Source organism: Artemia franciscana, unplaced genomic scaffold (genome assembly GCF_032884065.1).
Source record: "Artemia franciscana unplaced genomic scaffold, ASM3288406v1 PGA_scaffold_828, whole genome shotgun sequence".
Lineage (NCBI taxonomy): Eukaryota > Metazoa > Arthropoda > Branchiopoda > Anostraca > Artemiidae > Artemia > Artemia franciscana.
In genome coordinates this window covers 95701-167789 of record NW_027062714.1, presented here as the reverse complement: position 1 = coordinate 167789, position 72089 = coordinate 95701, and the positions used below count along the sequence as shown (strand labels likewise).

Below are 72089 nucleotides of genomic sequence, written 5' to 3'. Positions count from 1 at the left end.
ACATTTCATTTGGTTATAGTTTACATAAAATACATCAGTAGGAGGATTGCAGACAATTTCTTTGTAGTCGAATTGTAGCAGTTGACACATAAGTTTGACGTACGGAAGCTCTGGTAACAAAAGTAAGTAAATTCTATTTTTGCAGTAATTAGGGTTTGAAATCTGCTGGGAAAGCTTTAGAATCAATCATAAATGCAGAACAAAATTATAAATTACTAATTCTGAAGTATCATAAGCAGTGCAAACTATCTACTTAAGCGCTGCCTAAATAGAGACTGATGTGGGCATTATGGAAATTGAAAGGGCTAGTGCCTTACACTAACCCCCAAAGGGCAACTAACCCCCCTCCCACGCTCACCATTTCCCCAAACACATCCAATCAAAATTTTGAGATAGCCGTTTTGTTCAACGTAGTTGTAAGGTCCGGAAATTATGTATTTGATGAAGAAACCCCCCCCCCCTCCCCGCGACTGCCCTCGGTAAAGGCTGTAAGCTGTCCTGGGGCCATATAAGGTATATATAGAAAGGGTGATCGTATAAATTTTGGAGGGGACTTTGAGTTGGTAATTAGAAGCTGTCATTTTTAAGATTCAGTGACTGGAGGGTGGATAGCCCCCCCCACCAAGTATTTTTCCGCAATACATTTGATAGAAATTTTGAAATGGCCATTTGTTTTCTTAGAAACTTCCAAAAGAGCTAATTCGATTGGAAACTGAAAGGGCTAGTGCCGTTTTTATAATCAAAAGTGATTGGAGGGTAGCTAACCCCCCTCCCACGCGTACCATTTCTCCAAACACGTCAAATACAAATTTCAAGACAGTAATTTTGTTCAACATAATTGAAAGGTTAGGAAATTATGTCTTTGAGGATGACCACCCCCAAAGCTCTCAGGCCATGGGCTGTAAGTTATGGGGGCATATAAGGTAGGCCTACATAGCCTATAGAAAAGGTGACGTATAATTTCGGAGGTGGCTCATCGGATTGATAAACAGAAGTTCTAGTGCATTTGTTTTGCCCTGAGTGTTCGGATGGGAGATATACCCCCCCCCACGCCTCTTATACCGAAATGCATATTTCCCGAACAAATCCCATCAAAATTTGGAGATAGTAATTTTGTTCAACGTAATTGAAAGCTCCGGCTATTATGTCTTTGAGGACGACAATCACGCCACAGCCCTCAGGGCAAGGGTTATAAGCTCTGCACTCGGGGTATATATGGTATATACTGGAAGGCAATTGTATAAACTTCAGAGGGGGTTCATTAGATTGATCATCTGAGCTTTTAGTGCCCTTTTTAGGATTCAGTTTGACCGGAACGTGGATCCCCCCCAACACATACCTCGTATTTTTCCGAAATGGATCTGATAGAAATTCTGAGCTGGCCATTTGTTGTCGTAGAAACTTCGAAAACAGCTCACTCGATTGGAAATCGAAAGGACTAGTGCCCTTTTAATAGTCGAAAGTGATTGGGGGGCAAAAAACAGCCTCCCACGCCCACCATTTCCCCAAAAACATCTAATCAAAATTTTGACATAGCCATTTTGTTTGGTGTAATTGAAAGTATTTGTTTGGTGTAAATATATATATATATATATATATATATATATATATATATATATATATATATATATATATATATATATATATATATATATATATATATATATATTTATATACAAATTACATTGTTCGTGTTTCTCCAACATACAAATATCAACTCATGCTAGGGATTCTTACAGAAAACAAGAGCCAAGAGCTCATATGGCGCTTAAGACGCCACAGATTTCACATAAATTGCCTACGCATTGTTTTTGGTTCCACGAGATAACAATAACGGTGTAGAATAGAAATATTCTCGGAAATTTTGAGGGAATGAATATTATTGTTATTCCCCCTCCCCCTTCAAAACTATTTCCATATTTATCTCAAGGTTAAATGACAGTTAGAATGCTCCCACCTTTCATCTACAAAAAATTGAAAATTTCTATTTTTCTCCAAAGAAAGATCGCGGATGTGTGTTTTTTCTTTATGACTTAAAGATTCATTCTGTGTTTTTTTACATTTTCACGAGTCAGAAAAATTACGGGTAAAGAAGGTTCGAACACCCTAACCCCGCTTTAGATAAAGCGTTGTATATTCATTCTACATCCATATATCCTGAATGTACTCATTAATTTGTTATCCCCAGAAGCATCTGATTGATATTTCGAAGAGGCCTATTTTATACTTTTTCTGTAGATGCTCAGTTTTCTAAGGGAAAAATTTTCTGGGGAGGACACCTTGCACCGATTACTTTGCCCTAAGCAATTTTGAGAAAACCTACCTTAAAAAAAAATCCAAGTAAAATTTTGTTTTCGGTGCAATCTTAAGACATGTTAAGTCCCTACTAAGAAAAGTGATATTTCTAAGTTTGAACAAAATGGGTAGAAATTGGACACTGGCATTGAGAAATCATGAACGCAAGGTGGCATTTTCGTTTAATTATGTATATTTTTTACAAATTAAAATGTTCGTAAAAAATTAAAAGTTGTAGTTGCCTTTTTAAGTAATCAAAAATTGGAGGGCAGCTAGGCTTCCTCCCTCGCTACTTTTTACTCAAAATCTTCTGATTATAACTATGAGAAAGCCATTTAGCCAATAAAAAATAATATACAAATTTGGTTAATTATTTATGTGCGGACAGCCAAGATCAAAACATGCATTAATTAGAAAACGTCCAGAAATTAAATATAAAAAAAAAATTTTAATTGAAAGTAAGGAGCGACATTAAAACTTAAAACGAACAGAAATTACTCCATATATGAAAAGGGCTTTTCCTCCTCAACTTTAGCTCTTTACGCTAAAGTTTTTTACTGTTTTAAGAAGTAGAGTTAAGAGGAAGAGTCAAACGTTAGCATAAAGAGCGAGGCGTTGAGGAGAAAAAGCCCCTTTGATATACGGAGTAATTTCTGTTCGTTTTAAGTTTTAATGTCGCTCCTTATTTTCATTTTAAAAAACTTGTTTTTTTATTTAATTTATCTCTTAAAAACACCAATTCCTTAGAAAGATATTAAGCATTGCTTAAGAATGAAAAATATCATTAGATCAAAACCAAGGAGATTCACCTTAAGCTCAAACCACTCAACCACATATTTTTTTCGAATATTTAAAAATGTAGCTTAGCTAAAAATATATTTTGAAAACGATTTTTTGGATGAAAATTTTGTATTTCTTAAGGTAGGCCTACTTTTGTTGGATATAATAATGAAGCTGATTTTAAAAGTTTTGATTTGACGCAATTGTGGGTTTCTTTTATAATTAGGAACTTGATTTTGTAACATTTTCCGAAATTCTCCTTTTTTTTATGAACTTTACCGTTTTATAATTCAAAAGTTACATAAGAATATCTGAACATTTGCAAATAAACTAACATTAAAGTTTAAAATAAGTGTATAAAATGTCCTGTAATCAAACGATTCGTAGTAGTAAGGAGCGACCCCGGCTCAATAGTAACCGAAACTCTAAAAAACAGAATTTTGATACCAATAGTTACATCAAAATTCACATTTTAATGCTGATTTTAAATATATGTTTCTTCAAGTTTAGTCTTACCCATTAAAAGTTACGAGCCTGAGAAAATTTGTGTTATTTTAGAAAATTAGGGGGAAACATCCCCTAAAAGTCATAGAATCTTAACGAAAATTATACCATCGGATTCAGCGTATCAGAAAATGTTAATATAAAGTTTCAAGCTCATATCTACAAAAATGTTGAGTTTTATAGTTTTTGCCAGAAGAAAGATCACGGAAGAGTGTTTATTTGTTGTGGTTTTCTTTTCCAGTGGTGATCGTATCGACCCAGTGGTCCTAGAATGTCGCAAGAGGGCTCAGTCTAACGGAAATTAAAAGTTCTAGTGCCTTTTTCAAGTGAACAAAATATTGGAGGGGACCTAGGTCCCCTCCCGTGGACATTTTCCCCCAAACTCACCGGATCCAAATTTTGAGATAGCAATTCTGTTCAACTTAGTTGAAAACCTAACACCTATGTCTTTGGAGACGACTTAATCCCCCCACAGCCCCCGGGGAAGGGGCTGCAAGTTATGAACTTTGACCATTATTGACATATCGTAATGGTTGTTATGAAGTATACTGACGTTTTTAGGGGGACTTTTTCACTTTGGGTGGGTCGGGGGTTACGTGGGAGGATCTCATGGAGGAATTTATCATCAGGGAAGAGAATCTCCATTAAGGGGGTACAGGATTTTCTAGCATTATTTAAAAAAAAAACAATGAGGAAATAAAAAAAAATTCACCTGGAAGTAATGAGTAGCATTAAAACTTAAAACGAACATAAAATATTACGTAGATAAGGGGGTTCGTCTCTTCAACAATACCTTGCTCTTTACGATAAAGTATTTTTAGTAATTTCAACTATTTATTCTACGGCCTTTGTGATTCAGGGTCATTCTTAAAAGATTTGGGATAAAATTCAAGCTTTAGTTTAAAGAGCGAGGTATTGACGAGGGGGCAGAGCCCCTCATATACGTAATAAAACTACGCAAATATAGAAGTTCGTTGCGTAAGTTAATTCGTAAGTTAAGTATGTTTATTACTAATAACGTCCGTACAAACAATAAAATAATCTAGTTGAATTTTTAAGTAACAAAATCGGAGGGCAACTAGACCTCCCCCACGCCCTTTTTTTCAAAATCATCCGATCAAAACTATGAGAAAGCCATCTAGCAAAAACTAAATAAATTAATATGAATATTACGTTTTAATTATTCGTATGCGGTTAGCCAAAATCTAAACATGCATTAACTCAATAACTTTCAGAAATTAAATTAAAAAAAAACAAACAAGTTTTTAACTGCAAATAATGAGCGACATTTAAACTGAAAACGAACAGAAATTATTCCTTATATGAAAAAGGTTGTCCCCTCCGCAACGCCTCGCTCTTTACGCTAAAGTTTTTTCATTGTTTTCAAGAGTAGACTTGTGACATAGTCAAACTTTAGCGTAAAGAGCGGGATTTTGAGGAGGGTACAACCCCTTCCATATGCGGAATAGTTTCTGTTCGTTTTAAGTTTTAATGTCATCCCTTACTTGCAGTTAAAAAAACTTGTTTAAAAAAAAATTTAATTCCGAAAAAGTTTGGCTATGAGCTGTGTTGGATTGATATTGATTGACCCGTTTGTGGTTATAGCTACTCCACATGTTGTTTTATTTGTTTTTATGTGCAACAAGCGAAACCTTTCTTCGTTTCGGCCATAGTAACTAAATAATTAACTCCACTATTTTGTCAGATGCTACAAATGCTACTGCTAACGTGCAAACAACTTAATGCTGCAACAAGTCCCTTAAGGTCATCAGTTCTAGATGATAATCTGTTTGATATATTTAACCATTGGCATCAATTAGGAGAGGGGATCAAAACATATTATAAGTCGAGAGGGGGTAAAAATTGGCCTCTTATACGAAAATGCCAAAATAATGTATTTTGACGAATTTACTCCAAAAAAGTCATTTTCAAAATATATCTCATGTCATTTCCTTTTTTATTATAGGGTTCAGGTTTGTCAAGTTTATACCACGCAACTGAGGAAACAATGCACGAATCTCCTTCACCTTTTATTGCACTCTTAAACAGACTGACGAATACAGACAGTTCCATAGTTACTATACGATGCAATGATGGAGATGTTAAAGTTAAGAAAAGCCTTTTAACAACAGTAAGCGATGTTTTCAAGTGTATGTTTGAAAATGACTTTATTGAGAAGAGAACAAACATAGTTGTAGTTAACGATATTCATTTTGAAACAATGAAATTTATCATGCAATATTATGAACATGGAACTGTTCACGGTTACGAGAAAGTTGCCAAGGAAGGGTTTGACTATATTATTGAGAAATATGATTTGTTTGGTATTAAGGATGATATTGCAGAAAAACTAATTGGTGCATACAGACAAGGTAAAAATTTAAAACTCCTTGAAGCTTATTTTTCGATTTCCAACAGTCCAAAGTCGAAGATTGGAGCGCTACGAAAACGCGCGCGTTGCTGTAGAAGGAAAAGTAGTTCCAAATTTTGTCAATGCATTTAGTGTTGATGATTTTATAAAATTCTCGGAAATGTGTTGTGATATGCTACGTCAATCAAAGATGGATAATTGGGAAAGCTTTTTGCATATATTCTACAGTTGGACGTCAGAAAAGCCTGAGGAAAGATCCATAGCATCGTTAAAAATCCTATCACTGATTAACTTAGAAAACTTTCCAGTGTCCGAAGTTCTCATAATGTTTGAGAATTTGGAGCTTGGAGAGGAATTTAAAACAATGAAGTTCGTCCTAGAGAAATCTTTGGGCGTTTTATTGAAGGTTCATAAATGTGATCAGTATTTAAAATTGTCTTCGAGGATAACTTATTGTGATAAGTGCAAGCATAGTGATGAGCTACCTTATCATTTTTCATCGAAGTGCACGGGAAGACATCTGTGTCCTTCTTGTTTGAGTTGTGGTAGAAAAAGTATGTATTGTTCTGACAGGCGTTGTTTGGTTTCTATGCGTTGCCTAAAAAGTGAAACAAATATGTATGGGTTCTCAATTTCAGAATAATACATTTCTATGTGGCTTATATTTCTTTTTCTACTAATCATGCTTTTACTTTTATTTGGGTAATTTTATGTATTTCAATGACTATTTTTCAGATTCGACCACCTTATACATTTTTCACCGAAATGCAAGGGATATCTAGAACAGTGGCGCCATTTCAGAAAACCCTAGGGGGGGGGGGCAAAAATCGATTTTGGGCCCCCATCCAGCCTTAAAAATTTTTAAATTTTCGAACATGCCTTTAGGTACCGTACTACCTTTGGGGTTCGCATTTTGCAGCTTATTTAGGGACCAAAAACAGTACCAAAATAGAACATTTACTGTATAAATCAGAAACTTACGTGCAGTTACTTCAGCAATGGATATCTCCTTTGCTTCATTTTTGCAAAGTCGTCGACAAGCTTCTCAAAATTGAGCTCCTTCACTGCAGCTTTCTCAGAGAATATAAGCAGCAAATGCGAAAGTCGCTCGTTTTCCATCGTTGTCCGGAGGTAGTCCTTCACAAACGTCAACACAGAGAAAAAACGTTCATTTGAGCACGTTGTGAGCGGGAGTGTGAGGACTACCCTGACGACCTTAAGAAGCTCAGAATAAGCTTCTTTCAATCCTCCGAGGCGTTCGAAGACATCTAAAGCGTTTGCCGGTTTCTGTGGAAGCTGCGACACAAATGCACGAGCTATTAAAGCTTGACACTTCAGCTGCATAGTATCGATTCCCGCCTGATCGAAGTATGTCGCGATCACAAGAAGTAAATCTGAGTCCATAAAATCTTTGGATTTGGGGTTAAGGCAACGTGTGGCTTCTAGCACTGGCAGCTGGACAGAAAAACGCTCTTCAAACTCATTTAACACTCTGTCCAAAACCTCGTAGAACTCTCTCCGCATTTTGCCATTTTGTTTAAATATATTTACATTTTGTTTAACAGCCATTTTATTTAATATATTTGAAAAATCTAATAAATATGTCTTTAAAGATGTCTTAATTGTCCAAAGTCTCTGGGGGAAGGTGTTCAATTTGTGGACTTTGCCCTTTTTTAGAAATAGTATAGGTAATTGCGAAGTATACAGACGTTTTCAGTTTTTTCTGGTGGGGGGGCAGCTCGAGCAGAGGAGGTTATGTAGGAGGATCTTTCCATGGAGAAACTTTTCATAGGGGAGCTGAATTTTCGATCAAGGGGGCACTGGATTTCCAAGCATTATTAAAAAAAGAATAAGAAATTAAATGAAAAAAAAGTTTCTTCAACTCAAAGTAAGGAGCAGGATTGAAACTTAAAACGAAAAGAAATTATTACATATGAGAAGGTTCACCCTTTCGTCAATACCTCGCTCTTTACGCTAAAGTTTTTTTTTTAGTACTTTCAAAAGAGATATTTATTCTAATCAAACGGCCTTTGAGATTCAGGAGTCATTCTTAAAGAATTGGAACCAAATTTGAACAGCGTAAAGAGCGAGTATTGACAAGGGGGTGAACCCCTTCATATACTTAAAAATTGCTATCCGTTTTGAGCTTTAATGTTTCTTCTTACATTCAGTTGAAAAAACATGTCTTTTTTATTTCATTCAATTAAGTCCAATGTGCTATTCAATTTTATGTTTTGTAGGTTTTTATAGGTTTTATAGGTTTCTGTGATACACTTCTTTATTTATTTTTTGTTTATGTAGGATTACCTTGCAAAGCTATCGTTCCCTTGATTCTATATTTTAACCTAGAATCAATAAACACAAAATATGATGCACGAGTACTGCTGTCGGGTGATTAAACACTTTTTGAAGCAAGGTAAACTGAAGCTAGCCAGAGTAATTCATGCGGACGAAAACTTATTAGGTTTGAAATTTCTTATCTTTGTCGCTTTTTGTTCTATCTTTCCTCTTCAAAAGAAGAAACTCAACAAGATTTGTCTGAGCATTATCTTATAAACAGTTCTTGGTAACGAGCTGTAAGTAAGGAGCGACCCGGCTCAATAGTAACCGAAACTCTAAAAAACGGAATTTGATACCAATAGATATGTCAAAAGAACTAAACTTTTATGCTGATTTTAAATACATTTTGTTAAGTTTAGTCTTACCCTTCAAAGGTTACAAGCCTGAGAAATGTGCCTGATTTTCAAAAAATGGCTGAAACACCCTTAGAACTCATATAATCATAATAAAATCATACCATCAGATTCAGCGTATTAAGAGAACCCTATTGTAGAGGCTCCAAGCTCCTATCTGCAAAAATGTGGAATTTTGTACTTCATATTAGAAGAAAGATCACGGATGCGTGTTTATTTATTTTTTTTTTTGCCCAGGGGTGATCATATCGAACCAGTGGGCCAAGACATCGGAAGAGGGCTTATTCTAACGGAAATTCAAAGTTCTAGTGCCCTTTTTAAGTTACCAAAAAAATTGGAGGGCTACTAAGCCCCCTCCCACGCCATTTTTCCCCAAATTCCCCTGACCAAAAATCTGAGATAGCTACTTTGTTCAACATCGTTGAAAGGCCTAATAATAATGTCTTTGGAGATAACATGAAACCCAGAGCTCTTGGGAAAAGGTCTTCAAGTTAAAAAATGTGACCATTGTTTACATATAGTATTTCTTATTCGGAAACATGCATACATTTCTAGGGTGGGAAGGGGAGGACGATTTTTTTGGCTGGGGGACTTAGCTCGGGGAGAATTTTCCATGGAAAATGAATTTTCTAGGGGATGAACTTTTCAGGGGAAATTGTGTACTGGAAAAATTTTCCAGAATTCCTATACAAAATTTCTTTATATATCTTGCTTTCTATTTACTGGCTCAATTTCACGCTTGGAAGTGTTAAGGGTAATTGTCCCAGTAAATTTTAACCAGGATTGTATTGTTCAGAGGATGTTTCCAAGGGGGATTTCTCCGTGGAGGTGAAGCCAGATTTCCTGGCTTTATTTAAAAAATGATCAGAAATTAAATAGAAAAACACTCGTAACAAGTGCCATATGAGCTCGTAGCTCTTGTTCTGGTTCGTTCAGTGAGATTGGTCGACGAAACAAAATTTAAAATGTGGTAGATTTACTTACAGTCGGTTTGAAAAACGAAGCCAATCGTCGTTGCATCTTTATTTCTTCTTCTTTCCTTTGGGCTTTTATTTTCCTTTTTTTTGCACCACTCGCACCGGATGAACTCATGTTTCAATAATCCGATTTGAACTTGAACACAACTCAACACTGTTTCACGGTTCTTTATTTGATGAAGGGTAACGAGAAACTAAATACAAAACTGGAATGACACCCTGGTCTGGATACCCTCTTTTCCAGATGTTAGCCTACACATAAATGTGCCGACTGACGGGATTCATTAATCACTGGAGAGACTTCAATGTCACAGAAGTACTCCGAGCCCAGAAAGGACTTTACAAACCCCTGCCAAAAGGGTGACCATAAATTAATTAGGGAGAACGGCAAAAACAGGATACTTTCTTGAAATGCAATAATCGTCGAGTATCTTGAATTTGCTATTTAGTAATAATTCACAGTAGAAATACGGTAAAAAAAGAGAAAAAAGTAGAACAAGGACGAATAAACAAAGAATTACGTGGTTGAAATTGGGCCCCTCCAGAAATCAGGGGGGGCCATGGCCCCCCCTGCCCCCCCCAAATGGCGCCACTGATCTAGAATATGCTGGATATCCTAAGACAATTTCTCCAAAGAATTAAAAAACAACCTTTCTTAAATTAATATAAAAGTAACATATACTTTTATAATAATGACAAAGCATCAGCTAGTAATAACCCCCTTTATCGGAAAATTTATAGATAAATCTTATTCACAAAATAGTAGGAATGCGCAAGAAAAGAATTAATTTGAACCAAAATTGTAGATGTCGATTTTTGGTGGATAAAACTCAAGCATCAGGAATACATCTTTACTAGTTCAGCTCCAAAATGGGATTTAAATAAAGACCCAACATTGTACGCTTTATTAGGTCTCATTAAGTATTCTTATATTGACCCTAGATGACATAAGCACTGCTAGTGAATTAATCAGGATTTGTCTACCCTGATTTCATTCTCATCATTCAAAAAATATTTATAATGAAAGCCTGTGTTTTATTGAAAAACTAATGAAAAATTTTGGGATCTCTTCAAAAAAGAGATAAATTTCAAACTTTTCTACGATTGTATAAATTACTAGCCAGTCAAATAGTTATGTATAGTAATGGTATTATGGATTTTGATGGCTAAACAGAAATCAAAGAACATGGCTATATGGAGCTTAAGTATGATAAGTTAAAATGTTAAATATGTTCATAGTTGCTGAAAAATGCAAATTTAAAATGTTAAATATGTTCATAATTTGCTAAAAAAATGCAAATATTGAGAATGTACATTCCGATTCAAATGAAAAGTGTCTAATATCTCCCTAAAATAAAATCTGTTCAATAGTTTTTCTTGTAAAATTTGTCCCTAAAGGGTTTCTAAACAATGATTTGAAGGTGGGGTTGGATTATTATTTGATATTATAATTCAATGTATAGTATTTGAAACTTGATATAGCTCAAGTAAAGTCTCTTGAAAAGTGATTTGACTTTCCTCATTTTATTTTGTCTATGTTTTAATTATATATTTGAGATATCTGAATAAAATAACTATTTAAATAGTTGCATGTGTTGTAAAAACTTTATCTGAGATAAAGATAGGCTTACTTGTTGGTAAAAATGCCCAGAAAGAGGATTTTCAAAATTGTATGTTTCAATACACCAACTTAAAATAGTGCAACTACTAATAAAAATTCATTGCAGCACCAACCTTGTCTTATGTCAGCACATGGTTGGTTGTTCATCGTATAAACTTTGGAGGGGGCTGACTGGACTGGTAATCAGAATTCCTAATACTATCTTTAAGATTCAGAGTGATCGGTGGGTGGATCCCCCCACACCTTGCATTTTCCCAAAATGTATATGATAGAAATTTTAAGATTATCATTTGTTGTCTGAGAAACTTCGAAAAGAGCTCCTTCGAATAAAAATTGAAAAGGCTAGTGCAATTTTTGTAGTCAAAAGTAATTGGAGGGCAACAAACCCCCGTCCCATGCCCACCATTTCTTCCAACACATCCAATCCTAACTTCGAGATAGCCATTTCGTTTTGCGTAACTGCAAGGCCCAGAAATTATATCTTTGAGGACGACAACCCCCAGAGCCCTGTAAGGTACATATATAAAGGAAGATCATATAAATTTTGGAGGGGGTTGATTGTATTAGTAATCAGAAGTTCCAGTGCATTTTTAAAGATTCAGAGTGATCGATGGGTGGGTAACCCCCCACCCCACACTTTGTATTTTTTGAAAATGTATCTGACAGAAATTTTGAGCTTGGTATTTGTTGTCGTAGAAACCTCAAAACAGCTTATTCGACTGGATATTGAAAGAGCCAGTGCCCTGTTTAATTGTCAAAAGTTATTGAAGGTCAGCTAACCCCCTCCTACATCCACCATTTCTCCAAACACGTCCAATCAAAGTTTTGAGATGTCCATTTTGTTTAATGTAATTGAAAGGTCCGGTTATTGTGTCTTTAAGGATGCCAACCCCCCCCCCACATTCCTCAGGGCTAAGGTTGTAAGCTATCCCCTGGGGTATTTAAGGTATAGATATAGAAAGAATGATCGTACAAACTTCGTAGGGGGCTCATTTGATTGGTAATAAGAACTTCTAGTGCCCTTTTTAAAATTCAGAGTGATTGGAGGGTGGATAACCCCCCCCCCACACCTAGTGTTTTCCCAAAATACATCTAATAGAAAATTTGACAAGGTCGTGTGTTGTCATAAAAACTTCGAAAACAGTCATTTGATTGGATATTGAAAGGGCCATTGCTCTTTTTAACAGTCAAAAGTGATTGGAGGGCAACAAGCCCTCCTCCCAAACCCAACATTACCCCAAACACATCTTATAAAATTTTGAAATAGCCATTTGGTTCAACGTAATTGAAAGGTCTGGAAATTATGTCTTTGAGGATAACAGAGCCCCCTCCACCAGGACCAAACTCCTCGGGGCAAGTTATACACTGGGGGCGTATAAGATTATGTAAAAAGGGTTATCGTATAAACTTCAAAGGGTGCTCATTGGAATGATAATCAGAAGTTCTAGTGCCCTTTTCAAGATTCAGAGTGATCCGAGGGTTGATACCTCCCTCCCCTCACAACCTCAGGTTTTTCTGAAATTTACTGGATAGAAATTTTGAGATGACCATTTGTTGTTGTAGAAAATTGAAAAACAGCTCATTTGATTGGAAATTGAAAGGAACTTTTTATTAGTCGAAAGTGATTGGAAGTTAACAAGCCCCCGCCCCCCTACGCCCATCAATTCTTAAAACACCCCTAATCTAATTTCTGAGAGAGCCATTTCGTTCTGCGTAGTTGAATGTTCTGAAAATTTTGTCTTTGACAACCCCCATACCTTCTCACGTTTTTTTTAGTCAGGTGTAGATTGTGTTCTGGTCTTGAGAAGGCTTGGGGTCATCAGCCCTACTCATGTTAATTTTTGCCCATTTTGAGTTTGACTCGACTATTTATTGTAATTTCTGTTCTTTTTGAGTTTTATTTATTTATTGATAATAATTTGCGGTAGTTTTACGCTTGGAAGATTATTTGACTTAGTTTTGCTCATTTTTGGCTTAATTGAGCTCTTTATTTTTCTTTGAAAAACTTTTCTTGTGGAAAAAGATTTTGAAATTAATCTTTAAAGGGACATATGTAAACCAATTATTTATGGTTACATTTCTGTTTGTACCAGCAGATTTCCATAATTCTTTGTCATAGTTTCCATAATTTTGTTTCTAAAGTATTATATTTTCATTAGGATTTGCCGTACACACTTCTTAAGTGTGTTCCGAACAATTAACTAGTGACCAGTTACCAATTACCGGTAGACCAATTACGTATGCAAAGTCCCAACTAAGAAATGTGAGATATTTTTAAGTTTGTACAAAATAAGCTAGAATTGGACACTGGCATTCAGAAATCATATGCACAAGGTGGCACTTTCAAAGCCTGACAAAAGTGTGCTAGTGTTGTGAAATTGTGATAGAACTGTACGAAGCATTTTAGAGAATACTAGCTGTTGGGGTGGCGCTTCGCGCCACCCCAACACCTAGTTGGTGGGGGCGCTTCGCGCCCCCCCCCCCAAGCCCCCCCGCGCGCGTAAGTCGTTACGCGCCATAATAGTTACGCGCCATTGTAGTTGTGTCACTATGTCCCACCTGTGAATATAGATAGATATATATATATATATATATATATATATATATATATATATATATATATATATATATATATATATATATATATATATATATATATATATATATATATATATATATATATATATATATATATATATATATATATATATATATATATATATATATATATATATATACATCCCCCTGTTTCCCCCGGTGTCCCCGTTGTAGTTGTGTCCCTGTGTCCCGGTCGTCATTTATATTCCCTGTGTCCCGGTCGTCATTTGTATCCCGGTGTCCCGGTCTGTAGGCTATATACATTCGTTTTTTAGTTTTTTTTTTCTCCTTTATTTTTTTCCTTTTTTTTTTTCTTTTTTAGCTTATTTAGATTTTTAGATTTTTTAGTTTTTTTATTAGTTTTTAGTTTTTTTTTTCTTTTTAGTTTTTTTGTCCCGGTCGTCATTTATATCCCCCTGTTTCCCCCGGTGTCCCCGTTGTAGTTGTGTCCCTGTGTCCCGGTCGTCATTTATATTCCCTGTGTCCCGGTCGTCATTTGTATCCCGGTGTACCGGTCTGTATATACATTCGTTTTTTAGTTTTGTTTTTCTCCTTTATTTTTTTCCTTTTTTTTTCTTTTTTAGTTTATTTAGATTTTTAGATTTTTTAGTTTTTTTATTAGTTTTTAGTTTTTTTTTCTTTTTAGTTTTTTTGTAGTTTTTACCTTCTGTTTAGTTTTGTTAATTTTTTTTTTTACTTATGTCCTGGTCGTCATTTATACTCCCTGTGTCCCGGTGCTTTGTTGATTGCTAATCGAACATTCCTTTTGTCCTGGTCGCTTTCTCTTTGAGTGTCGTCATTTATTTTTTTTCTTTTTTAGTTCTTTTAGTTTTTACCTTTTTTAGTTTTTTTTAGTTTTTTTCTTTTTAGTTTTTTATTGGTTTTTACCTTTATTTTAGTTAGTTTTTTATTGGTTTTTACCTTTATTTTAGCTTATTTTTCAGTTTTTTCCTTTTTTTTAGTTTTTTTTAGTTTTTAGTTTTTTTAGTTTTTTACCTTTTTTTAGTTTTTTTAGTTTTTTTAGTTTTTTAGCTTTTTTATTTTTTTTATTAGTTTTTAGTTTTTTTTGTAGTTTTTGCCTTTTTTTAGTTTTTTTAGTTTTTTAGCTTTTTTATTAGTTTTTAGTTTTTTTTAGTTTTTGGCTTTTTTTAGTTTTTTTAGTTTTTTAGCTTTTTTATTTTTTTTATTAGTTTTTAGTTTTTTTTGTAGTTTTTGCCTTTTTTTAGTTTTTTCAGTTTTGACGTCACCTGATCCAGTTTTTTCAGGTGACGTCACCTGATCCATCCACAGACAGACAACTTATTTTTATATATATATAGATACTATGTACGGCCCGTGTGGCGCTCTTAGATTTACCCCAGGTTGGGGAAGGTGGGTGATCCTCTAGTAAAATTAGGGAAAAAGATCAGTGATAGGCATATCCCAATTATGGAAAATATATATTTCCGCAATAAAAATTAAAATAAAATATATATTGAGTAGCTTGTCGTGAAAAACATAACATGGTATTTTGGTATATTTCATTAAGATTAACCCTTCACTACTTGAGTGTGTTCTGAATAATTAACCATCAGTAGTTTTAATATATATGTTGGATAGGTATGATCATGCACGTTAACATAAATACCCGAGGGCCAAAACCAAGGTAGGATAAGTAAGTTCTGGAGTTATTTAGTTGTTTTACATTGGTTTTTTAATAGGCATATGTTTCGGGGGTGATACCTAGCATGGGGATACCGTAGGGAATCTACGGTAGGCACACCACTTGCCTGGGTAGGGAATTTAAAGTGCCGAAACCCTAGAGGCAAGTGTGTATTCTCCTAATGAGCCCTTGTCTTGGGTTGTCGCCTCTGAAATACATGTCTTTTTTATTGTTTTTAATATTTGGCAAATGACAACTTGTACTTACTTACGACACGCTTGCCTGTCCATGGATTATTCTTTACGGTTAATCATGTATAGCTATGCTGTTTGAAATGTGTAATTGGATGGATGAGTAGGGTTAAGGCCTCATTCAAGTACTTATCTACATTAATTACTAAAGTAGGAAAACAGTCTTCCTTTCTCCTTTTGTCTTTCTTTTTTGTTTATATGGATATTTTTTTTTATTTTTTTGATGGTGTATATTTATTATGTTTATTTCTGTGCTAGTACTGCTGTATTGGTAATTTGTTTTTTCATTATAGTCATTTAGGAAGTGGACTTGACAGAACTTGAGAATTCAATTATGCATCTAACCCAGAAATGCCCACTTTCACCTAAGTTTAGAGATTTTCCGCCGTGTCTTCAAAATCTTTTTTTTCACAAAAAAAAGTTTTCTATCCTCAAGCAAAGGTACACTTAATAAGAACATCAAATAAAATACTGAAACAAAAACCAAACAACAAGACACAAGAAACTATTTTCCCAATTAGGACTTTCAATTTTCACTTCACGTTATATTGTCACGCTAAGTTCGCATACAAATTCAAAAAATTCGTACATCGTCAGAATATCTTTTATAAGAACCTCTGTTTGAACAGAACACTTAAATAAAAATGATAATCTTCAATTTAAAGAAACACAATGAGAATTTGCTTTACTTTACTTTCCTTTTTTTTACCAAAGCTTTAATTATTTTATTTCTACAAATTAAACGATTCTTTTACTATTCGTAAAATATCAAAAGGAAGTAAATAAACCACTTGAGAAAATTTCTACAAAGCTTTTGTTTCCCATATTTATCTTTATATTATTCTTTATTTGAACTCGACTTTCACCAAAATTTACAAGCCCTTTCTATTTCCATTTAAAATGTTGTTACCCATTAAACTATCAAAAGCCAATGGAAGAAAAATCAAACACCTCGAACGTGAAAAAGAGAAAGAGAAAAAAAAAAAAAACACAGATAGAAACTTGCATGATAAGAGCATTGATGACAATGCTTTTCATATAAAAAATGTAAACAATCATCAAAGCAAAAATGTCAAGCCCAGAATCTTTTATAGGTATACTTGTAACTGGCTTGGAGAGCTACAGTGCAAGAAACGAAGATGTTTTTTGGCAAAAAAGCGGTGAAAGCAGGGACTATTGTTTTATTTCGTTTATTTATATAGATATATGTGTTTGAGGTTGGAATTGGTCTAACGAATCGACAGGTTCCCTCGTTCTTATGTTTTGCCAATTTTTTCGTAAATGACGTGATATTCCTAAGAAAACAGTGTCTTCATTTGCTTTCTAAATCTATATCTATATATATAAAAATAAGTTGTCTGTGTGTGTGTGGGTCTGTCTGTCGGGTGACGTCATGTTTGTGTGTCGACTGACGTCATGTTTCCAACACAAATGACGACCGGGACACCGGCACATAGGGAATAAAAATGACGACCGGGACGCTCAAAGAGAAAGCGACCGGGACAAAAGGAATGTTCGATTAGCAATCACCATCAACAAAGCACCGGGACACAAATGACGACCGGGACACAGGGAGTATAAATGACGACCAGGACATAAGTAAAAAAAAACTAAAAAAACTAAAAAAAGGTAAAAACTACAAAAAAACTAAAAAGAAAAAAAAAACTAAAAACTAATAAAAAACTAAAAAAGCTACAAAACTAAAAAAACTAAAAAATAAAAAAAAATAAAAAGGAAAAAAATGAAAAATAAAGGAAAAAAACAAAACTAAAAAAACGAATGTATATACAGACCGGGACACCGGGATACAAATGACGACCGGGACATCTATATATATAAAAATAAGTTGTCTGTGTGTGTGTGGGTCTGTCTGTCGGGTGACGTCATGTTTGTGTGTCGACTGACGTCATGTTTTCAACTGACGAAATTACAGACCAGGACATCGGGACACAAATGACGACCGGGACACCGGCACATAGGGAATATAAATGACGACACTTAAAGAGAAAGCGACCGGGACAAAAGGAATGTTCGATAAGCAATCACCATCAACAAAGGACCGGGACACAAATGACGACCGGGACACAGGGAGTATAAATGACGACCAGGACATAAGTAAAAAAAAAAACTAAAAAAACTGAAAAAAAAGTAAAAACTACAAAAAAACTAAAAAGAAAAAAAAACTAAAAACTAATGAAAAAACTAAAAAACTAAAAAAACTAAAAAAGAAAAAAAAATTAAAAAGAAAAAAAAATGAAAAATAAAGGAAAAAAACAAAACTAAAAAAACGAATGTATATACAGACCGGAACACCGGGATACAAATGACGACCGGGACACAGGGAATATAAATATATTTTTCTCAGATCGATCACAAACAGTTGACCGCTTGCGAGTTTTGCAGGCACAACAACTTGCAGAGAACCACATTAAAGATATATGTGTAGAAAAAACGATTTTTTTTTTATTTATTTAATTAGACTTCCTATTCCTAATAGTTACAGAGATATAGGCTTCGATAAACGAATCCCGTTAAATTGACCGAACCTAGCATTAACGTAACTCCATAAGTAGCCTAGTATTCAGGGGAAACTTCGCCGGTACTTGTGTATTATTCAGAACACACTCAAAATATGATGAAAATATAAAACTTTATTATTAAAATTGTAACCTAGCCTTTCAAAGATGACCTATTGTTACACTATTAAAAATGTTCCTTCTCGTAAGAGTATAAAGTCATGTTGTGTCCATTGACGCGCTTTTTCGTTGTGGGCAACAACCCCTTATCCTGGAAAAAACATAATTCCCTCTTTTCCAGTCTTTGGCAAATCGCAAATCTTCATTTCAAAATCCATGTTCAGACACTATCTTCTATCACTATGCGTAGCAAACTAAATTGAGTTTTGTCTTTGCGGCTATGAAACCGGATTTTTTTTATAAAATGTACCTGCATCGTAGTTTGTTTCACGAAAGAACCTGACTTCACTTATTGAGTGTGTTCTGAATAATAAACAAGTACCACTTCGCCATGTGCCAGATAAATGCCTTATAATATTCCAGATAAAACCAATTTGAAAAAAATATGAAAATAGAAAACTTTTGTATAGAATCTAGGACTTCCTTTGTCCCAGTAGGGGAGAGAGGATGAGATGCATTTGTTAGGGCAAGATGCGTAATATTTTTAAATGTTGGTATTTTATTAAGAATCGAATGGTAAATTCCTGCTTTTCCCATCTGATTTCTGCCTTACAATCAATTTTACCCATTGATCCCCAAGTCTCCAATTAATTGCCTTTCTTTCCCTCCAAATCTGCCATAAAGCAAACCGGGCCAGTATCCTTTGAAAGTGCTTAGTGCTCCTTGTGAGTTGTGAACCCCTGTTTTGACTACGTTGAAAAGTTGATCATTCTATCCACCCTATTTCTCTGGATTTCGAACCTTAAACAAAGATAAGATACATTTAGATAAGATTTAAGTCAGATACATTTCATTTGGTTGTAGTCTAGATAAAACCGCAGACATAAGCAGAATCGCACATAAAAATGGAATTTGATACCAATAGCTACATCAAAAGAATCGCATTTTAATGCTGATTTTAAATACATAAGTTTCATCAAGATTAGTCTTATCCATCAAAAGATACGAGCCTGAAAAAGTTTGCCTCATTTTAGAAAATAGGGAGAAACACCCCCTAAAAGTCGTACAATCTTAACGAACATCACACAATCATATTCAGCGTATGAGAGAACCCTACTGTAGAGGTTTCAAGCTCATATCTACCAAAATGTGGAATTTCGCATTTTTTGCCAGAAGACAAATCACGGATGCGTGTTCATTTGTTGTTTTTTTTTTTTTTTTTTTTTTTTTTTTTTCAGGGGTGATCGTATCGACTCAGTGGTCCTAGAATATCACAAGAGGGCTCATTTTAGCGGAAATTAAAAGTTCTAGTTCCCTTTATAAGTGACCAAAAAATTGAAGGGCACCTACGCCCCCTCCCACGCTCACTTTTTCCCCGAAGTCACCGGATCAAAATTCTGAGATAGCCATTTTATTCATCATAGCCGAAAAACCTAATAACTATGTCTTTGGGGACGACTTACTCCCCCACAGTCCCCAATGGAGGGGCTGCAAGTTACAAACTTTGACCTGTGTTTACATATAGTAATGGTTATTGGAACGTGTACAGACGTTTTCAGGGGGATTTTTTTGGTTTGTGGGGGTTACGTGGGAGGATTTTTCCATGGAGAAAGAGAATTTCAAGGAAGGGGGCGCAGGATTTTCTAGCACTATTTAAAAAAACAATGAAAAAATAAATATGAAAAGTTTTTTCAACTGTAAGTAAGGAGCATCATTAAAACTTAAAACGAACAGAAATTATTACGCATATGAGGGGTTAACCTCCTCGTAATACCTCGCTCTTTACGCTAAAGTATTTTTAGTAATTTCAACTATTTATTATACGGCTTTTGTGACTCAGGGGTTATTCTTAAGGAATTGGGACAAAATTTAAGCTTTAGTGTAAAGAGCAAGGTATTGACGAGGGGTTGAACCCCCTCATATACGCAATAAAACATACGAATATAGAAGTTCGATACGTAAGTTAATTCGTTAGTTACGTATATTTTTTACTAATGAAAACGTTCGTAACAAATTAAAAGTTATAGTCGCCTTTTTAAGTAATCAAAAAATTGGAGGGCAACTATGCCTCCTCCTTTGCTTTTTTTTCTCAAAATCTTCCGATTAAAACTATGAGAAAGCCATTTAGCCAAAAAAAAAAAAAAAAATAATAATCAAATTTTGTTTTAATTATTTATGTGCGGAGAGCCAAGATCAAAACATGCATTAATTCAAAAACATCCAGAAATTATTAAAAAAAAAAAAATCATTTTTTTTTAACTGAAAGTAAGGAGCGACGTTAAAACTTAAAACGAACAGAAATCACTTCTTATATGAAAGGAGCTTTTCCTCCTCAACGCCCCACTCTTTACGCTAAAGTTTTTACTGTTTTAAAAACTAGAGTTAAGAGAAAGAGTCAAACTTTAGCGTAAAGAGCGGGGCGTTGAGGAGGAAAAGCCCCTTTCATATACGAAGTAATTTCTGTTCGTTTTAATCTCGCTCCTTACTTTCAGTTAATTTTTTTTTTTTTATTTAATCACATTTTGAGTTGGGTAAACTTGTTATTCAACTGCTACAATTCGACCGTAACAAATGTTATGTCTGGAATTCTGCCACTGATGTATTATCTAAACTAAAACCCAATGAAACGTATCTTATTCTTATCTGTTTTAAAGCTTCGATATTCTAGAAAAATAGGGTGGATAGAATGATCAACTTTTCTATTGTGTGTCAGTACAGGGGTTCACAACTCACAAGGAGCATACGCTAGGCCCTTTCAAAGGATACTAGCCCGGTTTGCTTTATGGCAGGTTTGGAGGGAAAAAAAGGTAAAAAAGAAGGGAAAGAAAAGCAGGAATTTACCATTTGATTCTTAATTAAATACCGGCATTTCAAAATATTACACATTACCGTCACAAATGCATCTCATCCTCTCTCCTTTACTGGGCCTAAATAAAGCCCTAGATTCTATACAGAAGTTTTCTATTTTGTTTATTTTCAAATTGGCTTTATCTGGCATATGACGATGTTTCCCCGAATACTTTGCTGCTTATGGTGTTACGTTAATACTAGGGTCGATCAATTCGACGGGAATCGTCTATCAGAGCCTATCTGTAACTATTAGGATAGGAAGTCAAGTTTTCGACCAAAATATTCGTCTATTTCGGTATTAAAAAAAAAGAAACAAACAAATGAAATCTTGCTTTCTACCTTGACATATTTATTATGGTTCTCTGCAAGTTGTTGTGCCTGCAACCCTCGCAAGCGGTCAACGGTTTGTGATCAATCTAAGAAAAGTAAATTCTCTGGTTCACTCGTCTTGGAAGTCAAGTGGGCCATTCGGTCGAAACGGGAGTCACATGAAGTATTTCACAGATTACTTCACTGATTTGGAGCGACAAACGTGGCCATTCTAAAAGAGCTTTAAATGGAGGGTAACTAGGTCATGGTAAACTCATTAAGAACTCTTTGATTTGCTGGCATTTCACCTAAGCGGCTTATGTTTTTCCAGTCGATGATAAAAGAGTTTATTGATGTTGCGTTCAGCATGCACTACATGATGTAAAGGGGCCGTCTTTGGGTTTTTATGAACAGCTGAGTTTACCACACATTGGGTCAAATGTGTCCTCCTACACCCACCATTTCTCCAAACACATCCAATCAAAGTTTTGAAATGTTCATTTTGTTTAACGTAATTGAAAGGTCCGGTTATTGTGTCTTTAAGGATGACAGCCCCCCTCCCCCACATTACTCAGGGCTAAGGTTGTAAACTATCCCCTGGGGGTATATAAGGTATATATATATAGAAAGGATGATTGCACAAACTTCGTAGGGGGCTCATTTGATTGGTAATAAGAACTTCGAGTGCTCTTTTTAAGATTCAGAGTGATTGGAGGGTGGTTACCTCCCCCCACACCTCGTGTTTTCCCAAACTACATCTAATAAAAAATTTGACAAGGTCGTTTGTTGTCATAGAAACATCAAAAACAGTCATTTGATTGGAAATTGAAAGGGCCATTGCTCTTTTTAACGTTCGAAAGTGATTGGAGGGCCCTCCTCCCAAACCCAACATTTCCCCAAACACATAAAATCAAATTATGAAATAGCCATTTGGTTCAACGTAATTGAAAGGTCCGGAAATTATGTCTTTGAGGATGACAGAACCCCCCCCCCCCAGGACCAAACCCCTCAGGGCAAGCGTTTTAAGTTATTCACTGGGGGCGTATGAGGAACATGTAGACAGAGTGATCGTATAAACTTCGAAGGGTGCTCATTGGAATGGTAATCAGAAGTTCTAGTGCTCTTTTCAAGATTCAGAGCGATCCGAGGGAAAATACCCCCCCCCCTACGACCTCAGGTTTTCCCGAAATGTATTGTATAAAAATTTTGAGATGACCATTTGTTGTTGTAGAAACTTGAAAAACAGCTCATTCGATTGGAAATTGAAAAGATCCTTTTTATTAGTCGAAAGTGATTGGAAGTCAACAAGCCCCCCCCCCTACGACCATCAATTCTTAAAACACCCCTAATCAAATTTCTGAGAGAGCCATTTCGTTCTACGCAGTTGAAAGTTCTGAAAATTTTGTCTTTGACAACCCCCATACCTTCTCACGTTTTTTTTTTCAGTAAGGTGCAGATTATGTTCTGGTCTTGAGAAGGCTTGGGGTCATCAGCCCTGCTCATTTTAATTTTTGCTCATTTTGAGTTTGACTCGACTATTTATTGTAATTTCTGTTTGTTTTGAGTTTTATTTATTTATTGATAGTGATTTATGGTAGTTTTACGCTTGAAAGATTATTTGACTTAGTTTTGCTCATTCTTGGCGTAATGGAGCTCTTGTCTTTTCTTTGAAAAACGTGTCTTGTGAAAAAAGATTTTTAAATTAATCTTTAAAGGGACATCGGTGGACCATTTACACATGCAAAGACCCAACTAAGAAATGTGATATATTTTTAAGTTTGTAGAAAATAAGTTACAATTGGACACTGGCATTCAGAAATCATATACACAAGGTAGCATTTTCAAAGCCGGATAAAAATGTGCCAATGTTGTGAAATTGTGATAGAACTGTACGAAGCATTTTAGAGAATATACTATGTACGGCCCGTGTGGCGCTTCCAAGATGTACACCAGGTTGGGGAAAGTGGGTGACCCTCTAGTACAATTAGGGAGAAAGATCAGTGATGGATGTGCCCTAATTAAGGAAAATATATATTTCAGCAATAGAAATTAAAATGAAATATATATAGCATTGAGAAGCTTATCGTGAAAAACATAACATCATATTTTGGTATATTTCATTAAGATTAGCGCCTTCAGTTCTTGAGTGTGTTCTGAATAATTAACTAGTAAAAAAAAAAAAAAAAAAATCCGGACCGAGAATTAAACCCTTGACATTCTGATTCAAAGTGTAACACTTTATTGACTAATTTAAGGTGGCTGATAATGGAACTTTATCTACTGACTTTATCAATACCATAATTGTGTAACTTAGAGTCCTTTTCTCAGGGACCTTTCCTTTTATCAAAGCATAGTTATTTTGCCTTTTTCAGCAGATACATTTGAAATTTGCAATTATAAAACATTGAGTTAATTAAAGTTCCGGTATATGCCTAGAAAACTAACGAATTTTCGATTCTAAACTTCTTTTTTGACTTTTTCAACAATTTTTAATCCTGACACAAACAGTATAATTTTTAGTTTAATTTTATAGCTTCTGAAGTTGACCTGAAAAATAAAACCTAATATTATTCCCAGAAGATTCTATATATGCTCTTATACAACATAGATACACTTAAACTCTTTTTATTTATCTAATTGTAAGAGCAGAAGTAGCAATAGTAATATCCTCAAGAGTTTCAACTTAATACCCCTGGTCGTTCTTGATATATTGCTGAAGTGTCTTATTGGCAACCATAAACACAACGCCTTTTGAATTATTTTAAAACATAATTTAAGTTTAAAGCATATTGGGCCAACTGATAATTGTGGGGGGTTGTCATAATTCATATCCCTAAACACATAGGTCCTGGACCGTTCAACTATGCTGAACAAAAAGGTTGTCTCAAAATTTTGACTCTTCGCGTTTGGAGAATGAATAGGCTTGAGAGAAATGTTGCTTGCCCTCCAATCTCTTGTTACTCTTAAAAAGGGCAACAGACACTTGCACTGTAATGAGAATGCAAGGGGGAGGACTTCCCCTTTCATATATCTAGTAAAAACATTTTAAACAAGTAAAAACTAAAAAGTGAAACTAAAAGTGAAAAAAACTAAAAGTGAAGGGTGTGGGTCGGGTTTGTTACCCTCCAATCACTTTCGACGAGTAAAAAGGGTCCTTTCCATTTCCAATCGAACGAGCCTTTTCCGAAGTGAAAGGCACTGGCCCTTTCAATCTCCGATCGAATGGGTTGTTTTTGAAGTTTCTACAACAACAAATGGCCATCTCAAAACTTGTATCAGATGCATTTCGGGAGACCTTGAGGTGTGTAGGGAATGGTATCCATCCTCCGATCATTCTGAATCTTAAAAAGGGCACCAGAAGTTCTGATTACCAATACAGCTCCCTCCGAAGTTAGTATGATCATCTTTTCTTTATATACCTTATATGCCCCCAGAGCATATCTTACAACCCTTGACCTGAGGGCTCTGGGGTGGGATGTCATTCTCAAAAACATAACATTCGGTCCTTTCAATTACGTTAAACAAAGTAGCTAAAACAAAAATTCAAAGTTTTGTTTTAAAAATCAATTTGAAAAAAAATATATGAAAATAGAAAACTTTTGTATAGAATCTAGGTCTTTATCTAGTCTCAGTTGGAGAGAGGGAATGAGATGCATTTGTGACGGCAACGTGTGTAATATTTTTAAATGTCGGTATTTAATTAAGAATCGAATGGTAAATTCCTGCTTTTCCCATCTGATTTCTGCCTTACAATCAATTTTACCCATTGATCCCCAAGTCTCCAATTAATTGCCTTTCTTTTCCTCCAAATCTGCCATAAAGCAAACCGGCCAGTATCCTTTGAAAGTGCTTAGTGCTCCTTGTGAGTTGTGAACCCCTGTTTTGACTACGTTGAAAAGTTGATCATTCTACCTACCCTATTTCTCTGGATTTCGTACCTTTAACAAAGATAAGATACATTTAGATAAGATTTAACACATTTCATTTGGTTGTAGTTCAGATAAAACCGCAGACACAAGCAGAATCGCAGACAGAATTGCAGACATACAATTTTTTTTCAGTCGAATCGTAGCAGTTGAAAGACCAAGTTACCCTGCTCGAGTTGTTGGAACAAAAGTAAGTAAATTCTGTTTTTGCAGGAAATAAGATTTGAAATATGCTGAGAAAGCTTCAGAAATCAAACATAATTGCATAACAAGCTAATAGATTACTAATTCTGGATTGTATAATTTTTTCAGTATTATTGAAGAGCTCAGTAATTATGTAATTGGAGATTTCAACCCTCCCCCCACCGCGAAGCCTAAGGGCAAGGGCTAAATGTTATGGAATTTTTAATTGTTTAAATATAGTATATGTTATTAAGAAGAGGTATGCATGTTTGACTTCTACTTTCCCAAAATACGCGAGGGCATCAAGATGAGTCTTTCAGGGAATGCTTAGGGGAGTTTTGAACTGCATCATAACATGATAGGTCATCAAAGGTCAGGGCCCACCAGAGGGAGAAAATCTTCGTGTTATAAAAGTGAAACCTTGCAAAATACATCTTCTGCTTGGATGAAATACAATAAAATCTGTTTTAAACATCACAACTCGTGCTCAATCCTAATTCTTGAGGCTTCAACGATCCACAAATAGGCTAAATCTCTTAAATTTTGTATTAAAAAAAAAAAAAAAAAAAAAAAAAAAAATATATGGCTTAAAATTCGACTTGAACAACAGGAGTTGGATTTTCAAAACTAAAACCAGAGAAAAAGAAACTGATAATTGAAAATTAATATAAAAATGTTGTTTTTGTCAAAATATCGGTAAATGTTTACTTTCGTTCCTAGAGTAGAGAACTTAGAAATGCTAATTCTATAAGCGCATCTAAAGCACTTAGAAATGCTATTTCTAGAAGCGCATCTAAATTTGTCTACTTGACAGTTCTACCCTATATAGCTTTTGAAATTTTGGTAAATGTTTATTTCGTTCCAAGTGTTCTAAAGTGCGTATTACTGCATATAGCAAGATTCCGACAATCACATATTGTTTCCTTGTCGTTATTAAAGAAGTGCATCCATTTCTGGTTGACCCTTCTCCTCCATGGAGCAAGCAATGCATAGGTAATGTTACCTCGTTCTCACAGGTAACATTACCTATAGAACGAAGCATGTTAGTCCATGAGCCCCGCGGGAAGTGGGGCGAGGTCTGTATTTGTTTAGTAAACCTCGTTTGAGTTTTTTTTTTAGTTTTATTACTCAAGCAAAATCAAAACACACTATATAGAGTACGGTTGTCGAAAGGGCACAACAGCAATATCTAAGGATCGGCTAGGGGTAATAAATTGACACTTTGAAGGCATGTTAAGAGTGATGTTGAAAAAGGGAAGGAGCACTCTCCCCCGCTTGCCTATTTAGAATCCCCTTGTAACACTGATATACATTTTAAAATCTGATTTTTCAAAATAGTCGCAATGTCTAATAGTTGTGCCTTTGAGGATGCTACACCCCCTCAGCCCCCAGGGTAAGGAATATAAATTATATTTATTTTTTCTGTTTTTTTACTTGCAAGATTTGTCATTGGAAAAGAGAAAAAAGTTTGATCCTGGTGAGTTCAAAAAGGCTAAGGGTATTGAGTCAAAACTCTAAAAAATTTATAGGGATATGTTTATCTAATTTGATATAGAACATCTGGGTTAGCCATCAAAAAGGCATATCTGCAAAATGTTAAGAACAAGTGAGAGCATTACCTAGAATCTTTCAAGGCCACGACTCTTACTGCTGCTATTGCGCCTGTCAATTGAACTACTTTGGAACTGGGACTACTTGTAACTGCCACTGTGTCTGCTCAAAACTAATTTCAGAAAATGTTGGGGGGGGGATGTTGAAAATTGAAAGTTTGATACGGAAAAAAATTACTGTGAAGTTAAAAAAAACTTTGATGTTGAAATAGGAATGTTGAAACTTGAACCTTTGGCGATGAAAAACGAAACGATTTTTTTTTTTACGAATTTTTCTGAAAGAGCAATTCTTCGAAGGAAAGTAAAGAGCCTTATTAAACTTAAGGCCAGAAGAAATAATTTACCATAACAATTAGAAAACAGAACGACCATGAATTATTAATAAAGAATATAATAAAACCCAAAATGAGCCAAGATTAAATTAACAATCATAGCAAACCTGCAAATAACAGATATTCATATAAATGAATAAACAATTATTAAAACGAGTAAAAACTGAATTGTATATTCAAGTCAAACTTCAGACCAACAAAAATTCCTACAAATAGAAGTCTGGCTATGGCCTCCTCCTCCCCCGTAAACGCAAAAGTCTAAAGCCAGTTGTGTCATTCATGCTTTATTGAAAAGAATTATAATACTGGTAACAATTTACTGCAGCAGCAAGCCGCCTGTGGCCAACACAGCTGCGTACGTCTTCCACCATTCCAGGGTACTAAAACTGTCCCTTTCCGAACCCTCCCAAGAAGTTCTTGTTTCCCTTAAATATTTCTTTATGATATCCTCCCACCTCATTTGGGGATCACCCGCTTATTTGGGTGAAAAGCTTTCATTGTAAATAACAACTACAGTGAAAATAAGTTATATTATATACCCCCCTCAAAATACCTCCTTGTTTACAGTTCTTTACTACGAACTGTTTGATCCGCAATTTTCTCAAATTTTTCTTTTGGTTGTTATTACGTATATGAGGGATTTGCCCCCTCTTCAGTACGTCGTTTTTTACGCTAGTGTTTTGAATTTGTAAAAAGCTTATTATTCTAATTAAGTGGTCCTTGTATGTCAGTAGTCATTCTTAAATATTTGGAACAAAAAGTCAAACATTAGCGTATAGCGTGAGGTATTGAGAAGGGCGCAACCCCCTCATATACATAATAATATCTGTTCCTTCTAGGTTTTAACGTTGTTTCTTACTTTCAGTTGGAAAAAACAGTTTTTTTTTAAATTTAATAACAACCACAAGCCGGACATGCAATATCTTTGCTTTATTATCACATAAATATCAAAGTTAATATCAAATGCTAAGATTAGCTGAAATATAACACAAACAAATTATTGTTTATATCAGCCATTATTTAACAAAATCCTAACTTTAGTGTAAAGAGCGAGTTACTCACTAGGAAAAGAAACTTTGTCATATATGTAATATGAGGGGGTTCTCCCACTCGTTAATACATCACACTTTACGCTAAAGCTCAAATATTGCTCCAATTCTTTAAGAGCGTCCCCTGCATCCCAAAAGCCATTTAATTAGAATAGATAGTTCTTTTGAAATTACTAAAAATATTTTAGCATAAAGAGCAAGGTAAAGATATGGGGGCGAACCCCGTCATATACATAATAATTTCTCTTCGTTTTAATGTCTAATGTTACTCCTTACTTTCAGTTGAAAAAACTTGTTTTAAAAAAAATTTAATTTCTGATTGTTTTTTGAATAATGCTGGGGAATCCAGCACACCTTTTTCCCCCCATGAAAAATGCCTCCATGGGAAGATCCTCCCATGTAAACCTCTCAAACCCTGACCCCCTCCCCCCACACCAAAAAAATACCCCATGAAAATGTTTGTATACTTCCCAATACCCAATACTATATACAAACATTGGGCAGCTTTCATAACTTGCAGCCCTTCCCCTGGGGACTGTGGGGGATTAAGTCGTCCCCAAAGACATAGTTATTAAACTTTATAGTATGCTGAACAGAATGGCTATCACAAAATTTTTATTCGGTGACTTTGGAAAAAATTGAGCGTAGGAAGGGGCCTTGTCGCCCTAAATTTTTTCACTTAGAAAGGCCACTATAACTTTTAATTTCTGTTTAAATGAGGCCTCTCGCAAAATTACAGAGCCATAGGGTCGATACGATCATCCCTCGGGAAACAAAACAACAAAAAATCAAATAAACACGCATCTGTGATGTTTTTTCTGGCAAAAAATACAAAATTCTACATTTTTACAGTTAGGAGCTTGATACCTCTCCAGTATGGTTCTCTGATACGCTGAATCTTATTATGTGATTTTCATTAAGATTCTATGACTTTTAAATGGTGTTTAATGGTGTATCGTGTGGTATTTTTGAGTTTGATATTTAGAAGGCACTCATGTCTCAGAGCTCTTATTTAAAATCCCGACCTCATCAGGTGACATTGGAGGGGGAGTTGGAGGGGGAAACCAGAAATCTTGGAAAACGCTTAGAGTGGAGAGATCGGGATGGAACTTGGTGGGTAGAATAATCAAATGTCGTAGATACGTGGTTTACGTAATCAGACTGAATCCACTCTCTTTAGGGGATTTAGGGGGGGCAAGTTCTTTGGCGAGTTTGGTGCTTCTGGATGGCCTAGGACGATAAATATGGGTAGGCGGGTCAGGGATCTGCACAAATTGACTTGATAAAGCTGCTTTCCCTGATTTGACCATGTGGGGGGCTGAAGGGAGAGGAAAAAGTAGAAAAAATGAGGTATTTTTAACTTACGACTGGGTGTTCGGATCTTAATGAGTTTAGAAGGACCTCGTGTCTCAGAGCTCTTGTTTTAAATCCCGACCAGCATTAAGCCTCTGATTTTCCTTTTAATTAAGCTTTTGATTCTTAGAATTTTGCTAGAGCTCATGCCATATGAACTCTTGGCTCTTCCGACCTCGTCACAAGTGCCCTATGAGCTCTTAGCTTTCGTTTATTCTATTTTATTTTTTTAATGCTGAAATAGACGAATGTTTTGATGCTAAATTTGACTTCTTATCCCTAATGGTTACGGAGATGTAGGCTTCGATAGACCCGTCAAATGGACCGATACATAAGTAGTTTAGTATTTGAGAAAAACTTTGCCAAATACCAGATAAATGCGTTATAATATGCCAGATAAAGCCAATTAAAAAAAGAAAATTAGGGAAAGTCTTTAGAGAATCCAGGGTTGTATCTAGTCCCAGCAGGGGACCCATGAAGAGATGTATTTGTGGAGGCAATTTATGTAATATTTGAAATACGGTTGTATTATAAAAAATCAAATGGTAAATTTCTCTTTTTCCCATCTGATTTCTGCCTTACAATCAAACTTATCCATTGATCCCAGTCTCCATTTAATTGCCCTTCTTCCCTCCAAACCTTCCATAAAGCAAACAGGGCCAGTATCCTTTGCAAGTGCCTAACGTATGCTCCTTGTGAGTTGTGGACCCCTGTGTTGCCACACAGTTGAAAAGTTGATCATTCTATCCACCCTATTTTCCTCGGATTTCAAACCTTCAATATAGATAAATGTCACATTTCATTTGGTTATAGTTTACATAATATACAGTTTGACGTACGGAAGCTCTGGTAACAAAAGTAAGTAAATTCTATTTTTGCGGTAATTAGGGTTTGAAATCTGCTGGGAAAGCTTTAGAATCAATCATAAATGCATAACAAAATTATAAATTACTAATTCTGAAGTATCATAAGCAGTGCAAACTATCTACTTAAGCGCTGCCTAAATAGAGACTGATGTGGGCATTATGGAAATTGAAAGGGCTAGTGCCTTACACTAACCCCCAAAGGGCAACTAACCCCCCTCCCACGCTCACCATTTCCCCAAATACATCCAATCAAAATTTTGAGATAGCCGTTTTGTTCAACGTAGTTGTAAGGTCCGGAAATTATGTATTTGATGAAGAACCCCCCCCCCCCCCCCCCGACTGCCCCCGGTAAAGGTTGTAAGCTGTCCTTGGGCCATATAAGGTATATATAGAAAAGGTGATCGTATAAATTTTGGAGGGGACTTTGAGTTGGTAATCAGAAGCTGTCATTTTTAAGATTCAGTGACTGGAGGGTGGTTAGCCCCCCCCCCCCCCCACCAAGTATTTTTGTTTTCTTAGAAACTACCAAAAGAGCTCATTCGATTGGAAACTGGAAGGGCTAGTGCCGTTTTTATAATCAAAAGTGATTGGAGGGTAACTAACCCCCCTCCCACGCGTACCATTTCTCCAAACACGTCAAATACAAATTCCAAGACAGTAATTTTGTTCAACATAATTGAAAGGTTAGGAAATTATGTCTTTGAGGATGACCACCCCCAAAGCTCTCAGGCCATGGGCTGTAAGTTATGGGGACTTATAAGGTAGGCCTACATATAGAAAAGGTGATCGTATAATTTCGGAGGTGGCTCATCGGATTGATAAACAGAAGTTCTAGTATATTTGTTCTACCCTGAGTGTTCGGATGGGAGATATACCCCCCCTCCCTCCCCCTACGCCTCTTATCCCGAAATGCATATTTCCCGAACAAATCCCATCAAAATTTGGAGATAGTAATTTTGTTCAACGTAATTGAAAGTTCCGGCTATTATGTCTTTGAGGACGACAATCACGCCACAGCCCTCAGGGCAAGGGTTATAAGCTCTGCACTCGGGGTATATATGGTATATACTGGAAGGTAATTGTATAAACTTCAGAGGGGGTCCATTAGATTGGTCATCTGAGCTTTTAGCGCCCTTTTTAGGATTCAGTTTGACCGGAACGTGGATCCCCCCCCAACACATACCTCGTATTTTTCCGAAATGGATCTGATAGAAATTCTGAGCTGGCCATTTGTTGTCGTAGAAACTTCGAAAACAGCTCATTCGATTGGAAATCGAAAGGACTTTAATAGTCGAGGACTTAATAGTCCCTTTTAATAGTCGAAAGTGATTGGGGGGCAAAAAACAGCCTCCCACGCCCACCATTTCCCCAAAAACATTTAATCAAAATTTTGACATAGCCATTTTGTTTGGTGTAATTGAAAGTATTTGTTTGGTGTAAATATATATATATATATATATATATATATATATATATATATATATATATATATATACAAATTACATTGTTCGTGTTTCTCCAACATACAAATATCAACTCATACTAGGGATTCTTACAGAAAACAAGAGCCAAGAACTCATATGGCGCTTGTGACGAGGTCGGGACAGCCAATAGCCAATAGCTTCTTTTCACCGAGTTTCATTAAGATCTCTCCACTCTAAGCGTTTTCCAAAATTTCCGGTTTCTCCCTCTAACTCCCCCAAGGTCGCTGAATCCAGTTGGGATTTTAAATAAGAGCTCTGTGGCACGAGGTGGTTCTGAAAATCGAATTTCATTAAGATCCTATAACTCGTTCGTAAGTTAAAAACACCTGTAAAAAATCCCCAAAAATCCTGTTAAAAATCTTGGAGGAACATGACAGATTCCTCCAAGGAAAGATCCTCCAACATAGCCTCCTCTCCTCAGCCCCACGCCCAAACAAAATAAAATCCCCCCGAAAACGTCTGTACACTTCCCAATAACCATTACTATATGTAAACACTGGTCAAAGTTTGTAACTTGCAGCCCCTCCCCGAGGGATTGTGGGGGAGAGACATAGTTATAATGGTTTTCGACTATGCTAAACAAAATGACTATCTCAAAATTTTGATCCGTAAAAAGTTTGATCTATCTCAAAATATTTTTGGTCACTTAAAAAGGGCACTAGAACTTTTCATTTCCGTTAGAATGAGCCCTCTTGTGACATTCTAGGACCACTTGGTCGATATGATGTCCCCTGGGAAAAAAACAACAAACAAATAAACACGCACCGTGTTTCCCCCTATTTTCTCAAATAAGGCAAATTTTCTCAGGCTCGTAACTTATGATGGGTAAAACTAAACTTGATGAAACTTATATATTTAAAATAAGCATTAAAATGCGATTCTTTTGATGTAGCTATTGATATCAAAATTCAATTTTTAGAGTTTTGGTTACTATTGAGCCGGGTCGCTCCTTACTACAGTTCGTTACCACGAATTGTTTGATCAAACAGTTCGTGGTAACGAAACTCTTGGATCGTTACGCTACGCCATTTTACGCTAGAGTTTTTTTACTGTTTAATAAAGTAGAATTGAGAGAAAGTCAAACTTTAGCGCAGAGTGGGGCATTGAGAAGGGGACATCCCCTTTCATACACGGTGTAATTTCTGTTCGTTTTAAGTTTTAATATCGCTCCTTACTTTCAGTCAAAACCACTAGTTTTTTTTATTTAATATTTAAGAAAATCCAGAGATCATTACAATCTTCTAAAATATCAATAAGTATAACTCCTTTAGTCATAGAAAACGGTTGCCGTTACCTCGTTGTCAAAACTTTCACGCGTTTTTTTCAATTCTGATCCAGGAGTCAGAATTGAATGATGGGAATGATGAACATAAATAAGAAAATTATGCTTAAATTAGTACTTTACGGCTTATCTAGCAGATGTCAATAAAACAAGTTCAAATAAACCAACTGATCATATTTCTCTTTGTTTATAATATTATAGAAAACTAGCCCTTTACTGAAAACACAAAACCCAAGTAAAAGAATATACTATCAAGAGGGTTTCGCTTCAAACTTGTCTACAAAATAATCATAACATATCCCTAAAATGCTTTATTTTTTATATCGTAAAAGATGTCCTTACACTGTTTATTTTTAATGAGCCACACTCCTATAATGTTTTGTGTTTTCAGTAAAGCGCCATTTTTCTATAATCCTACAAACATCGGGAGGGATCATCACTTGGTTTATTTTTATAGTTATCTTGAAATATGTTAGATAGAATTTCTGTTCGTTTTAAGTTCCAATTTTTCTCTACTTCCCTCAGAAAAAACTTTTTTTTTTAATTAATAATGTTAAGAAGACTAAGTCGTTAAGACTTGGAAAAAGTGATGACGAAGAGGTGATGTTGGATAATGAGAAGATCGATCAAGTGGAAAACATTAGTAAAGACAATAGGTGCAGTCAAGTTATTAAAAATTAAATAGAATTTTCGGCTTAGAAAAAAAAAAAGTTTGGAAGAGTAAGAAGAAAAATCTGCCAACCAAGATTAGGATATTGGAAGCTAAAGTGATGATAGCAGTCAAAATTTTTTCTGAACCGGAGGGTGTTCCGAAAAACGGAGGAGGATTTGCTAGATATTTTTCACATTAATTGCCTACGGATTGTTTTGGGTTCCACGAGATAACAATAACGGTGTAGAACAGAAATATTCTCGGAAATCTAGAGGGAATGAATATTAATGTTATTCCCCCTCCCCCTTCAAAACTAATTCCATATTTATCTCAAGGTTAAATGACAGTTAGAATGCTCCCACCTTTCATCTACAAAAAATTGAAAATTTCTATTTTTCTCCAAAGAAAGATCGCGGATGTGTGTTTTTTCTTTATGACTTAAAGATTCATTCTGTATTTTTTTACATTTTCACGAGTCAGAAAAATTACGGGTAAAGGAGGTTCGAACACCCTAACCACGCTTTAGATAAAGCGTTATATATTAATTCTAAATCCATGTATCATGAATGTACTCATTAATTTGTTATCCCCAGAAGCATCTGATTGATATTTCGAAGAGGCCTATTTTATACTTTTTCTGTAGATGCTCAGTTTTCTAAGGGAAAAATTTTCTGAGGAGGACACCTTACACCGATTACTTTGCCCTAAGCAATTTTGAGAAAACCTACCTTAAAAAAAAAATCCAAGTAAAATTTTGTTTTCGGTGCAATCTTAAGACATGTTTAGTCCCAACTAAGAAATGTGAGATATTTCTAATTTTGTACAAAGTGGGTAGAAATTGGACACTGGCATGGAGAAATCATGAACACAAGGTGGCATTTTCGTTTAATTATGTATATTTTTTACTAATGAAAATGTTCGTAAAAAATTAAAAGTTCTAGTTGCCTTTTTAAGTAATCAAAAAATTGGAGGGCAGCTAGGCTTCCTCCCTCGCTCCTTCTTTCTCAATATCTTCTGATTACAACTATGAGAAAGCCATTTAGCCAAAAAAAAATAATATACAAATTTGGTTAATTATTTATGTGCGGAGAGCCAAGATCAAAACATGCATTAATTAGAAAACGTCCAGAAATTAAATATAAAAAAAAAGTTTTTTTAAATGAAAGTAAGGAGCGACATTAAAACTTAAAACGAACAGAAATTACTCCATACATGAAAAGGGCTTTTCCTCCTCAACTTTAGCTCTTTACGCTTAAGTTTTTTTACTGTTTTAAGAAGTAGAGTTAAGAGGAAGAGTCAAACGTTAGCATAAAGAGCGAGGCGTTGAGGATAAAAAGCCCCTTTCATATACGGAGAAATTTCTGTTCGTTTTAAGTTTTAATGTTGCTCCTTACTTTCATTTAAAAAAAACTTGTTTTTTTATTTACTTTATCTCTTAAAAACACCAATTCCTTAGAAAGATATTAAGCATTGCTTAAGAATGAAAAATATCATTAGATCAAAACCAAGGAGATTCACCTTAAGCTCAAACCACTCAACCACATATTTTTTTCGAATATTTAAAAATGTAGCTTAGCTAAAAATATATTTTGAAAACGATTTTTTGGATGAAAATTTTGTATTTCTTAAGGTAGGCCTACTTTTGTTGGATATAATAATGAAGCTGATTTTAAAAGTTTTGATTTGACGCAATTGTGGGTTTCTTTTATAATTAGGAACTTGATTTTGTAACATTTTCCGAAATTCTCCTTTTTTTATAAACTTTACCTTTTATAATTCAAAAGTTACATAAGAATATCTGAACATTTGCAAATAAATTAACATTAAAGTTTAAAATAAGTGTATAAAATGTCCTGTAATCAAACAGTTCGTAGTAGTAAGGAGCGACCCCGGCTCAATAGTAACCGAAACTCTAAAAAACTGAATTTTGATACCAATAGTTACATCAAAATTCACATTTTAATGCTGATTTTAAATATATGCTTCATCAAGTTTAATCTTACCCATTAAAAGTTACGAGCCTGAGAAAATTTGCGTTATTTTAGAAAATTAGGGGGAAACATCCCCTAAAAGTCATAGAATCTTAACGAAAATCACACCATCGGATTCAGCGTATCAGAAAACGTTATTATAAAGTTTCAAGCTCCTATCTACAAAAATGTTGAGTTTTATAGTTTTTGCCAGAAGAAAGATCACGGAAGCGTGTTTATTTGTTGTGGTTTTCTTTTCCAGTGGTGATCGTATCGACCCAGTGGTCCTAGAATGTCGCAAGAGGGCTCAGTCTAACGGAAATTAAAAGTTCTAGTGCCTTTTTCAAGTGAACAAACAATTGGAGGGGACCTAGGCCCCCTCCCGTGGACATTTTCCCCCAAACTCACCGGATCAAAATTTTGAGATAGCCATTCTGTTCAACTTAGTCGAAAACCTAATAACTATGTCTTTGGAGACGACTTAATCCCCCCACAGCCCCCGGGGAAGGGGCTGCAAGTTATGAACTTTGACCATTATTGACATATCGTAATGGTTGTTATGAAGTATACTGACGTTTTTAGGTGGACTTTTTCACGTTTGGGTGGGTTGGGGGCTACGTGGGAGGATCTCATGGAGGAATTTATCATCAGGGAAGAGAATCTCCATTAAGGGGGTACAGGATTTTCTAGCATTATTTAAAAAAAAACAATGAGGAAATAAAAAAAAATTCACCTGGAAGTAATGAGTAGCATTAAAACTTAAAACGAACATAAAATATTACGTAGATAAGGGGGTTCGTCTCTTCAGCAATACCTTGCTCTTTACGATAAAGTATTTTTAGTTATTTCAACTATTTATTCTACGGCCTTTGTGATTCAGGGTCATTCTTAAAAGATTTGGGATAAAATTCAAGCTTTAGTTTAAAGAGCGAGGTATTGACGAGGGGGCAGAACCCCTCATATGCGTAATAAAACTACGCAAATATAGAAGTTCGTTGCGTAAGTTAATTCGTAAGTTAAGTATGTTTATTACTAATAACGTCCGTACAAACAATAAAATAATCTAGTTGAATTTTTAAGTAACAAAATCGGAGGGCAACTAGGCCTTCCCCCACCCCCTTTTTTCAAAATCATCCGATCAAAACTATGAGACAGCCATTTAGCAAAAACTAAATAAATTAATATGAATATTTCGTTTTAATTATTCGTGTGCGGTTAGCCAAAATCTAAACATGCATTAACTCAAAAACTTTCAGAAATTAAATTAAAAAAACAAACAAGTTTTTAACTGCAAATAATGAGCGACATTTAAACTGAAAACGAACAGAAATTATTCCGTATATGAAAAAAGGTTGTCCCCTCCGCAGCGCCTCGCTTTTTACGCTAAAGTTTTTTTCATTGTTTTAAAGAGTAGACTTGTGACATAGTCAAACTTTAGCGTAAAGAGCGGGATTTTGAGGAGGGGACAACCCCTTCCATATGCGGAATAGTTTCTGTTCGCTTTAAGTTTTAATTTCATCCCTTACTTGCAGTTAAAAAAACTTGTTTAAAAAAAATTTAATTCCGAAAAAGTTTGGCTATGAGCTGTGTTGGATTGATATTGATTGACCCGTTTGTGGTTATAGCTACTCCACATTCTGTTTTATCTGTTTTTATGTGCAACAAGCGAAACCTTTCTTCGTGTCGGCCATAGTAATTAAATAATTAACTCCACTATTTTGTCAGATACTACAAATACTACTGCTAACGTGCTAACAACTTAATGCAGCAACAAGTCCCCTAAGGTCATCAGTTCTAGATGATAATCTGTTTGATACATTTAACCATTGGCATCAATTAGGAGAGGGGATCAAAACATATTATAAGTCGAGAGGGGGTAAAAATTGGCCTCTTATACAAAAATGCCAAAATAATGTATTTTGACGGATGTACTCCAAAAAAGCCATTTTCAAAATATATTTTGACGAATTTACTCCAAAAAAGCCATTTTCAAAATATATCTCATGCCATTTCCTTTTTTATTATAGGGTTCAGGTTATTCAAGTTTATGCTGCGCAACTGAGGAAACAATGGCCGAATCTCCTTCACCTTTTATTGCACTCTTAAACAAACTGGCGATAACAGACAGTTCCATAGTTACTATACAATGCAATGATGGAGATGTTAAAGTTAAGAAAAGCCTTTTAACAACAGTAAGCAATGTTTTCAAGTATATGTTTGAAAAAGATTTTATTGAGAAGAGAACCAACGTAGTTGTGGCAAACGATATCCATTTTGAAACGATGCAATTTATCATACAATATTATGAAAATGGAACTATTCACGGTTACGAGAAAGTTAACAAGGAAGGTTTTGACTATATTGTTGAGAAATATGATTTGTTTGGGATCAAGGATGATATTGCAGAAAAACTACTTGGTGAATACAGACAAGGTGAAAATTTAAAACTCCTTGAAGCTTATTTTTTAATTTCCAACAGTCCAAAGTCTAAGATTGGAGCATTAAGAGAACTTGCGCGCATTGCTGTAGAAGGAAAAGTAGTTCCAAATTTTGTCAATGGATTTAGTGTTGATGATTTTATGAAATTCTCGGAAATGTTCTCGGAGATGTGTTGTGATATGCTAGGTCAATCAAAGGTGGATACTTGGAAATGCTTTTTGAATATATTCTACAGTTGGACGTCGGAGAATCCTGAAGAAAGATCCATAGCGTCCTTAAAAATCCTATCACTGATTAACTTGAAAAACTTTCCATTGCCCGAAGTTCTCATAATGTTTGTGAATTTGAAAATTGGAGAGGAATTTAAAACAATGAAGTTAGTCCAAGAGAAATCTTTGGGTTCTTTGTTGAAAGTTGAAAAATATGACCAGTATTTAAAATCGTCTTCGACAGAAACTTATTGTGAAGAATGCAAGCATTGCAATGAGCCCCCTTATCATTTTTCATCGGAGTGCAAGGGAAGACATCGGTGTAATACTTGTTCGAGTAATGACGATGGTTGTTTCAAATCTTTGTGTTTGTGGCCTAACGATGGTTGCTTAAAATATTTAAAATCAAAATCTTTGTGTTCCTTAAATGACACAAATATTTATGGGTGCTCAATTTCAAAATAATAGCCTTCATTTCTATGTGGCTTATATTTTTTTTTTGCTACTTACCATACTTTTACTTTTGTTTGGATAATTTTATGTATTTCTATGATTATTTTTCTGATTCAACCACCTTACATATTTCACTGAAACGCAAGGGTATCAAGAATATACTGGATATCCCAAGGCAAATTCTCCAAAGAATTAAAAAACAACCAATCTTAAATTAATGTAAAAGTAACATATAGTTTAATAAAATGTTCTTCAATGAAAAGGAATCAGCCAGTAAGGAATCCCCCCTTTATTGAAAAATTTGTAGATAAATCTTAGTCACAAATTAGTTGGAATGCACAAGAAAAGAATTGAAATGAACCAAAATTGTAGATGTCGATTCTTGGTGGCTAAAACTCAAGCTTCAGGAATACATCTTTATTAGTTTAGGTCCAAAATGAGATTTGAATAAAGACCCAACATTGTACGCTTTATTTGGTCTCATTAAGTATTCCTATTTTTGACATTAGATGACGTAAGCAGCACTGGTGATTTTTTCAGGATTCCTCCACCCTGATTTAATTCTCATAATTCAAAAAATTATTTTTTATGAAAGCCTGTGTTTTGTTGAGAAACTAAAGAAAAATTCTGGCATCTCTTCAAAAAAGAAATAAATTTCAAACTTTACTACCGATCGTATAATTTACCAGCCGGTCAAATATTTATGCGAATAGTAATGGTATTATGGATTTTTGATGGCTAAACAGAAATCAAAGAACATGGCTATAAGAAGCTTAAGTATGGTAAGTTAAAATGTTAAATATTTTCATAATTTGCTGAAAAAAAAAGCAAATTTAAAATGTTAAATATGTTCGTAATTTGCTAAAACATGCAAATTTAAAATGTTAAATATGTTCATAATTTGCTAAAAAAATGCAAGCATTGAGTATGTAAATTCCGATTCAAATGAAAAGTGTCCAATATTTTTCTAAAATAAAATCTGTTCAATAGTTTTTCTCGTAAAATTTGTCTCTAATGGGTTTATAAACAATCATTTGAAGGCGGTGTTGAAATATTATTTGATATTAAAATTCAATGTATAGTATTTGGAACTTGATAACGCACAAGTATAGTCACTTGAAAAGCGGTTTGACTTTCCTCATTTTATTTTGTGTCTTTTGCCTATGTTTTAATTACATATTTGAGATATCTGAATAAAATAACTATGTAAATAGTTACATGTGTTATAAAAACTTTACCTGAGACAACTATAGGCTTACTTGTTGGTAAAAGTGGCCGGATAGAAGATAGTCAAAATTGTATATTTCAATACACCAACTTAAAGTAGTGCAACTACTAATAAAAATTCATTGCAGCACCAACCTTGCCTTACGTCAGCACATCTTTAATTGTTCTTTTTCTAGCTCACACTGCTAGAGCTTGAAGCTTGAAGGGACCCCTTTCATTTAGCCTTCTTTTGACTGATTTTGTCCCATTTGGGAGTGTGTTCTTCTGTCATCGCCGACAAAGACTATGGTTTATCCATCTTAAGCCACATTCATAAAAATAATAAATGTTGGAATATGACACTTTTTTGCACAGCTTATTGTATAATTCTCCGCGCCATAATTTTTTTTTTTACTTGACCTCTTTATAAATTAATAAAAAAAACAAGTTTTTTCAACTGAAAGTAAGGAAGGGCATTAAAACTTAAAACGAACAGAAATTATTCCTTATATGGAACGGGTTGTTCCATCGTTAACACCCCGTTCTTTACGCTAAAGTTTGACTCTGTCACAACTCTACTTTTAAAACAATAAAAAAACTTTAGCGTAAAGAGCGAGGTGTTGCGGAGGGGACAACCCCTTTCATATACGGAATAATTTCTGTTCGTTTTAAGTTTTAATGTCGCTCCTTACTTGCAGTTAAAAAACTTTTTTTTTTAAATTAAATAACGGCGGTAAGTCCTGCTCCCAGTCCATGGAAAATTCCTTCCCTTCAAGGCAAATCTCTCGAAATTAGCATATTAATTTTTTTGTGGCTAAATGACTCATAGTTTTGATTGGATGATTTTGAGAAAAAAGGAGGGGGGGGGGGTAAGAGGCCTATTTGCCCTCCAATTTTTCGGTTACTTAAAAAAGACAACTAGAACTTTTAATTTTTTTTACGAACGTTTTTATTAGTAATAAATATACGTAACCTACGAATTAGCTTACGTAACGAGCTTCTACATTCGTGTATTTTATTACGTGTTCTCGCTCTTTACGCTAAAGTTTTTTATTGTTCTAAAAAAAAGAGTTATGACAAAGAGGTGAAACTTAAGCGTAAAGAGCGAGGTGTTGAGGAGGGGACAACCCCTTTCATATACGAAATAATTTCTGTTTGTTTTAAATTTTATTGTCGCTCTTTACTTTAATTGAAAAAACTTATTTTTTTAATTTAATTTCTGAACGTTTTTGAACAAATGAATGTTTTTATTTTGGCTCTCCGCACAAGAATGATTAATTCAACTTTAATGAGTGATTAATTCAACTTTAATAAATAAATAATTAATTCAAAACTTTAGCGTAAAGAGCGGGGCGTTGAGGAGGGAGCAGCTAATTTCATATACGAAGCAGTTTCTGTTCGTTTTAAGTTTTAATGTCGCTCCTTACTTTCAGTTAAAAAAAAACTTGTTTTTTATTTAATTTTGAACGTTTTTGAACTAATGCGTGTTTTGATTTTGGCTCTCCGCGGATGAATAATTAAAACGAAATTTAAATATTGATTTTTTTGGCTAATTGGCTTTCTCGTACTTTTCTTCGAATGATTTTCAGAAAAAGGGACAGGGGGGGGAGGCCTAGCTGCCCTCCAGTTTTTGGTTACTTAAAAAGGCAACTAAAATTTTAATTGTTTACAAGTGTTTTTATTGGTAAAAGATATACGTAACTTACGAATTAACATAAGTAACATACTTCTGAATTCGTATGTTTTCATTATGCATATGAGGGAGTTCACCCCCTCGTCAGTACATCGCTCTTTGCACTAAAGCTTAATTTTTGTCCCAATTCTTTAAGAATGACCCCTGAATCACAAAAGCCATGGAATAAATAGTTGAAATTACTAAAATTACTTTAGCGTAAAGAGTGAGGTATTAGGAGGAGGTGAACCCCTCATATGCGTAATAATTTCTGTTCGTTTTAAGTTTTAATGCTGCTCCTAACTTTCAGTTGAAAAACTCATATTTTTTTTCATTTTTTTTTAAATAGTGCTAGAAAATCCTGCGCTCCCTTCATGGAAAATGTTCTTCCTCCCCCATGACAAATTCCTCCATGGAACGCTCCCCCAGCATATCCCCTTTTTCTCAGCCCCTCCCCCCAACCAAAAAATTCCCCTGAAAACGTCTGTACACTTCCCAATAACCATTACTGTATGTAAGCACTGGTCAAATATTGTAACCTGTAGCCCCTCCCACGGGGACTGTAGGGGAGTAAGTCGTCCCCAAAGACATAGTTATATGGTTTTTCGACTAAGCTGAATAAGATTGCTACCTCAAAATTTTGATCTTGTGACCTTGGGAAAGAATGAGCGTGGGAGGGAGCCTATGTAACCTCCAATTTTTTAATCTCTTAAAAAGGACACTAGCACTTTTAATTTCCGCTAGAATGAGCCCTCCTACGACATTCTAGGACCACTGGGTCGATACGATCACCCCTGGAAAACAAAAAACAAACAAATGAACACGCATCTGTGATCTGTCTTGTGGTAAAAAATGCAAAATTCCACATTTTTGTAGATTGGAGCTTGAAACTTGTCCAGTAGAGTTTTCTGATACGTTGAATACGTTGAATCGTGATTTTCGTTAAGATTCTATGACTTTTAGGGGATGTTTCCTTTTATTTTCTAAAATGAGGCAAATATTCTCAGGCTCGTAACGTTTGACGGGTGAGATTCCCATCGAGCCTATATTTAAAATCAGCATATAAATCCTATCCTTTTGATGTATCTATTAGTATCAAAATCCCGTTTTTTAGAGTTTAGGTTACTATTGAGCCGGGTCGCTCCTTACTACAGTTCGTTACCACGAACTATTTGATATGAACTATGACTCCATGTAATTTATAATTTATCAACCCATGTCGCCTTTATAATTTTCTATAAACTGATCCAGTGTATTAAATTCAATAAACAACTTTAGGCATTTTAGCTCGATATCATGACGTCGCATAGAACAGTGTTTTGTTAAATATTGTCTTTTACTTTAGTACTATTAAGACTAATTTACAAATAATACATGTAGTACTTAAAAAAATTGCGATTTATTATAATTTTTATTTAACGTGCTTCTTATAAAATACTAAATAAAAAAAAACAAGTTTTTTTAACTGAAAGTAAGGAGCAACATTAAAACTTAAAACGACCAGAAATTACTTCGTATATGAAAGAGGCTGCTTCCTCATCAACGTCCCGCTCTTTACGCTAAAGTTTGACTCTTTCTCTCAATTCTTCTTTTTAAAACAGTAAAAAACTTTAGCGTAAAGAGCGGGGCGTTGATGAGGAAGCAGCCTCTTTCATATACGAAGTAATTTCTGGTCGTTTTAAGTTTTAATGTTGCTCCTTACTTTCAGTTAAAAAAACTTGTTTTTTTTATTTAGTTTCTGAACGTTTTTGAATCAATGCATGTTTTGATTTTGGCTCTTCGCAGAGGAATAATTAAAACAAAATTTGTATTTTTTTTTTTTTGGCTAAATGGCTTTCTCATAATTTTGATCAAATGATTTTGAGAAAAAAAGAGCGGGGGAGGAAGCCTAGTTGCCCTCCGACTTTTTGGTTAATTATAAAGGCAACTAGAATTTTTAATTTTTTACGAATATTTTTATTAGTAAAAGATTTACGTAACTTATAAATTAGCTTACGTAAAGAACTTTTGTATTCTCATATTTTATTACATATATGAGGGGGCTCGCCCCCTTGTCAGATCCTCGCTCTTTACACTAAAGCTTAAATTTTGTCACAATTCATTAAGAATGACCCCAGAATCACAAAAGCCGTAGAATAAATAGTTGAAATTACTAAAAATACTTTAGCGTAAAGAGCGAGGTATTAGGAGGAGGTGAGCCCCTCAAATGGGTAATAATTTCTGTTCGTTTTAAGTTTTAATGCTGCTCCTTACTTCCAGCTGAAAGAACTTTTTCATATTTATTTTTTCATTGTTTTTTTTTTAAATAATGCTAGTAAATCCTGCGCTCCCTTCATGGAGATTTTCTTCCCCCATGACAAATTATCGATGGAAAGTTCCCCCAGCATATCCCCCTCTTCTCAACCCCTCCCCCAACCAAAAAATACTCCTGAAAACGCCTGTATACTTCCCAATAACCATTGCTATATGTTAGCACTGGTCAAAGTCTGTAACATGTTGCCCCTCCCACGGGAACTGTGGGGGAGTAAGTCGTCCCCAAAGACATAGTTATAAGGTTCTTTGACTACGCTGAATAAAATGGCTATCTCAGAATTTTGATCCGTTGACTTCGAAAAAATAATTAGCGTGGGAGGGGGCCTAGGTGCCCTCCAATTTTTTTGGTCACTTAAAAAGGGCACTAGAACTTTTCATTTCCGCTAGAATGAGCCCTCTTGCAACATTCTAGGACAACTGGGTCGATACGATCACCCCTGGGAAAAAAAAAAAAAAACAAGAAAACAAAAAAACAAATAAACACGCATCCGTGATCTGCCTTCTGGCAAAAAATACAAAATTCCACATTTTTGTAGATAGGAGCTTGAAACTTCTACAGTAGGGTTCTCTGATACGCTGAATCTGATGGTGTGATTTATGACTTCTAGGGGGCGTTTCCCCCTATTTTCTAAAATAACGCAAATTTTCTCAGGCTCGTAACTTTTGATGGGTAAGACTATACTTAATGAAACTTATATATTCAAAATCAGCATTAAAATTCGATTCTTTTGATGTAGGTATTGGTATCAAAATTCCATTTTTTAGAGTTTTGGTTACTATTGAGCCGGGTCGCTCCTTACTACAGTTCGTTACCACGAACTGTTTGAAAAGTAGATTTTAAATTTGGTATTGCACATCTAGAGGATCTTACTATAGATTAAATAAAAAAAAAACCGTTTTTTTTAACTGAAATTAAGGAGCGATACTAAAACTTAAATCGAACAGAAATTACTCCATATATCAAAGGGGCCGTTCCCTCCTCAACGACCCACTCTTTACGCTAAAGTTTGACTCTTTCTCTCAACTCTACTTTTTAAAAGAGTAAAAAACTTACTGTGCGATCACCACTGAAAAAAAACAAAACAAATAAACACGCATCCGTGATCTTTCTTGTGGCAAAATATGCGAAATTCCACATTTTTGTAGGTAGGAGCTTTAAACTTCTACTGTATAGTTCTCTGATACGCTGAATGTGATGGTGTGATTTTCGTTAAGATTCTATGACTTTTAAGGGGTGTTTTCCCTATTTTCTAAAATAAGGCAAATTCTCTCAGCCTCATAACTTTTGATGGGTAAGTCTAAACTGAATGAAACTTATATAATTAAAAAGCGATTCTTTTGATGTAACTATTGTTATAAAAATTGTTGGGTTTTCTAGCAAGATCCATCCAATGGTAGCCTACCCCACAATTTTGGTTTCCCAACATGCTCAGCCTCGTTATCAGTTTCTTTTGAAAATTTGTTTTCGTGATAAATTTACTGCTAAGATAAACCTATGTCTTGTTCCCTAATTAGTTTAAAAGATTTTTTTAAGCATTTAAATTTCGGTTGCAATGGGCTGGTCGATCACTCTTTAGTAGGCAGCAGGTGTTGCTCTGCAAATGATATGCACTGATTCAATTAAGCATTTACATCTAGCCGTGAACAATTCCTTTTCAATATAATTAGAGTATACTAGCTGTTGGGGTGGCGCTTCGCGCCACCCCAACACCTAGTTGGTGGTGGCGCATCCCCCCCCCCAAGCCCCCCCCTACGTGCGTAAGTCGTTACGCGCCATATTAGTTACGCGCCATTGTAGTTGTGTCCCTATGTCCCACCTGTGAATATAGATATATATATATATATATATATATATATATATATATATATATATATATATATATATATATATATATATATATATATATATATATATATATATATATGTTTTTAACTACGTAAAACTTGCGAATATACAACATTCTTCGCTGTCCCATTGTCTGTGCATATAAATAGATTGTCAGGTTTACCGACTCTTGAACATGCACCATATAATGGTCCATGGGAAAACAATCCGTATTCAGATCTATACCTCATGATTCTAATGATTGCCCTTGAGCTTTGTTGATGGTGATTGCTAATCGACCATTCCCTGTGTCGCCGTCGTCATTTATATATCCCCCTGTGCCCCCCGGCGTCCCTGTTGTAGTTGTGTCCCTGTGTCCAGGTCGTCATTTATATTCCCTTTGTGCCGGTCGTCATTTGTGTCCCGGTGTCCCAGTCTGTGATTTCTCTTTGAGTGTCCTGGGCGTCATTTATATTCCTTATGTCCCGGTGTCTCGGTCGTCATTTGTGTCCCGGTCTGTATATACATTCGTTTTTGAATTGGTCTTTTTTTTAGTTTTTATTTTTTACCTTTTTTTAGTTTTTTTTTAGTGATACCTCATGATTCTAATGATTGCCCTTGAGTTTTGTTGATGGTGATTGCTAATCGAACATTCCCTGTGTCCCCTTCGTCATTTATATATCCCCCTGTGCTCCCCGGCGTCCCCGTTGTAGTTGTGTCCCTGTGTCCCGGTCGTCATTTATATTCCCTGTGTCCCGGTCGTCATTTGTATTTCGGTGTCCCGGTCTGTATATGCATTCGTTTTTGAAATGGTATATGATGAAATAAATTTTTGTATTTTCCCCCTTTTTTTCTTTTTTGTTTTTTTTTTTGGTTTTTACTTTTTTTTAGTTTTTTTAGTTTTTTTATTTTTTTTTAGTTTTGTTTTTCTCCTTTATTTTTCATTTTTTTTCCTTTTATTCTTATTTTATTTAGTATTTTTAGTTTTTTAGCTTTTTTAGTTTTTATATTAGTTTTTAGTTTTTTTTTTCTTTTTAGTTTTTTTATAGTTTTTACCTTTTTTTTTAGGTATTTTAGTTTTTTTTTACTTATGTCCTGGTCGTCATTTATACTCCACTGTGTCCCGGTTGTCATTTGTCTCCCGGTGCTTTGTTGATGGTGATTGCTAATCGAACATTCCTTGTGTCCCGGTCGCTTTCTCTTTGAGTGTCCCGGTCATCATTTATATTCCCTATGTGCCGGTGTCCCGGTCGTCATTTGTGTCCCGATGTCCCGGTCTGTAATTTCGTCAGTCGACAAACATGACGTCAGTCAACACACAAACATGACGTCACCCGGCAGACCCACACACACACAGACAACTTATTTTTATATATATAGATTTGAGTTCAATGAAGTTTAGCTGTTCGAATTCAGCTATCGAAATGTTTCTTAACGATCTTACTGAACTTTTCCTATCCATGCTTGATGACTTTCTATTTCCTTGGCTTCTATTGTCTAAACTTTGTTTTTTGACTTCTTGCAAAGTTTTCTTCAACTGCTTACCTAGCCTGCTCCTTGCCTGTTGCACTTCTTACAGATTCATTGTATCCAACGTCCCTACCTTCCTAAGACCGGGTCCTAGGAACAGGTCTATGAATACTCCCTTCCAAAATTTTTAATGCAAATGATATATCTTCAATCAAAGTTTAGCGAGTTTTAATTAGTTCTTTGTGCTTAAAATCTCATCTATGATTTTTTTTTTCGAATTTTTCTTTGACATTTAGTGCCTACTTTACTAGGTTAAATAAACTTAAATTTGGAGATGAAAAACTCGAAGATAAGAAAAGAGGAAAAAAGTGAAATGTTAAGAATAAGTAATAAAAAATAAGGTACAATTTTTCAACTTTAGACTTAAAAAAGATAGTTTTGCCAGCAAATAATTAGAACAAATGTCTAATGGAGCTTCAAAAACTTCCCTTTCGTCGTCCAAGGACTTTCGGCTCCAATTGGGTAATTGAAAAACTAAAAAGTAATTGGCTTTACAGTTTTTTGGATTTTCCTGGCTCTTGGTATCTACCAAGTGACATATAGCGATCGCAAATTCTGTCTGTCGGTCTGTCTGTCTGTCCCGGTTTTGCTACTTTAGGCACTTTCAGGTAAGCTAAGACGATGAAATTTGGCAGGCGTATCAGAGACTAGACCAGATTAAATTAGAAATTGTCGTTTCTCTGATTCCACTATCTGGGGGGGAGTGGAGGGACGGTTAAAATTGGAAAAATGAGGTATTTTCAACTTACGAACGGGTGATCGGATCTTAATGAAATTTGATGTTTTGAAGGATATCGTGTCTCAGAGCTCTTATTCTAAATCTCGACTGGATCCGGTGACATTGGGGGGAGTCAGAAGGGGGGGGACCTAAAATCTTGGGAAACGCTTGGAGTAGAGGGATCGGGATGAAACTTAGTTGGAAAAACAAGCACATGTACTAGGTACGTGACTGACATAGCCGGAACGGATCTGCTCTCTTTGAGGGAGTTGGTGGGGAGGGTTAATTCTGAAAAATTAGAAAAAATGAAGTATTTTTAACTTACGAAGGAGGGATCGGGTCTTAATGAAATTTGATGTTTGGAAGGATATCGTGTCTCAGAGCTCTTATTTTGAATCCCGACTGGCATTAAGCTTCTGATTTCCCTTTTAAAGCAATCTGTTGATTCTTAGAATTTTGCTAGAGCACATAGCAGCTGAGCTCTTGGTTCTTCCGACCTCGTCACGAGTACCATATGAGTTCTTAGCTCTTGTTGTTTTGGTTAAATGTCATTATGATTAGTCTTTAAATAAATTTTTGTCAGTTTTTCTCGTAAATTTTAAATTATAAGTTTATCTCAATGAGTTATCCAGGTTTAAAACAATATTCAAACTTTTTCAAATTATACCATTACTAGTTTTTTCAGTGCACCTTCCAATATCTTAGGTCTCTTCTACATCTTGTCCTTTATCTTACTTTGTTAAAGTTCGGGAGAAAATATATAGTTATATGGCTTGTTAGCAGAAATTGTACTAGTCATGTCCCATACCCAACCATAAGGCAGTTGCTGTTAAAATAACTGTCTTTTCTCTTCTTTCGAACTCCTGGCCCTACTCGCTACGGCTCAGATTATGCATGAATAATATTCCTCGTGAACCGCTTTGTTAGGTGTAATCGCTTTGAGACTGTTGCAAAAAAGTGGAGTGTGCGCCTCTTTCATTATATTTTAGGCACAACACATACAAATGCCACTGTTAATGTGCTTGCTGTAAATTTTCCCAGATTCATGCGTATTGCAACTATCAAATTGCTTGAGATATATCAATCACCCCTTTACCCTACTTTGAAACTTAATGGGGTGATTTATCAATCACCCCTTTACCCTACTTTGAAACTTAGTGCTGTTCCTGCTTATCGATTTTTGGTATCATTATTCTCGGGTTCCTTCTCAAAGCTCTATGCCACGAAATCAAGATAATTGCGAGGAACAAGTCTTGAGTAAAGCTGAGAGTTGTGCCTTGAGAACAGAAAAATCAAAATTCTAGTTTGTGCAGACTACCAGGATGTAAAATGTCAATATTGATGTGCACACCATGCCAATGTATTTTCTGCTTGACCGAAAACAACAATTGCTTTTTAAAATCGCACGAAGAGTTAAGCAATATTTGAATTTTTTTCAAAGACGAAATTTTTTTAATACTTTTAGCTGGACAGTATCCAAATGTCCTAACTTACCGACTTTCTCAGGGGGTAATAAAAGGACCAGAAAAGCTTATTACCCTCTATCGTATTTTATAAACTGATTATGAAGGAAACAACTAAATTGGGGATGTATTTCTATTTTCGGGGAGCTACAATTAGTACCTTGGAAATTAGTACCTACAATTAGTACAATTGGAAAGTTAGTTACCAATTGATCAATTTTCTTGGCACCGAGTGGCTTATCGCTTTTTTAATCCTTATTTAGTTTAAATCAGTTTGGGACTTCAACTTCAATTTTAAAATAATTTCATAATTTTAAAATAATTTCATAGCCTTCAGGAACTCATTCATTTTGCATACATTTTTTAATTCAGGATACTCAAATTATTTGCATAGTCTTTCCCCATGTTTATTATAGCGATTTTTTAATTGGTGAATGATAAAGAATGTAATCTGCTATTTTTTTCTTTATAGGAGATTTTAAATTAATTTTTTTTTATATTTAGTATTAGTTTAAGCTTAACTTCTATAAAAGGGATTTGAAAGAGCCAGATCGAAAATCTGGCTCCGTGACAGCTGAATTTATGTAACCTCTGATTTCTGAAACAACCCAAAAAAGAAGCAAGTGGGTTAGACAACGAGAATAAATGAACGACAACAATAACAATAGTCAAAAATTAAGTCAATAGGAATGAAGAAGAAAGACAAATTGAAATTTAAATTAACCAAATATTTTCAAAATTTCTATTTCCCTAGGAGGGATAACTCTGTGCCACGGCTTGTTGATTGAATCACAAGGGACTCTCCCCTTGGGGTCCATGACGCCCTTACACTCGTGTAGTGGTGCATTTTTGGGCATTGGCTTGCTTTGACTGTTAATGTTAAAACAAGCTTTTGACTGTTAATGTACTGTTAATGTACTTGCTGCAAATTTTCCCAGATTCCTGCATATTGTAACTATCAAATTGCTTGAGAGTATTTATCAATCACCTTTTTATCCTTCTTTGAAACTTAGTGCTGTTCCTGCTTTTGACTTATTTTGCTTGCTTAATTTACTATTGACTGAGGGCTCCGCCTCTGCGTATAGCCTTTTGATTTTATATTACTTGACGATTTGATTCTTTTTTGTGACTTGATTTTGTCACTTTACTCTTTTATTTTTAACCCATTGAGTTTTAATTTATTTGTGATGACTGACAATACAATTAGTAGCTTTGTCAGCCCTGACCCAAATAGCCCCAGTGTAAGGATTTTAATTTTAGGTGTTGAAGGTTTAAATAGGACTAATAGGTTGTTGAAATTAGGAACTACAACGGCTATTACAAAAAAAAAACTTGAATTCCTCCAAAACCATGAATGTTGGGGCCCCTGGACAATTACCCATAATATCTTAGTTGTGAAATTGGGTCATCAAAGAGACACTAAGACAAACAAAAATATTGCATATAGAAATCTTGCCAAATTCCTCCAGTACAAAATTTTCCTTGGAAGTTCCTCCTCATTCGGGAATTTTCCTCCTCACGGGAGATTATTCCCGTTGAAGATCCTCTTTGAAGAAATTCTCCCCTCTCCCCGAAAAATGTATGTATGCACTCCAATAAAAAAAATATTTTACGTAAGCAGTGGGCGAATATCCCGACTTACAAACTTTTCCCAAGGGGCTCTAGGGGGTTACGTTAGTCTCAAAGACATAGTTATTGGTCTTTTGAACTATGTTAAACTAAATGGCTATCTTAGAATTGGATCAGATGACTTTTAGCAAAAAAAGATGTGAGGTGGGCCAGTTGCCCTCTAATCTTACCAAATCCAATATGCCTCCGGAGATGCCCCCACAGCCCAAGGTAAGCATTCAAACAGGAGATGCTGAACTAGTCTCGACTGTTGCTGCTTATTGGTGACATAGAGGGCTTATGTGTTTTTTCATTGCTTAGGTGTTAGTCCTCAGAAACGCCAAGCTATCCTTGCGGTCTCTATATATGAGCTTCAATGGTCTACACTGTCTACAGCGAAGTAATTTGCAATTTTTACGTCTCGGTGGATCCCTAATAGTGATAGATACTTAGTTTTGGCCCATTCCAGAACTTGGCCGGCGACCCCCCCCCCCCCCCGTCAAGAAAATATCCCCAAGGGAAATATCCCCTGAAAAATACTCCCCGTCAAACCCACTAGGAAAGCCCCCCACCCCACCCAAGAAAATATTCCTATGGAAAATACACCCGTACAAAATACCCCTGTCTTTAGTATATAGAATCAATCTAACCTTGCCTAATATAGGTTCTAAAAATATTTCAAAAATAAGTTTTTTTTCAGAGGAAAAAAACTTGACCCAAAAGTAACTCTAAAAAAGGAATTTTGATAACAATTAATCAGCCAAAAGATTTCGCTTTTTATGATAAGTCTTTCCATAAAATCCAAAACCAAGAAGTTACCCATCAAAAGCTGTGCGCCTGAGAAAATGTTCCTGATTTAAAAATAAAAGGCGGGAAACAACAACAACAAAAAATCAACCGATTTAAGTTAAAATCAGACCGTTAGAATCATCACATCACAAAACCCAACTAATGAGGTTTCAAGATTTCTATCTGCAAAAATATAGAATTTTGTATATTTTGCCAGAAGGAAGATAACAGATGCCCTTTTTTTTTACAGAGAATGATTATATCAATCCGATGGCTCTAAAACACCGGGAGAGGGCACAATGAAACGGAAATTAAACATTTTAATTTTCTTCTTAAATGGCCAAAAGTTTGGAGTGCAACTAGTCCCCCTCCTTTTCCCCCAAAGATAACTGATTAAAATTGTATAGCCATTTGGTTTAGAATGGTTCAAAGGTCCAATAATTATACCTCTGAGATGACTTGAAAATCCCCACTCACAGCCCCGTGGGGAAGGGCTATTAGCTAAGCAATTTTTCCATTGAGAAAATTATAGACATTTTCAATGGGTAATTTTCAGTAAGGGGGGGGGGGGTCCTTCCAATCGAACGAGCCTTTTCCGAAGTGAAAGGCACTGGCCCTTTCAATCTCCAATCGAATGAGCTATTTTTGGAGTTTCTATAACAACAAATGGCCATCTCAAAATTTGTATCAGACGCATTCTGGTAAAACCTGAGGCGTGGGAGGGGGAATGTTATCCATCCTCTGATCATCCTGAATCTTAAAAAAGGGATTAGAAGTTCTGATTACCAGTCCAATGAGCCCTTTCGAAGTAAATATGATCATCCTTTCTTTTTATACCTTATATGCCCCCATAGTATATCTTACAACCCTTGCCCTGAGGGCTCTGGGTTTTCATCCTCAAAGACATAATATCCGGACCTTTCAATTATGTTAAACAAAATGGCTAAATCAAAAATTTGATTGGATGTGTTTGGAGAAATGATGGGTTTAGGAGGGAGGTTAATTGCCCACCAATCACTTTCGACAATTCAAAATGGCACTGGCTCTTTTAATTTCAAATCAAATGAGCTGTTACTGAAGTTTCTGCGACAACATATGGCCATTTCAAAATTTCTATTAGAAATATTTTTGGAAAATACAATATTAGGGGGGGTATCCACCCTCCAAGCACTTTGAGTCTAAAAAAATACACTGGAACTTCTGATTACAAATCCAATGTGTCCCATCAAAAATTTATAAGATCGAATTATCTATGTGGGTCTTATATTCCGCAAGGGTATAACTTAGAGCCCTCTGGGAGGTTGTCATCCTCAAAGACATAATTTTCGGACCTTTCAATTACGTTGAAAAAAATGGCTATCTCAAAATTGGGATCGGTTGTGTTTCGAGAAATCGTTGGTGTGGGAAGGGGCTTAGTTACCCACCATTCATTTTTGACCATAAAAGGGGCACTAGTCCTTTAATCTGAGCTCTTTTCAAAGTTTCCAAGACAACAAATGACCATTTTAAATTTCTGTCGGATGAGTTTCGGAAAAAAACGAGGTGTTGGGGGGATCCCCCCTCCAATCACTCTGAGTCTTAAAATGGCACTAGAACTTCTGATTACCCGTCTAATCACCTCCCTCTGAAGTTTATATGATCATCTCTTCTATATATACACACTATATGCTCCCAGAACATAGCTTACATCCTCAAATACATATTTTCCTGACCTTTTAACTACTTTGTACAAAATGAGTATCTAAAAATTTCGATTAGACTTGTTTGGGGAAATGGTGTTTGTTGGAGGAGGGGTTAGTTGCCCTCCCATAACTTTCGCCTATTAAAAAGGGCACTGGCCATTAAAGTGTCTACTTCTCTGTACTCTCTTCTTTGGAGTCTTATGGTAGCGTTAGACTACAATCTGGAGTTCGATCGGTGGAAGATGTTTAGTGTCTCTAACCTTCATAAAGTATATATGTAGAATATAAAATGTTTATTTATACATATGGGTGTCCATGGATTATTCTTTATGGTTGATTGTGTATGGCTATGCTGTTTGACCTATGTGATTGTATGGATGAGTAGCGTTAAGGCCTCGTTCAAGTGCTAGTCTATATTAATCACTAATGTAGGAAAACAGTCTTCCTTTTCTCCTTCTGTCTTCCTTTTTTTTTCTTTTTTTTTAATGTGTTTGTGCTGTTGCATTGGTGATTTCTCTTTTCATTATATAATACAGTAAATGTACATACAACGAGAACAGAAACAGAATTAAAACTGATAATTTTAATTTAATTAATAATTTTAATTGCTAGCTTATATTCATTACAACAAGCAAATATACATCAGGGCATGTAACAGGAACTGTCCTATTTTAATCTGATAACTTATTAAAGCAAATGCTCCGAATTAATATAGTCATCTAGGAAATAGACTTGATAGAACTTGAGAATTCAATTATGTATCTAACCCGGGAAAACCCACTTTCACCAAGTTTACAGATCTTCCGCCGGGTTTTCAATTTTTTTTTTCACACACACACAAAATATTTCTATGATCAAACAAAGTTACACTTAATTATTACATCTACATTTAGATAAGATTTAACAAAGATACATTTCATTTGGTTGTAGTTTAGATAAAACCTCAGTACAGAATTGCACATACAACTTGCTTCAGTCGAATTGTGGCAGTTGAAAGACAAGGTACCCTACTCAAGTTGTGATAGCAAAAGTAAGTGAATTCTGTTTTTGCGGGAAATAAGTTTTCAAATCTGCCGGGAAAGCTGTAGTACCAAACCTAATTGCATAACAGGTTTATAGATTGCTAGTTCTGGACTGTATACTAGCCTATAATAAGCAAATTCTCACATTAATGGATTCAAGGAGTTTCTAACACGCTAATCAGATTTACTGTGCTACATCTGGTTTACTTGTGTACAGGATCCCCCTCCTCTTTGCAACAATTTAGTCTCTTACCACAGTTTAAGGACTTTTTTGTCCTTTTTCGATTATTTTAAGTAATATCCTTTCAAGTATTTGTATTATTCAGAACGCACTCAATAAGTGAAGTTAGGTTCTTTCGTGAAACAAACTACGATGCAGGTACATTCTAATTAAATATTTGGTATTTTAAAATGAAGATTTGGGATTTGCCAAAGACTAAAAAAGAGGCAATTATATTCTTCCAGGATAAGGGGTTGGGCGGCAGTAGAAGCAGAAGGAAGACCTTCTTTTAACTTGATTCTAAACGACATTTCTGCGTTCTGGGTATATAATTCTACCTTATAATTTTACAATTTTCCTAATAAAGTATTATATTTTCATCATATTTTGTTTAATTTCATTTGCTTTATCAAAAGTCTGAGCTATATATTTGGACATAGGGGGGGGGGGGATTGTGTGCATTGTATCAAATATCTAACTTAACCCAACCTCTATATATAATTAAATTTAAAAAAATGTTTTTTTAACTGAAAGTAAGGAGCGACATTAAAACTTAAAATAAACAGAAATTAATTACCATATGAAAAGGTTTTTCCTCCTCAACACCCCGCTCTTTACACTACGTTTGACTCTTTCTCTTAACTCTTTTTTTGAAACAGTAAAAAACTTGTAAAGGTACCTGTCAAGTAAACAAATTTCGAAGACTTAGAAATCATAAGAGGGTCACATTGGATGCTTGTTAATACATTTCCGAAGTATTTTCTGTTGATTCATTATTGAAAGTTTCATTTTCCTAATATAACTCCTTTCAAAGATAGCCAAAAGTGGCTGAAGTAGAATTTTACCGTTAGGGGTATTATGAAGGGTCTGGGAGTAAAGTATAGCGGGGCTGCATGCAAAATTTTGTTAGCTACAATTCTTTTGCTTGTTACAAAGTAAGAATCGTTTGCATAACATGTTTTCTTCTCAATCCAGAACTTCACCCAAGCATTTTCTCCAAAATCTAGGGGAGGGGGATACAAAATCAGGAGAGTAGGACTAAAAACTAATTCGGAATTTACTCTGTGATATTTTTTTTAGTTGTCAGGTTACAATCCAATTTTTTTTTGTTCATGGCTACTTCGCGGCTGTAGCCTATGTCTAACAATTTGTTGTTGAGTATGGGGGATGTTTGGTAAAATAAGTTAGACACAAAAATGTTGCTTGTCGTTTCGGAAACCTTGAACATCTCCAGGAAAATAGTTACTTTTACAACGCTAAGGAAATCGAAGCGTGACAAAATTTTAAAAATTATTGCATAGTGTGCTGTTCTATTTTAATATAGAAGAGGGCTTGTTTTTTTCTTGCTTTGTAGGTCAATAAACTTATTTATAACAATAAACAGAAACCAATACCTATTCCAATGTTGAAATAGTCAGCTAATTCTTCGCTACATTACCTAAACATGTATTGTTTTGTATAGTATGGATAATAAGCTCCTTGTTTTGCAAACTTGACGTTTTTTTAGGAATACTCACCTAACTCCATATAAACATGGTTCATATTTCTGCTGGTAAGCTGAAATCTGTAATTGTTTATTAGATTTTTTTATTACAATGGATCTATCAATATACAATGGATTTACAACAGTCATAATTATAATGGATTTTTCAACATAACCTCCTTCAGTGTCAAATCACTTTCCTTCCAGGTGATGCTTCCATCCTTTTAGAGTATTTTTAAGAAAATCAAGAGATCATTTCTACATCCTAAAAAGTCCACGAGTCCAGAGTACCTAAAAAGTACCTCCTAAAAATTCAAAAATTCCACAAGTATAACTCCTTTAGTCATAGAAAACGGTTGCCGTTACCTTGTTGACAAAAATTTCGTGTCATTTTGAAATATCCCTCGTATTATTGCATTTGTGATACTGGGAAGGTGAATTTGAACCCAGGAGTTAGAATTGAATGATGGGAATGATGATCATACAAAACTGTATTGGCAAGCCACTAAAAATAAATAGTAGAAAGTTCTTTGTTTCGAAAGCAGATAATATGGTATAATTTCAAGGAACTTTATGATAAATAAAGAAATTATGCGTAAATTATTACTTTACGGTTTATCTAGCAGATATCAATAAAACAAGTACAAATAAATCTACTGATTATTTTTCTCTTTGTTTATAATATTATAGAAAACTAGCCCTTTATTGAAAACACAAATCCCAAGGAAAAAAAAGAATATTGATGTAGGAGTCAAAAGTGAATATGTAGACACGCTTTAATATTACTCCAAATAAAGAACAAATAAACCATAATATGAACTTTAGAAATCCGGTTATTCTCTCTATACAATGCAGAATTATAGTACAAATTCTGAAGCTAATCTATAGTCCTTATACTATCAAGATGGTTTCACTTCAAACTTGTCTACAAAATCATAATGAAATATCCCTAAAATGCTTTATGTTTCATAGTGTAAATGTCCTTACACTGTCTATTTTTAATGTACCACACTCCTATATTGTTTTGTGTATAATCCTACAAACACCGGCAAAGATCATCACTTGGCTCATTTTTATAGTTTTCTTGAAATATGTTAGATGGACCGTAAAGTAATAATTTCTGTTCGTTTTAAGTTCCAATTTCTCTCATTACTTCCCTCAGAAAATCTGTTTTTTTTTAGAATTAATAATGTTAAGAAGACTAAATTTTTTAGACTTGAAAAAAGTAATGGTGAAGAGGTGATGTTGGGTAATGAAAAGATCGATAGAGTGGAAAGCTTCGCTTACTTACGCAGTTTTATATTAAAATAGAATTTAAAATAGAATAGCCACTTATCTAAGTAGTGTGATTTGCATAGCTTAGATACCAATACAGTTATGAAAATTACTATCTTGCCCATGAGAAGCTTTTGGTACAGAGCTCTGAACTTGGTGCCTCCTCCAAGCCCGCGCTCCGACGTACATTAATCACATTTTCCACGGGAAAATCTTGGCACACAATTTGATCCCTACTGAACATTTCCCCTGAACCATTCCACCGTAACGTTCTCTTCATATGCAAAATTGTGAATCCAAATTGAAAGAAAATAAAATAAAATGAATTCCGTAGAAGAATTCATGGAAATTCTTCAAAAAGTTCTTTTTACCCAATTATAATCCCCATGACAATCCCCCTTAGAAAACCCCCACGAAATAAGTTCGTATCATCCCCAATAATGGGGATGATAAGCAATGGACAGTTATAAAATTTAAAAGTTGCTTAAACTTCTACAATGGCATTCTCTGATTGTTTTGTACTTACGGAGGGAGGGAGATACCTAAATGGCTGTATTTTAATCCCAAAACATCCCTGCTCTCATTGAGACTTCAGGTAAATAGATAATCTGTTTTAAGGGAGGGACGAGGGGAGGGTGAAGGTAGAAATTGATGTATAATCCCTAGGGCAGACAGTACTTTCTCCATAGCCGTGAACGAAGCAATGAAAAATCGAGCCGTAATAAAACATAACCTCATTCTGTCAATAAAATTGGAAGATCGTATGTTAATTGACATTTGAACAAATAACCGGTTATTTGATTGATTTTTACGTTTGAACAATTCAACAGATGAGGTTGAAACAAGAAATGGGCATATTCAGTGAAAAAACAGGGGTGTCACAGACAGAGGCGCCATTTGGGCCAAATCTTGGGGTGGGCATGGGGCATTTGATAGAACTTGAGACTTTTATTATGAATCTAACCTACTTTCAAAGTTTACAATGATTAATAGCGTAATTACCCCAAGGGTCGTCAGGTAATTAAGCTCTGTGGCTAATAGGCATGCAGTTAGTTCAAATCATTTGAACAGAATGGATTATGTTGGACATAATGGATAATTATGGCCGGAAAAGAGCCCTTTGTGGTGGAAGTTTAGGCCCCCCTGGAAAATCTGGGGTGGGCATTTGCCCACCCCTGATTCCCTAAATGGCGCCTCTGGTCACAGAACACTTTCATATGTATTAAAAAAGGCAAAATCTTTTTTATACATATAAAAACAAATAAATATAAAGCTTTTAAACTCCCCCTCAGCATTACTGGCTTTATAAACCATAACACAAACCAAATATATAGTTTGTCACGTCAATAGGGGACGTTTAAAATAAAAAACTTTCAAACTTAGGTTTTTAAGAAATCAGAAGGCATAAAAAATCTGATTCAATCGTTTAATTTAGATAACTTCAAACTTTGCTTCAAACTTTGTACCATTCAGATTTTCATCTATTTCGATCTTCTTGAAATAGTAGCCTTTTTTTTAGAAATTAAAGTGGGTGTGACAGTTTAATTTTTATTTAATTACCAATGGTATTTTGGAAAATGTTCATAGTTCATATTTTTGGCCATGTTCAGGAATAAAAGTGGAATTTATCACTAAAAAACACCAATAGCTGAGAAAGATATTGAGCATTGTTTAAGAAAGAAAAATATCATTAGATTAAAACAAAGGAGATTCACCTTAAGCTCTCTTTTTTATTTATGATTAAATAAAAAAAAAACAAGTTTTTTTTAACTGAAAGTAAGAAGCGACATTAAAACTTGAAACAGAAATTACTCCGTATATGGAAGGGGGTGTTCCCTCCTCAACGCCCCGCTCATAACGCTAAAGTTTGACTCTTTCTCTCAGCTCTACTTTTTAAAACAGTAAAAAACTTTAGCGTAAAGAACGGGGCGTTGAGGAGGGAACTCCCCCTTTCATATAAGGAGTAATCTATGTTCGTTTTAAGTTTTAATGTCACTCCTTACTTTCAGTTAAAAAACTTGTTTTTTATTTAATTTCTGAGCGTTTTTGAATTAATGCATGTTTTGATTTTGGCTCTCTGCACATGAATATTTAAAACGAAATTTGTATAGTAACTTTTTTTTGGCTAAATGGCTTTCTATTAGTTTTGGTCGGACGATTTTGAGAAAAAAGGGATGGGGGAAGAGGCCTAGTTGCCCCCAATCTTTTGGCTACTTAAAAAGGCAACTAAAACTTTCAATTTTTTACGAACGTTTTTATTAGTGAAAAATATACGTACCTTACGAATTAACTTACGCAACTAATTTCTGTATTTGTTTATTTTCATTATGTATATGGTGGAGCTTCCACCCTTGTTAATATCTCGTTCTTTACACTAAAGCTTAAATTTTGTCCCAGTTCTTTAAGAATGACCCCTGAATCACAAAGGCCATAGAATAAATAGTTGAAATTACTAAAAATACTTTAGTGTAAAGAGCAAGGTATTTAGGAGGAGATGGACCCCTTATATGCTTAATAATTTACTTACTTTCTTACTTTAATAATAACTTACTTTCAGTTGAAAAAAAAACTTTTTAACATTTAATTTTTCATTGTTTTTTGTTTTAAATAATGCTAGAAAATCCTTCGCCCCCTTCATAGAAATTCTCTTCCCCCATGAAAAATTATCCATGAAAAAATCTTCCCAGGTAACTCCCTCTCCTCAACCCCCCCCCCCCCCAACAAAAAAAATTCCCTTGAAAATGTTTGTACACTTCCCAACAACTATTGCTCTATGTAAACACTGGACAAAGTTTGTAACTTGCAGCTATCAAAATACCATTTTGTTAGAGTTTCGTTTACTATTGAGCCAGGTAGGTCGTTTGAATTAAAATGGAATTGTTGTGGGCATCAAGTCATGGCTAATTGTAGAAAAAGCTAAGACAGATAGTCCAATTGAGTGAGAGGCAATTCTGGCAATAGCCCCCCCCCCCTTATTAGCATTGTATAAAAATGATGTTAGTTCATTTGCTAATAGATATATTCATTACCACGAACTGTTTGATTAGGAACTTGATATTGTAACATTTACCGATATCCACTTTTTTTTTAAACTTTACCGTTTTATAATTCAAAAGTTACGCGAAAAAAATATGAAAATCTGAAAATAAACTGACAATAAAGTTTAAATTAAGTGTACAGAACATCCTGGAATTCTGAAAAGGTTTGGCTGTGAGCCGTGTTGGATTAATATTGATTGACCCGGTTGATGTTATAGCTACTCCACACGTTGTTTTATTTGTTTTTATGTGCGACAAGCGAAACCTTTCTTCGTTTCGGCCATAGTAACTAAATAATTAACTCCACTATCTTGTAGATACTACAAATACTACTGCTAACAACTCAATGCAGTAACAAGTCCCCTAAGGCCACCAGTTCTAAATGATGATCTGTTTGATACATTTAACCATTGGCGTCAATTAGGAGAGGGGAGCAAAACGTATTATATGTGGAGAGGGGGTAAAAATTGGCCTCTTGTACGAAAATGCCAAAATAATGCATTTTGATGAATTTACTCCAAAAAAGGCATTTTCAAAATATAACTCATGTCATTTCCTTTTTTATAGGAGTCAGTTTTGTCAAGTTAATACCACGCAACTGAGAAAACAATGGCCGAGTCTACTTCACCCTTTATTGCGCTCTTAAACAAACTGACGAATACAGACAGTTCGATAGTTACTATACGATGCAATGATGGAGATGTTAAAGTAAAGTAAAGTAAGCAATGTTTTCAAGTGTATGTTTGAAAATGACTTTATTGAGAAGAGAACAAACAAAGTTGTAGTTAACGATATTCATTTTGAAACAATGAAATTTATCATGCAATATTATGAACATGGAACTGTTCACGGTTACGAGAAAGTTACCAAGGAAGGGTTTGACTATATTATTGAGAAATATGATTTGTTTGGTATTAAGGATGATATTGCAGAAAAACTAATTGGTGAATACAGACAAGGTAAAAATTTAAAACTCCTTGAAGCTTATTTTTTAATTTCCGACAGTCCAAAGTCTAAGATTGGAGCGCTAAGAGAACTTGCGTGCGTTGCTGTAGAAGGAAAAGTAGTTCCAAATTTTGTCAATGCATTTACTGTTGATGATTTTACGAAATTCTCGGAAATATGTTGTGATATGCTACGTCAGTCAAAGATGGATAATTGGGAAAGTTTTTTGAATATATTCTACAGTTGGACGTCAGAGAATCCTGAAGGAAGATCCATAGCGTCCTTAAAAATCCTGTCACTGATTAACTTAGAAAACTTCCCAGTGCCCGAAGTTCTCACATTGTTTGAAAAGTTGAAGCTTCGACAGGAATTTACAACAATGAAGTTAGTCCTAGAGAAATCTTTGGGCTCTTTATTGAAGGTTGAAAAATATGATCACTATTTAAATTCGTCGATTATTGCGAATAAATTTTATTGTCAAACGTGCAAGCATAGTAATGAACCCCCTTATCATTTTTCATCGAAGTGCAAGGGAACACATAGAGGAGAAAATTTGATCCAATTTTTGTGTTACCTAAAAAGTGAAACAAATGTTTATGGGTGCTTGATTTCAAAATAATACTTTTCTATGTGGCTTATATTTCTTTTTCTACCAATCTTACTTTTACTTTTATTTGAGTAATTTATATATTTCTAAGACTATTTTTCTGATTCGACCACCTTATACATTTTTCAACGAAATGTAAGGATATCAAGAATGTACTGGATATCTCAAGACAAATTCTCCAAAGAATTAAAAAACAATCAATCTTAAATTAATATAAAAGTAAGATATAGTTCTGTGAAAAGCCATCAGCTAGTAATGGCCCCCTTTATCGAAAAATTTATAGATAAATCTTAGTAACAAACTATTAGGAATATACAAGAAAAGAATAGATTAGAACCAAAATTAATGATGTCGATTCTTGGTGGATAAAACTCAAGTATCAGGAATACATCTTTATTAGTTTAGCTCCAAAATGGATTCAAATAAATACCAAACATTGACCCTAGATGACATAAACACCACTGATGAATTTATCAGTATTCGTCCACCTTGATTTCATTCTCATCATTCAGAAAATATTTATGATGAAAGCCTGTGTTTTATTGGAAAACTAAAGAAAAATTCTGGCATAGCTTCAAAAAAAGAAAATTTTCTAACTTTTCTACGATCGTATAATTTACTAACCAGTCAAATAGTTATGCGAATAGTAATGGTTTATGGATTTTGATTGCTAAACAAAAATCAAAGAACCTGGCTATAAGGAGCTTAAGTATGATAGGTGAAAATGTTAAATATGTTTATAATTTGCTAAAAATTGCAAATATTGAGAACGCAAATTTTGATTCAAAGAAAAAGTGTCTAATATTCCCCTTAAATAAAATCTGTTCAATAGTTTTTTTCAAAATATTTGTCTCAAAAGGGTTTCTAAGCAATCATTTGAAGGCGGTGTTGAAATGTTATTTGACATTAAAATTCAATCTATAGTAATTGAAACTTGATATAGTTCAAGTACAGTCACTTGAAAAGCGATTTGACTTGTCCTCATTTTATTTTGTCTATGTTTTAATTATATATTTGAGATATCTGAATAAAATGGCTATTTAAATAGTTACATTTGTTGTAAAAACTTTATCTGAGACAACTATAGGCTTACTTGTTGGCAAAAATGGCCGGATAGAGGATTTTCAAAATTGTATATTTCAATATACCAACTTAAAGTGTTGCAACTACTAATAAAAATTCATCGCAGCACCAACCTTGGCTAATGTCAGCACATCCTTAATTGTTCTTTTCCTAGATCACACTGTTAGAGCTTGAGGCTCGAAGGGACCCCTTTCATTAAGCTTTTGACTGTTTTTCTCCCATTTTGGAGCGTCTTCTTCAGTCATCAAATAGTTCGTGGTAACGAACTGTAGTAAGGAGCGACCCGGCTCAATAGTAACCAAAACTCTAAAAAATGGAATTTTGATACCAATAGCTATATCAAAAGAATCACATTTTAATGCTGGTTTTAAATATATAAGTTTCATCAAGTTTAGTCTTACCCATCAAAAGTTACGAGCCTGAGAAAATTTGCGTTATTTTAGAAAATAGGGGGAAACACCCCCTAAAAGTCATAGAATCTTAACGAAAATCACACCATCAGATTCAGCGTATCAGAGAACCCTATTGTAGAAGTTTCGAGCTCCTATCAACAAAAATGTGGAATTTTGCATTTTTTGCCAGAAGGCAGATCACGGATGCGTGTTTATTTGTTTTTTTGTTTTTTTTTTGTTTTTTTTTCCAGGGGTGATCGTATCGACCCAGTGGTCCTAGAATGTTGCAAGAGGGCTCATTCTAACGGAAATAAAAAGTTCTAGTGCCCTTTTTAAGTGACCAAAAAAATTGGAGGGCACCTAGGCCCCCTCCCACGCTAATTATTTTCCCAAAGTCATTGGATCAAAATTCTGAGATAGCCATTTTATTCAGCGTAGTCGAAAGACCTTATAACTATGTCTTTGGAGACGACTTACTCCCCCACAGTCCCCGTGGGAGGGGCAACAAGTTACAAACTTTGACTTGTGCTTACATATAGTAATGGTTATTGGGAAGTATACAGGCGTTTTCAGGAGGATTTTTTGGTTGGGGGGAGGGGTTGAGAAGAGGGGGATATGCTGGGGGAACTTTCCATCGAGATTTTGTCATGGGAGAAGAAAACTTCCATGAAGGGAGAGCAGGATTTACTAGCATTATTTAAAAAATAAATGTGAAAAAGCTTTTTCACCTGGAAGTAAGGAACAGCAATAAAACTTAAAACAAACAGAAATTATTACCCATATAAGGGGCTCACCTCCTTATGATACCTAGCTCTTTACGCTAAAGTATTTTTAGTAATTTCAACTATTTATTCTACGGCTTTTGTGATTCAGGGGTCATTCTTAATGAATTGGGATAAAATTTAAGCTTTAGTGTAAAGAGCGAGGTACTGACGATGGGGCGAATCCTCTCATATATGTAATAAAAACATGAGAATACAAAAGTTCTTTACGTAAGCTAATTTATAAGTTACGTAAATCTTTTACCAATAAAAAGATTCGTAAAAAATTAAAAGTTCTAGTTGCCTTTTTAATTAACCAAAAAATCTAGGGCAACTAGGCTTCGCCCCCGCTCTTTTTTTCTCAAAATCATTCGATCAAAATTATGAGAAAGCCATTTAGCCCCCCAAAATAAAATATGCAAAATTTCGTTTTGATTATTCCTCTGCGGAGAGCCAAAATCAAAACATGCATTGATTCAAAAACGTTCAGAAATTAAATAAAAAACGAGTTTTTTTAACTGAAAGTAAGGAGCGACATTAAAACTTAAAACGCACAGAAATTACTTCGTATATGAAAGAGGCTGCTTCCTCATCAACGCCCCGCTCTTTACGCTAAAGCTTTTTTACTGTTTTAAAAAGAAGAATTGAGAGAAAGAGTCAAACTTTAGCGTAAAGAGCGGGGCGTTGATGAGGAAGCAGCCTCTTTCATATACGAAGTAATTTCTGTGCGTTTTAAGTTTTAATGTCGCTCCTTACTTTCAGTTAAAAAAAACTCGTTTTTTTTATTTAATTGCCGGCAAAGAGTGTGGTTTATCCATCTTAAAACTCATTCATAAAAAAATTAAATGTTAAAATAGGACCACTTTTTGTACTGCTTGTTATGTGATTCCCCGCACCAGAATGTTTTTGAACTTGACCTCTATAAATATGAACTGTGATTCCATGTGACCTATAATTTTGCAACCTATGTCGCCTTTATAGTTTTCTATAAACTGATCCATTGTACAAAACTCTTCACACGGGTCTATAGGTATTTTAGCATGATATCATGACGTCGCATAGAATGTCCCACACATAATAATGTGGAATGATTTCAAAAATTACAGTGTTTTGTTAAATATTGCCTTTTAGTTGGGTGCTATCAAGACTAGTTTACAAATAGCAATGAAAGTAGTGTTTAAGAAAAATTGTAATTGAAATGGTGTTTTTGCTAGGAGATTTTAATGCCCAGGTTGGTAGAAATAGGGATAGATGGTATCCTAGCCTAGGTAATTTTGGTGTAGGAAAAGAAAACAGTAATGGCTATAGGCTTTTGCAATTTTGTAGGTATAACAACCTAGTTATAACCAATACGGTGTTTGGTCACAAAATGGCCCATAAGTTGACATGGTATTCACGTGATGGTAAGACAGCAAACCTTATTGATTATGTTATTGTAAACAGAAGACTAGCAGGATCAATACAAGATACTAGGGTGTATAGGAGTGCCGTTATTGATGTTAAAAGTAAAGATCACCATCTAGTAGTGTCTAAGGTTAATTTAAAGCTGAAATTTCGGAAGAGTAACTCCCTCCCGGGAAGTTATGATGTTGGTAGACTTCAGGATGAAAATTTGAGAAAAAAATTCCAGGAACAGTTGAGTACTAAACTTGAGGGTTTAAAATTTGACAATGTGGAAGATGGATGGAATAATTTCAGAAAAACAATTTGTGAAGTTGCTGATGGTGTCCTAGGGAGTTGTGAGGTTGTGAGGGGGGCCAGTTGCCCTCCAATCTTACCAAATCCAATATGGCTCTGCATTAGCCTTGCAATTTTTCCATTGAGAAAACTATGGACATTTTCAATGGGTAATTTTCAGTAAGGGGGGGGGGGTTTCCACGGGAAAAACTCAAAATTGAATTAAAAGCTGAAGTCAAACTTGAAACCAACAAAAATTACCACAGACAGGAGTTTGGCTACTGCCTCTTCTCTCCTCCCCCAGCCGTAGAAGGGTAAATCTTATTGTGTCATTTGTGTGGTATGGAAAATTATATTTGTCTTGACCAGTCCTTGGAATCAACAATAAAAAGAAACTGAATACTTAATATATAATGTTACTTAAGATTTTATTTCACTGTAATTTTAATTTTTCAATGTTGTAAATATAAAAGAAAATGTTTTAATATAATTTGTCTTCATTAAATTTTTATTTGCAGTGAAAATTTTTCACCCGAATAAGTGGATTGTTCCCGAATGGAAGTGGGAAGATGTCGTAAGAAAAGATTTAAATGAAATGAAATATTCTTGGGATAATGTAAAAAGGAAGGCTTTGAATAGATTGGAACGGAGGAGGAACGTGTTTAGCTGTTTTGACCTCGAGCAACTCGGTGCTATAGTGAGTCGTTAGTTGTAGTAGGCCTATAGTTCTTCTCAGTAAAGCACAAATGACGCAATTGGCTTTTGAGTTTTAAGATTAGGGGGAGGCAGCAGCCAAACTCCTGTTAGTAGCGATTATTGTTCTTTTTAAGTTTTAACTCAATATTACATTAAATATTTTACTCGTTTTAAAAATTATTTATTCATTTATATTAGTACCTGTTAACAGCATGTTTGCTGTGATTGTTACTTTTATTTCTATTATTTTTAGGTTTTGTTTATTCTTTAGAAGTAATTTATCGTTGTTTTGAATTTATTTCTGCAGGCATGAATTTCATAAGGTTTATGTTATAAGTTAAAAACCTAAATAAGGTTTCACTTAAATAAGGTTAAGGTATGAAGCTTAATTAAGTTTAAAAATCTAATAATAACTTTAATATGTATAATTAAGTTTCATAAGGCTCTTTACTTTTCTTTGAAGAACTTCTTTACGGAGAGTAATTTTTAATATGTGTCCCATTTTCAATAATATTCCCATTTGAACATCAAAGTTTTTTTTTCAGCGTCAAAGTTTCGAAGTTCAGCCTCCTTGCTCAACATTTCCTGAAAGTAGTCAGAACTAGATGATATAGCAGTAGCACGCACACGCAGTCACAGTTGCAAGTTGTCACAGTTGGTAGTAGTCAGTTGGAAGTTAATCAGTGATAGGGTTTTTAACGATGCAATGGATCTTTCTTCTGGATTTTCTGACGCCCAACTGTAAAATACATTCAAAAACTTTCCCAATTATCCATCTTTGATTGACATAGCATATAACAACATATTTCCGAAAATTTTATAAAATCGTCAACACTAAATGCATTGACAAAATTTGGAACTGCTTTTCTTTCTGCAGCAACGCGCGCGAGTTCTCTTAGCGCTCCAATCTTGGACTCTGGACTGTTGGAAATCGAAAAATAAGTTTCAAGAAGTTTTAAATTTTCACCTTGTTTGTATTCAGCAATTAGTTTTTCTGCAATATCATCCTTGATACCAAACAAATCATATTTCTCAACAATATTATCAAATCCTTCCTTGTTAACTTTCTGGTAACCATGAACAGTTCCATATTCATAATATTGCATGATAAATTGCATTGTTTCAAAATGGATATCGTTAGCTACAACTAAGTTTGTTCTCTTCTCAATAAAGTCATTTTCAAATATGCTCTTTAAACCATTGCTTACTGCTGTTAAAAGGCTTTTCTTAGCTTTAACCCATCATTGCATTGTATAGTAACTATGGAACTGTCTGTAATCATCAGTCTATTTAAGAATGCAATAAAAGCTGAAGGAGATTCGTGTATTGTTTTTTCAGTTGAGTGATAGAGTTTTAAAACACTTGAACATGAAATATATTTGGGCAGTCTCTTTATTTAGAGTATTTCTATTAAAAATATTAAATTCAAAATATTACAATAGCACAGAAAGGCTTTGCAAGTCGCACATAAAAACAAATAAAGCAGCATGTGGAGTAGCTCTTGCAACTGTCAAGTAGCTTGTCCAACTGACATGTGTCAATCAATTTTAGACCAAGACGGCTCACACCCAAAGCTTCTCAAAATTTTTGATGCCTTTTGAGGAAATGGAACATCAGCAGCAGGGTCTCTTTTCTAGTCCCTATTTGCTTCAGGTTTTGTATAGAAGTGATATTTCAGATTAAATCGAAAGCCTTACGGTAATCAGCGAAAAGAAGGTCTACTATGATGTTTCCCTTGTCTAGCCATTCAGTTATCAAACGATAGAAACGCATAAGATAGTAGGTGGAGTGAATCAGGGAAATCCCCGACAGTGGGGTAAGTCTGACACTGACATCCGGGTTGTCCGACCTGGGGTAAGTCCGACACCGGTTTGACATGCCTAACATCCCTAAAGACATAGTTGCTGTACTGTTTTACTATGCTAAACCAAATGTTTGTCTCAAAATTTTGACTGGTTGCGTTTGGAAAATAAATGGGCTTGAAAGAAAGGCTGCTTGCCCTACAATCTCTCTAAACTCTTTAAAAGGGCACCATACATTCGTGCTGTAACTAGAGCACAAGGGGGAGGACTTCCCCTTTCATATATCTAGTAAAAATATTTGCAACAAGCAAAAACAAACTAATGGGCGTGAGTGGGGCTTGTTATCCTCCAATTACTTTTGACTAATAAAAAGGGTCCTTTCAATTTCCAATCGAACGAGCCTTTTCCGAAGTGAAAGGCACTGGCCCTTTCAATCTCCAATCGAATGAGCTATTTTTGAAGTTTCTATAACAACAAATGGCCATCTCAAAATTTGTATCAAATGCATTTCGGTAAAACCAGAGGCGTGGGAGGGGGAATGTTATCCATCCTCTGATCATCCTGAATCTTAAAAAAAGGATTAGAAGTTCTGATTACCAGTCCAATGAGCCCTTTCGAAGTAAATATGATCACCCTTTCTTTTTATACCTGATATTCTTCCAGAGTATATCTTACAACCCATGCCCTGAGGGCTCTGGGGTGGTTTTTCATCCTCAAAGACATAACATTTGGACCTTTCAATTACGTTAAACAAAATGGCTAAATCAAAATTTGATTGGATGTTTTTGGAGTAATGATGGGTTTAGGAGGGGGGTTAATTACCCTCCAATCACTTTCGACAATTCAAAATGGCACTGGCTCTTTTAATTTCCAATCAATTGAGCTGTTACCGAAGTTTTTGCGACAACATATGGCCATTTCAAAATTTTTATTAGATGTATTTTGGGAAAATATAATGTTGGTGGGGGGGGGGGTATCCACCTTCCAAGCACTTTGAGTCTTAAAAAATACACTGGAACTTCTGATTACAAATCCAATGTGTCCCATCAAAAATTTATAAGATCGAATTATCTATATGGGCCTTATATTCCGCAAGGGTATAACTTAGAGCCCTCTGGGAGGTTGTCATCCTCAAAGACATAATTTTCGGATCTTTCAATTACTTTGAACAAAATGGCTATCTCGAAATTGGGATTGGTTGTGTTTGGAGAAATCGTTGGTGTGGGAAGGGGCTTAGTTACCCTCCAATCATTTTTGGCCATAAAAGGGGTACTAGTCCTTTCATATGAGCTCCTTTCAAAGTTTCCAAGACAACAAATGACCATTTTAAATTTCTGTCAGATCAGTTTCGGAAAAAAACGAGGTGTTGGGGGGATCCCCCCTCCAATCACTCTGAGTCTTAAAATGGCACTAGAACTTCTGATTACCCAACTAATCAGCTCCCTCTGAAGTTTATATGATCATCTCTTCTATATATATACACTATATGCTCCCAGAACATAGCTTACATCCTCAAATACATAATTTCCTGACCTTTTAACTACTTTGTACAAAATGAGTATCTAAAAATTTCGGTTAGACGTGTTTTGGGAAACGGTGTTTGTGGGAGGAGGAGTTAGTTGCCCTCCCATTACTTTCACCTATTTAAAAGGGCACGGGCCTGTAAAGTGTCTACTTCTCTTTACTCTCTTCTTTGGAGTCTTATGGTAGCGTTGGACTACAATGTGGAGTTCCATCGGTGGAGGATGTCTAGCGTCTCTAACCTTAATAAAGTATATTTGTAGAATATAAAATGTTTTTTTATACATATGCCTGTCCATGGATTATTCTTTATGGTTGATTGTGTATGGCTCTGCTGTTTGACCTATGTGATTGTATGGATGAGTAGGGTTAAGGCCTCGTTCAAGTGCTAGTCTATATTAATCAATAATGTAGGAAAACGGTCTTCCTTTTCTCCTTCTGTCTTCCTTTTTTTTTTAATGTGTGTTGTGCTGTTGCATTGGTGATTTCTCTTTTCATTATATAATACAGTAAATGTACATAAAACGAGAACAGTAACATAATTAGAACTGATAATTTTAATTTAATTTATAATTTTAATTGCTAGCTTATATTCATTACAACAAGCAAATATACATCAGGGCATGTAACAGGAACTGCCCTATTTTAATCTGACAACTTATTAAAGCAAATACTCAGAATTAATATAGTCATCTAGAAATTGGACTTGACAGAACTTGAGAATTCAATTATGCATCTAACCCGGAAAAGTCCACTTTCACCTAAGTTTACAGATCTTCCGCCGGGTATTCCAACTTTTTTTTTTCACACACACAAACAAAATTTCTATGGTCAAACAAAGTTACACTTAATAATTACATCTACATTTAGATAAGATTTAACAAAGATACATTTCATTTGGTTGGTAGTTTAGATAAAACTCAGTACAGAATTGCAGATATACAATTTGTTTCAGTCGAATTGTAGCAGTAGCAGTTGAAAGACAAGTTACCCTATTCGAGTTGTGATAAAAGTAAGTAAATTCTGTTTTTGCGGGAAATAGGTTTTGAATTTTGCTGGGAAAGCTTCTGGAATCAAACATAATTGCATAACAAGCTTATAGATTGCTAGTTCTGGACTGTATACTAGCCTATAATAAGCAAATTCCCACATTAATAGATTCAAGAAGTTTCTATCACGCTAATCAGATTTACTGTGCTACTTCTGGTTTACTTGCGTCTCAGATCCCCCTCCCTATTTGCAACAGCCCCTTTCATATACGAAGTAATTTCTGTTCATTTTAAGTTTTAATGTCCCTCCTTATTTTCATTTAAAAAAACTTGTTATGGCACATTGTATTAACCAAGTGACATATAGCAATCGCCAATTCTGTCGGTCTGTCTGTCCCGGTTTTGCTACTTTAGGCACTTCCAGGAAAGCTAGGACG

The 72089-nt window shown here is 34.9% G+C and overlaps 1 protein-coding gene across 1 annotated transcript; it reads left to right on the top strand.

The window, feature by feature from the left end:
- The first annotated feature begins 25528 nt into the window (after positions 1–25528).
- LOC136042222 (uncharacterized) lies at positions 25529–68658 on the top strand. The gene is made up of 4 exons (XM_065727157.1): positions 25529–25643; positions 38262–40117; positions 61747–61897; positions 67886–68658. Exon 2 carries the CDS (start codon positions 38304–38306, stop codon positions 39345–39347), a length of 1044 nt encoding a protein of 347 aa, XP_065583229.1. The 5' UTR covers positions 25529–25643; positions 38262–38303; the 3' UTR covers positions 39348–40117; positions 61747–61897; positions 67886–68658.
- Positions 68659–72089: the final 3431 nt, after the last annotated feature.

Bases quoted from the DNA above. Each gene is read 5' to 3' on its own strand.
- LOC136042222 (XM_065727157.1), top strand. From the start codon at position 38,304: ATGGCCGAATCTCCTTCACCTTTTATTGCACTCTTAAACAAACTGGCG.